The sequence below is a fragment of the Protopterus annectens genome, chromosome 5.part0 (assembly GCF_019279795.1).
Source record: "Protopterus annectens isolate FY-2018-M chromosome 5.part0, PAN1.0, whole genome shotgun sequence".
NCBI classification, from domain to species: domain Eukaryota; kingdom Metazoa; phylum Chordata; order Ceratodontiformes; family Protopteridae; genus Protopterus; species Protopterus annectens.
In genome coordinates, this window is record NC_056735.1 from 546,653,252 (window position 1) to 546,725,340 (window position 72,089).

Consider the following 72,089-nt stretch of genomic DNA (forward strand, 5'->3'; position numbering starts at 1 on the left):
GGATCCAAGTTGATAGCAGTCTCTCATTTGAAAACCACGTGGCCAAAGTGATTAGAAAAACAATTTATATAGCCCACCTAATCATGAAGGGATTCACATCTAGATCAGGGGAGGTCATCGTGCCTCTTTACCCATCCCTCATCAGGCCCATAATTGAGTACAATACCCCTTTTGGGATGTACCGTACCAGACACCTGCAGCAACTGGAAAGACCCCAAAAGTACCTCACCAAAGGGCTCAAACAGATGCCATATGCTGCCTGGTTAAAGAAACTCCAGCTCTACTCAGTGGCATACCACCTGCTCAGAGGCGATCTGTGCCTGACGTATAAAGCCATGTCCAACCCGGAATTAATGGACATGCTGCACCTCAGAAAATCCAAATCCCATCGAGCTACGCGCTCGAGAGACTTTTACCTCAGCACTGAAATAAATAGGACATGCTGGAGGGACAGATTCATAACCCAGAGGCTCCCTTCACTCTGGAATAAAATCCCAGTCCAGGTAAGACAGAGTCCCTCATTGACTCTCTTCAAGAGGAATCTTGATGAGTGGATGGGAGATCGTAGGTTTACCCCGGGTATCACTTCTGTGTCACTGTTAGACAGAGGCACAGTATACTAACCTCGAAAAAGGGCATAGCAAAATTCATTTAAAATGGGTGGCGAAAGCCAAACACACTCTGGCTAGGCTTATAAATGCCCTAGGGCAGATAGCCTAGTATGAACCTATGAACCTATGAACCTATAAGATGATATCAAGATGGATGGATTGCATGAGCCAAGACTTAAGACAATCAGGCATGATATTTGAAGAAGGTAGGAGGTTTGGTACTGAACTGAGTCTGGTGCCAACAGTTGCTGTGTCACTTTGACTTCATGTAGAAAAATCTGGGAAAAAGGTTGTTGTTGATAATGATTTAATTCATTTGTTAGTCTCAATGTTGATATGTAGCTCTTCAGGATCAGTAATTCCACACATGTACAATTCTACTGCTTGTATTTTTATTGTAGGAACATAAGCATACTGTGTCCAGAGAAATCTATATAATAAAAACAAAATTACCCTTGTCTGTTCCTTCCACTTCACATTGTTGCATCATTTAGTGTTCTGCAAAATAGACCTGCTTACTACTAAAGAGAAATGACTCACAGAATATGTTAATAATACATGGATTATGTTCCACTCAGATGCCCCCAATGGAGAAAACCTTTAGCAGAAATGAAATTTGTAAGTTTTTCAACGTATGGCACATGTTGTGTTTGAGTCTGAATATGCGTGTCTATGTATATGTATATATGAGTGTTTGATTACTGCAGCACAGATTTCTTTGGAGATTACTTTTCGGAGATGCTTTTGACTCAGGTTGTGAAAAGCACCTGTTTGTTATGAGACTCAGGTACACTGCAGATAGCGTTGCCAGTAGCTAAGCAAGAATTGCACACTCCTGCAGAAGGTATGTCACATCAAAGCAGCTTTTTCTGCTTACTCATTTTTATGTCTGCTATCCATCTTTTCTAGGGATACATTTTATGGTGCATGTATTAAACTCTGGCATATAAAAGATCTCGAGCAGCCGGCTGAAAATGAAGTAGCAGTAAAGTAGTCTCTACAAACAGCAGCATCCTGAATGCTTTACACACTACTTATCTTTTAAGATATTTAAACATTTATCCCACTTATTATTTCCTTCCATTTGAATTTCAGAACACTGACCTGACTGCAAGATTTGCCAAGCTGTGCTCAGTGGCAGTAGTCAGTGCCCAAACTTAGGTCCAAAAAGGGCCTACAGCTAAGAAGAGACTCATGCAGACCATGGCAAGAGAAGGGAGGTTGTGGTTGTAAGAACAAGTGAAGGCTGGTGTTGTGGGGATACAAACTGCTGCCAAAGTTCACTAGTGCACTTCAGGAAATTGGTGTATGCATAGTGTTGTGGCACTTAAGGAAATCAAAACTTCATTTTCTTGACAGTATAGTGCTGGGCCTGGGAGAGAATTCAGACTAAGCACAGCTGCAGAAAATTTAAAAATTATCATGGGCCTCTGCCAAATGAAGTTGACCGACATTTTTCCACAATGCTTCCTGTGAAACTCTTCTAAATTATCACCAGTGAAAGTGATAGTTATACCAGAAACAAAAAAGACCTCGGGGGTGACCATACCTTGAAGTATTAAATTTAAGAGGAAGTATGGAAACTGCAATCTCATTTCATTAAATGTTTTGTTTGATACTTTCATGTGAAGACATGTATGACTTACTTGTCATTAAAGACATGCAGTTAAGGTACAGCTATCTGGAGCGTGACGTTTCATGTACATGAGAATTATAAGTACTGCGAGAAAATGGCATTGTGCTACAGCTGCAATAGTTTATGTGAAAGTTGAATCAAATCCATTTAACTCAGTGCCTGTTTATCTAGGGTGACTATAACATGAAATGAGAGAATGTGTGGAATTTCCAGGCTGCAATGGCTGCAGTTTTATAAAATAATGGGAGGAGGTTAGAGCAATACTGGAGTTAAGGTGAATATACCAGCCGGAAACCTCAATCACAATTGGGGATGCAGATTAAAGGACAGCATCAAACATGCCAGTATAATTAACTGTCAAAAGGGGTAAACATAAACACCCCAGGGAATAAAAAGCTAGAATGAATGCAAATAGCAAATCACCTACATTAAAAATTAAACATTTTATGGTGAGGGAGGATTTGATACTGAGTAAAGGAGGTGGTGATATAAGATAATTTTTAGGGACTTTTTTAATAGTTTGAAATATAATGGTTGAAGTGAATGATATGGCTAATAATGTGGGAAGCTGCAGGCATATAGAAATTTCATCAATGAGGCTCAAAATGTTGAAACTTTAATAGCAAAAAGGTGTGCAGTTTACTCATTATTTTTAGTACTTAATAGATATTCATCTGCTTAATTATTATTAAGCATAATTTGATTTCATTTTCTATCCTTCAGCAACACAGTTCTTTGACATACATTGTTGGACATTTTTCAAATATGTATAAAAATGGATTTTATATATTTTTTTGCAAGTTGACATTCAGGCTGCTTATCTCTTTTATTATTGCAATAACCCATGGCTGGGTGTGAATAATGCTGGATTTACACACGGTCGGTGTGGTTTGGTCAACCTGATATGGCCAGCTGTGGGTAAATACCCACACCCAGCCATGTGTTATTGCTATTATACAATGATATTATTTAAGAAAAAGGTTACTTACTTTTCTTAAACAATGTCCTTGTATAATGGTGCCTTGCTGTTCTTCTGCATTTTTCCCAGTATCCTGGGGCTTTCGTGATGTTCTGCACATGCGTATGGGACGTACGTTTCAATGCTTACGCAGGACATCAGTGCTGTGTAAAGGAAGCAGTGGTGAAAGGAAGATTTCCATTGCTTTTTTTTTTGTTTTTGGTTATAATTAAAAAAAAAATGAAATTGGCAGACTTTCAACATATGGGAGAGATGGGACAGAAACAATATAAGGATAATCAAGTATGTTTCTCTAGTTTTGTATAACATACCTGATTATCCGTATATTTTTCTCTGTCCTATCTGTCTCATTCTTTTGAAGCCTCTGGTATTTGAAAGTTTATTTTTTTAATAAAAAAGTAGAGTTTCCTTAGCATATATTAATAGAAGAAAGTCTGGGCGACTGGACCTTTTCCATTAGTATATGCTCAATTTACAACGAGCATGCTGGTTGGACTGACCAAACACCATACTCGTTTTTGAATGTTCACGGCTAGTCATTGCATAATACACATTATAGGCATTGCCACAGGTTAATTATTTCAGTGTCATTGTTGATGAAATCATTTGAAATCCACTGACCTCCACAATATAGATGGCTTGATTAATGTCAGTTTAATAAAAGCTTGTATTTATTAAAAACAGTACCTTACTGCTTTGCACTACACAGGATGAAGTAGGTTTGTTTTATGCGGTAAGACTAGAATCGATGCCTTTTACAAAGGAAACAGTTTCCACAAGAGTGTTTTATTATTTGCAGTATAATGTGCAAATCCTGTTCATTAATGCTATCGAAGATACCATGCAGAGCATTAGCAGCTCCTGTTCTATACACTTATTTCAGGTAAAAAAATAGAAAGAAAAATGCAGTAATTATCACTGGTTAAGGAATGGAATCAATAATAGAATATCAGGATAAAAAACAGTGCTGTAATGCTTCAAAATCATTCTTCCTTAATTCATTCCAAAATCAGTGAGCTAGCAGCATTTAAACTGGCAGCAGCAGCTAGCTTCATGATGCATAATATGACTGTGACTTTACAAGTGAGGGATACACAGGAGAAGAACTGACAGAGTAATTAATTTCCTGTCTTGAATGTATTTTGGGCATTGTAATTTGATCTTCACAAGTGTGTAGATGAGTTTGATGCTCTGCAGGGCAACATAACCCAGAGCATATCCTCTCACAAAGGACATCATTGCCTTTCACAGTGTCAGCTAAAAATAAAGTTGCAAATAAGGAAGTTGTTTCCTACTAGAAAAATATTGAGCTTTGTATTAGACAGGCTGTTTTCAGCTGTAAAAGCACCTCAGCCTTTGATTTTAAGCTCTCGCAGGACTGTCAGTCCATTTGCAGATTAGGACTGACATGCCTGTTAAAACTGCAGTTCTGGACTATTTCTTATGGAAATGCACTTACAGTATATTATTTATCTGAAACATGTCATATGATGATTCTGCAGTGTGTTTCAGAATCTGGCTGATTTTATGCATACACCATATTAAGCAACTCTTGTTAAGTTAATTAACACTGTAGGCATTAAAATAATTATAGGTATGTGTGTGTGTGTGTGTGTGTGTGGGGGGGGGGGGGGTATGTGTGTCAGAATATGTGTGACCAAACATATGTATACATGTATACACACACACATATACATAAAAACCTTCTTTTAATAGTCTGCAGTACACTGAATTCTTACTTTTTTATTTTTCAGGCCCAACCTAATCTGACTATATAAGCCTCATGACTCATAAATAAGTGGTTCATCTCTCCTCCATAACCAGCACTTCTGCCTACATCACTCGTTAAGGACTGTTTCCTGTTTACTCTTGATTAGTGTCCAATGTCTTCTTTTCTTCAAGAGGTTTTAGTGGGTAGATTGCAAGTTGGCCATCACATAATAGTGCTAAGGATTCTTTTACTTTTGCTTGAACCCAATTACTGCAAAACTTAATTTATTTTAACTGACTGTTTGTTATCAGACTGAGATTTCCCCTCTTCAGGATGCAGAGTGAATATTTGTATAAAAAAGCAAACAGCTGCATTTCAACTTCTGCCTATCAGTCTCTCTCTATTACTCTTTTTTTCCTGTTCATTTTTTAGCTGATTGAGCAATTCTAACCCCTATTCCCACTTCATAGTATGGAGGACAACCTCACATTCTCTTCCAGAACTCACTTGATAAATACATAAATTAGCAGACATGTCCTTGGCTGTAAAGCTTCTAGTTTCCAGATGATTATTCTATTGTGATTTTAATTTTATTTTACTTGCTTGGAGTAGGTATTCTTTAATTACCTTATAGAACTGCATGCAATAATTTGACAAATTTCTCCTCTTTGGGACATTAACCAGTTGTTTTCCCCTTATTTGACTGCATGGTAGTCACCTCCTTACAAACTATTTTCTCATTGGTCCTGCAATTTCCTTGTCTTGTTCTATCCTAATGTATACCTGCTCTTCTTCAGTCTCATCGGCCTTCATCCCTGCCCCCCTTCTCAGGTTTCTAGATCTGTTTACTTGCCTAATCAATAATCAGTCATGAAATCAGTCAGGTATCTGCTTACAGGAAGGAAATTAGTCTCTTCCTGCAGTAGTCTTAGGGACTGAACTACAAAGTCCTACAAACTCAGCAACATAACACTGATATCCATAATCAGTATAATCCAGTCAAACCATCTCTCTTATTGGGCCTCAAGAGGCTAGAAGTATAAAGAGGAAATTTGATCTTGTAGAGACATTTCTTCAATGCTATCAACTTGACATTCATAGAAAAGAAACCTAGCTAAAAACTGATGACATCCTTACACTTTAATTCCTGAATAACTTTCAGTTTTCAAAATGACCAGCTAGGCCCTACGGTTCTTGAAGGATAAATAATTGTATCTAAAAATAGGTAACTGTAAAGCAAGTGACATCTTCAGTAAATTCTTGCTCCTCACATAATGACTAATAATCAAACTGATTTTAGATCTACAATACTCAACTCTCCATTGCCTCTGCATATCAGCTAATCAGTGTTTATTATAATACAATTCTCTTTCTACTGTATAATCTAAAACAATAGTCAGAATGAGATAACTGCTTAATGTTATATGGCCTTATTAATTTTGTTCAAAAATCCACTTGATCTAACTCACATAATAGAAACAACTCCAACTACCTTATTGATATATTACTTATCGATACCCTCCAATGCTGCAAAGCTGTTATAAAGTCCACCAAAGTCTGTATGTATTCAATTTCCCATTACTAATTCCCTGTTCTTCAAAATGCAAAATCATGCCACCCAAAGTATCCTTTAGCAGTTTTTCCCTCATCACCAATGAACCAGACCTGTATAATTAGATTAATATAATTGACAGGTTTCCATAGCCACCTGTCTGCTCTAAAGCCTTTATTATCTTGTATAAATTCTTCTTTTAAAACAATATCAAATCTACCATAACACAAGGTAGTGGTATATGAAACATTACTGTCCTTGGATTACTCCAGAAAAAAAAAAAATAGAATGGTTTACGTATCCTATTAAAAACAGAAAAAAACGGTTTATTTTAAGGAATGGCAAAAACAGTGTTCCAAAAGCCTTAACTTGTACCAGAATTATCTTAAAGACATTCACAGCTCGTGCAACATCAAGTTTAAGGTAATTTTTACTGGTTTTCTTTCCTTCCCTCTTACAATACTCCAAACACTTTGTATGTGGGTACTGAACATACACATCAAAGTGCCAATGAATGAGAATCACAGTGTCACTGCATTTATTGTTCTAAACAGAGCCTTTGACTTTAACTATAATATAATTCTCAACAAAGTTGACCTTTATGTCTCCTCCCAATTTTCTCTCACCTGATTCAATAACAACTCACCCAACACAGCCTAAAATTTTTCTTTCATTATTTACCCTCCTCATTCTGACCCTTCAAATCAGGTGTTTCTCAAGGCTAGTGTTTGTTATCCATCCTGCTCTTTTTATTCACAAAATCCCTACCTGTGAATCTTCTAAAAATTAAAAACAGTATTTTATGAAGAAGACCTCATGAGATAAGATAATACTTCACAAGATTTCTAAGTCTAATTTGATTTCAAGTTCAAACAGCCCTGTATTCTGCTTTTGTTTCAAATACATGATTTGCAAGACTGAGAAGCATTGATACTGTGGTCTTTGGCATTCCTCAAAAATTGCACTCTTATCATATTCATTGAATCCTGGAACAGTTGTACTCTGTGTTGATACCTACAGTTTTATTTATTTATTTATTTATTTTACATTTGTTAACCGGGGGAGTCCGACTGGATACATGTCCATTTTCAGCGGAGGCCCGGGGAGAAAAGCTCCAGGTACATAACAGACATATGAACATTGTTAATGCAAAAAAGGAAGATAGTTGAGTTCTAAATACAATATAAAGGTACATCACATCTTGGGAAAAAAATAACAGCAGCATATAAAAAAAACATAGGTCAGTTACAAAGGCGAGGTGCCTTGTTAAAAAGCGGTTAAGGATAGTGAGGTAAGAGAAGGGTAAATGATAGTGGTTAATCAGGTTTGGAACAGGGACATTGCCAGAGAGTATTGAGATGGAGTTTAAGCTTTTTTTTTGAATTGTAGGAGTGAAGGTTCTGAGGTGAGCATGGTCGGTAGGGAGTTCCACATTTTACCTACAAAGTTTGAGAATAGAGAATCCCCAGCAGAATTATTGGCTTTGGTAGTTTGAGCTAAGATCTTATTGGAGGAGCGTAAAGATTGCAGGTTAATATAGGGGTGAATGATGTTTTTCAGAGCTGGTGTTTTCTCTGGGTGATACAGTATCTGGTGAGCCGTTTTGAGTTGGTTGAAATGGAGTTGGCTGGAAAACTCTAACCACCCTAGTTGCTTCAAGTTAGTGCAGTGGTGCGTTCTAAAGGTGGAATTTGTGGCAAATCTAGCTATGTGATTGTAACAAGAAGCAAGTTTGCTAAGGGTTGTCTTGTTTAGGTTTGTAAAAAGGGGGGAGGCATAGAAAAGAGTTGATAGTAGGTGTGTGCTGGCAATTGTAATTTTAGCGTGAGGAGTGAGAAAGTGTTTTACTTTATAGAGAGAGCCAAGCTTTTTATTGACGGTTTTGATGGTTAGATTGAAATGGGTGTTAAATTTATGGGAGTTATCAGTGGTAACACCTAATAGCTTTGTGTGAGCTTCTGGTGATATAGTGATTCCATTGGAGGATGTAATAGAGAAGGTGGGGGGAAGAGTCTTGTTAGTGGGTGAGAAAGTAAGTAGTTTTGTTTTGTTGGGGTTGAGAACTAGTTGATGACTTGAGAACTATTTTTCTATTAGGTTGAAGGTGTCTTGGGTTGAAGCAGTGAGGTCTGCCAGGTTGGAGGCAGTGCTGATGATAGTTGAATCATCTGCATATTGAATGCATGTGGCATGGGGGGGTGATTGTGGGCAGGTCATTAACAAGATGGTGAAGAGAAGAGGGCCAAGAATAGAACCTTGGGGAACTCCAAGTGTAACAGGTAGGCATGTGGATAATTTGTCCTGCCATAGAACAGCCTGTTGCCTATTGGACAGGTAGGATTGGAACCATTTCAGCGTGGAATTGCTGAGTGATAGTTTTTTTAATGTATGGAGGAGTTGAATGTGGTTCACCATATCAAAGGCCTTGGAGAGGTCTAAGAAAAGAGCAGATGATAGTTTATTATTGTTTCTGAAGTTATTGATGGTACTGTGATTTGGCCTGAAGCCATGTTGGGAGTTGGCTAGAATTTTATTTTTGGTGAGGTGTTCCATCAGTTGTTTGTGGACACACTTTTCCATAATTTTGGCCAGGGGTGAGAGTATAGCTATAGGTCTGTAGTTGGTTAGCTCTAGTGAGCTACCACCTTTATGGAGAGGAATAATGTGGGACATTTTCCATATGGAGGGGATGAAGGCTTCTGACATGGTATGGTTTATGATTATGGAGATGGGATAGGAAATGGCCTCAGCTGCTTTTTGCAGAAACTCAGCTGGGAGAAGGTCAGCTGCTAGCTTAGTGGGTTTTAGTTTTTTAAGAAGAGATGTTATAGAGGATATGGGTACTGGATCGAAGGTAAATAGATGATCTGATGTAGTTGTAGTATTCTGCTGGCATGGGTAGTGGAGTGGGCTGGTTGTTTGTTTGAATTGTGTGGCCAGGGATGGTATAGTTTCTGTGAAGAAACTATTGACTGTGTTAGCAATGTTTACAGGGCACTGTTGTTTTCAAGTTGTTGGAGTGGGGGTGGTTGCCTGGCCTGGGTGCAGGAGCTTGTTTAAGCCTGCCCAGAATTTTTGTGGATTATTAAGGTGTTTGTGTTGGAGGTGGAGGAAGAAGTTTTTTTTATCATCTAAGATCATTCTTTTAGTTTAATTTCTAGGTTGCCGGAAGGTTTGGTGGGAGTGTGGGTCTTTAGAGGTATGCCATGTGACCCACATCTTGTTTCTAGATAGGATTTTGGATTTTGATTCCTTAGAGAGCCATGGTGCGGTTTTGATTTTAGTTCTAATTGACCGTATTGGAGCATGGGAATCTAGAATCTTGAGGAAGGTGGTGTTGAAGTAGATAACTGCCTCTTAGTAAGAGACTTGAGTATTGTCCAGTTGTGGGCTTTAAGTTCAGTTTGAAAAATGGAGGCGTTGAATTTATTATTGTTCCTGATTTTTTTTATGGTTGTAAGAAGGGGGGTGATTTTTTTCAATTTGATAACATAGGTGAGTAAGTGATCACTCATGTCCTCTGGGTGAGTACCTGCTGAGTACTGGTCAGGATCTTTATTAGTAAGGATCCAGTCCAGGATGCTGTCTTTGTTTTGGGGTTTACCTAGTCTGGTAGGAGTAGATATGAGCTGAGAAAAGCCATGTAGATTTATGCTGCTAGATGGGGAGCTAGATGAGAAGGAATTCCAATCGATGTTGAAGTCACCTAACACTATGGATTCCTGGAGGTGAGTTTGAGTTAACCAGTGGAGAAAGTCCTCTAAGGTTTTGTTATTATTGTTGCCTGGGGAGATGTAAATACCTGCTATATTTATGCTTTTATGTTTGTTTGGTTGAAGTTTTACAAGTAGAATTTCGGCATTGTTTGTTAGGAGGGGTTGTGGAGAGGCAAGGGAGATTTGTAATGTATTTTTATAGAGTATGGCTACACCGCCACCTTTACGAATTATTTGATCTGCTCTTAGTATATCATACCCTGGTGGGATTATCTGTGTGTCTTTCGTACTTGGTTTAAGCCAGGGTTCTGTGAGACATAGCAGGTCTGGGGAACAAGTAGCTAATAGGGCATGTAGGTTGTGAATCTTATTGTTTACACTTCTGATGTTTAGATGACAGGTCAGAAGAAAGTTAAAGGGTCTAGAGTTTAGATTGAGAAGTGGAGGGGAGGATAGGGTGGAATTAGAATTGAGTGGAGGGGAAGGGCCAGGGTTGGGGTGGATATCACCATCTGTGGCTAGTCTGTGATTCAGAGTGGTAATGAATTTGAGGGCTTTGAGTAGAAGTTTGTAGTAATGTTTATCATTTGGCCTAATATTGGTAGGTTTGATAATTACATAGTGTTCGAGTTCTAACAAGGAGGGTGAGTAGGGAGTTGAGTCATGGCCTCTGTTGTTAATTATGGGGGAGGGGTTGGTTTGGTAACCTGGGTGGTAGAAGCCTATGTAAGACCAGGTTTCTTATAGGGTAGCTAGGTAAGGGACAAGTAGGAGGGGAAAAAAAGTTAGTATGATAAGCTTCCTGGGTGGTGTCATATTCTGTTTGATCTTAGAGGGCGGTAGTGAGGTACAGGAAGTTAGTGGACAGTAGGGGGACTGGTTTGAGGTTATAAAAGTACGAGTACTGGGGGCGGGTGGGAATAGGGGGCAGGGTGGGGAGCGGAGCGAGCACGAGCGAAGCGAGTGCTTGCAGAGCGGGGTTTACACTAAGCCACTAGAGCCCATGTTTCAAGATGTAACTCCTGAATAATTAACTTGCAGGTGAGTAATCATGTCTAAACAAACATCAGGTTCAGTTCCTATGCTTTGGGAGCTTGTTTTTAAAATTTTATAGCTGTTTGCCTTAGTTTTAGAGTGTGTTCTGTAGTTTAAGTGGAGTATATGCAAACAAGCTTGGATTTTTTTGTTTGGGTAAGCCTAGGGAGATTCGTGTTCCAGGTAAATATGACCAGTTCCAGGTAAATATGCCTATGCCTGTACCTCTACTTCACTCATCACATCAAATCTATGACTGCTAATGTTCTTGCATACCTACTATCTATAATATACATAAACATAAGAAAAGCATCTTACTGTACAGTAGCCATGGTTATTTTTTTAATCATTCTCAAACTCTTGTATGTCCTGCCACTAAATATCCTCACTATTTGAATGACAGATGGACAGCAATGATTCTAAAATATAATATAAGCTCTTTCATTTCATAAAAGTTTCAAATATTTGTACAAATTGTTGTCACTGATTTCCTACTATGAAAGCTGTTCTGATAACTAAAAGAAACACCCACATCATTGTTTGTACTCTGTACAATCCTCTCTATTATGACTTTTCACTACATTTCACTTCTAAACTAACATAAAGCATTATACCCAAAAGTATCATCTCCTTCAAATTATCAACCTTATTTTTCCTCACCAAAGAGATATTGTTTCTAAACTTTAGCCTGCTATATGGAACTCCATACCCATAAATATATGCCACAAACCTTCCATAAACTTATTTCAGAAGTCCTTGTTTGATTGTTAACATTTTCTGCTTAATTTAACACATTTCTTCATAATTCCTGTGAATTCTTCTTTACAGTTTCACTTCTACGTCATTCTCGGTCTGCTTACTCCATTACATGAACTATTGTTATCATCCCTGCCTTAACCTTAGAGAGCAACCATATGGCATCTACTATTGACATCTATGTATCCATCACTTTGTATGCCATTTGCAGTGCACATTTTTTCTGTTGTTCATCATTGTGTTTGAGAAACTTGAGAAATCATGTAGTGAATAGATATGATTTGTACTTTTTATCATTTTTTTATTTAATTTTGAAAAACTAATTTCTTAAGTAAATAAAAGAGAAAAAAAGGTCTGTGTATTAGTAACCCAGATTCATATCTAAAATCAAAGACTTCTTGGCACACACAATGTTTGATCTAAATTTCAAATTCATGAGTCACTTGCTGTGATTCTTCACTGAGGTAGTCCATTAAATGTTTGGTGATAACAATATTAAGGAATCTTTATTTCTTTTATTATGAAAAGCAATCCAATTAGTAAATTAGAGCAATTTGGTAAACTGAAATACAATAACTAAATCCATACATGCATACATACATACATACACATACGAATTCATAAACAAATAAAATAGGATAACCAAAATATTAAATGTAAATAAGAAAAAACTTGTGTCCACAATATGCATGTGACCAGCTTTGTTTGACAATACCTTTGACTACAGAAAGGTGCATGGTTTATTTATGTGTATATAGCTCTGATTTATTTTTGCAGTTTTTTTAATGATATCTTAAAACACTTACAGTTGTTTGCTTTCCAATGTTTCAGAGTGCTGCTGTGTGTGATATTTAGTTGTATCCTAAAGCATTTACTTTGTCTGTTTTATAGTTCTGTTGTATTTTTAGAAACTACAGCATTCCTGCCATATTGTAGTAGTCTACATCATCCATTCATGCTGATCTGTTGTTGCTGGTCACCTAACAATAAAACTTGTAGCGATTTCTGAGTACCTTCAGTACCTGATAATCTAGGGAAATAACTGAGCTATAGCAGTCATGCTTGTAATGAGAGGAGTAGCTGTTGGCCAATACATTTGTACAGAAAAAAAAGAAAAGAAGCATAAAAATAGGTGAAGAAAGCTATAAATCTGCAGTGGTTATAGAGACCCTACTTTCTTTGTCAGGGAGTGAACCAGGACTAAAAATTGTAGTGAAGTAATTTCTAAAAGTAATTTGACTTTGCAAAAGGTCCCTGTAAAGTTGTTTATAGGTACAACCCCATACCTCTTGTCACATTCCCACTGGGTGTAAGCATCACTTGAATTTGTGTACAAACTATTCTTCAATTCATTTATGCTGAAGTTCTCAGTATTTTAGCATGACACACAGCATCTATATTGTATCATTATGTAAACTTTAAGGCAATGCCATCCTATACTGTGTTTCCTGATGTATTTAACTTGGTCATAGTTACTTGAATATATCCATAGATTATAAGTGAATTTATTTTATCTGTCCTAACCACAGGTCATACATTATTCATTTCAGCATATTTGAATTCTAAGTGTCAGCATCATAGATGAAATATAAACTATACTTGAAATGTTCCCATAATGAGCATCAACCTATTTTTTTTTTCAAACAAAAAAATAATAGTATTATACCATGACCCCCCCAAAACGTGCACGCTGATTGGCCAGCGTGCCCGTTGTAAATCGAGTTATACTAATGGAAAAAGGTCCGGTCGCCCGGACTTTTTTCCATTAGTATAACTCGGTTTTTTAAAACACTGTCCCTATATGTTAAATGGGTTTAACATAGCGAGACAGCTTTAAAATAAGCAACGGAGAACTCCGTTGCTTATTTTAAAGCTGTCTCGCCATGCTAAACCCATTTAACATAGCGAGAAAGTGTTTTAAACAACGGAGAAAGCAAGATCTCCGTTGCTTTTTTTTAGTATTTCGCTATGTTAAATGATTTTAACATAGCGAGACAGTTTTAAAATAAGCAACGGACATCTCCGTTGTTTATTTTAAAACTGTCTCGCTATGTTAAACTCATTTAATATAGCGAAACACTAAAAAAAAGCAACGGAGATCTTGCTTTCTCGCTTTTGCTCACAGCTCTGATGTACTGCGCAGGCGCAGTACATCAGAACTGCCGCGGATGCCAGACATCTGCGGAAGGGCAGTAAACAGGCATTATACTATGTTATTATTTAAGAAAAGTAACAGTTTTTCTTAAATAATGTCATAGATATATAATAACCCATTTTCTGTAAGTGGGGTGTATCTAATGTACCCGCTTTTGGCTGTTTGGCCTCGGGACCAAACCACGCCAACTGTGGGTAAATTTAGCATTACCCACACCCAGGCGTGGGTTATTGCTATAATAATCTGCTGCGTGCACAATATATATGATTCTGCATTAACAAATCTTGTGTTTCACTTGGTAAGGCACAACACTGAGGACTGAAAATGCCAAAGACTGCAAGTTCAGAGTAGTACTCTTCTGATGTTTTCAAACGAGCCTTCACTATTTCATTATTTCATTATTTATTTATTTATTGCCTCGTGACACTAGTATTATATCTTATGGTATAGTAGGTTAACTTTCAGGACCAGGGTCAGCACCATATCTAAGTGAGTCTGTTGTAAGGGATACGATAACCAAGGTGATATCTGCCTTCAGATCTACAATACACTTAGCTGCAATTACTCATTAATTGTGATATATAATTATCAATATGTTTTATAGATTATGGCCTTACTACATATTAGACATAATGAATTATCAAAAAAAAAACTTTTTTTTGTAATTTATTCTAACAAGTATCTGTGGGTCCATTTTCAAGGCCAATTTAGATCTATGAAAGGGAAACAAAAATTACCCCATGACTGCCCCTTGTCCTTCTACTGGACAAATGCATGTCCTAAATGCTTTATCCCATATGTGGGTTCCCTCAAATTCCCTCAAATTATCTATGGTACAATCTCATTTATTCTCATTGGGGTGATATATAATTATCAGCAATGGGATGGGTAAAGCCAGTCTGTAACCAAGTGGGATAGGTTATCTCAAGTACAAAAATGGAAATTGGCCATCTTAAAATGGGCTGCAAGGGCAGAGAGCCTTGAACATAAGTATGAACTCATGAAACTATGATGGAAATAATACACCCTAGCATCACTCTGAGAAATTCTGGAATAAGTTAGCTATATTTAGTGTTTCTAGTGCTTTAACATTCACAGCAAAAATCTACATTATTGTTTATTGGAAATATATTTGTTTTCATTTACATTTCATGTGCAGGACTTGCTTGTTTAAGTCTTCTTTATCCTTCTTTTTTAAATAATGGGATCCCCACTGTTGAGGCTTTTTTTACTCTTCTGTCTTTAATTTGCATTGCATTTGGATTTTCATCTTTCACCCTGTAACTCCTATTTCTGTAAAATCTTCTGAGAAATACTAAAACATAGTAATCCTATATAGTACACCTTCCTTTTTATTCTTTTTGTTGTGATTTCTTTTTATCATCTCATTCTTATTTTGTTTATTTTGGCATTTGTTAATTGAGTAAGTTCACTTGCCCAAGGAACCCTTTTCAGAAATGCCCCAACCAACAAGAGTAATTTCACAATGATTACATAGAAGTGGGTCAAATATTATGTACACAGGTTGTTTCACAGGAAAACCCACACATTTAGTATATTAGATGTGGTTCATTTAGAGATAACTAGTAAGGAGGGCATGTTTCTATTTAGCAGAAAGAAAAAATCTATTACCCTTGACCAGAATAATTATCAAATTGTGTACATTACCCCTGAAGTAACACATTATTGTTTCTTATACAGTTTCTGTGACACTTAGCCATGGCTATCAAAACTTTACAATTGTTCAGTTCATATTATATGTGTTTTAGATGATTTTTAGAAGGAAAGGGGATTGGTGAAAGCGCTGGTTTATTGCGCTATTGTATTCCAGACAATGGGGGCAAGTTTTCTGAAAGCTTTTTCTGCCACAGCCAAAGTGAAGGGAGAGTTTACTAACAAGGTGGTCTGTCAAAATTATAGATAGAATTTTTAAAGAGAAGGGAAATATCTTGCATTTATTAGCTTTTCCTGTCAGTCTGGCATGTTCTTTGTTTTCTTCCATTAATACATATTCCCTTCTGTGGTATGACTGAATTACATACATCCAGTCATAGTGCAGAGTAAAGTGATCTAAATTTGTTACTTTCACAAACCTGAAGCTTGCTTTTCTTGGGAGAAGGGTAGCGTGCAAAAGTTTTACTACTTAACTGAACTCTTCAGTATAGGTACCATTCTTTTTTTACTGTTTGTTAATATAAGCTGCATTACCTTCAATTCAAAGAGATCCTTCTTGTATTGCGCTGTTGCAGAACATCTTTTAAACAAAGATTTCAGTTATTAGAATTGCTTCTCACTTAAAATCGAAAAAAAAACACGAGAGTTCATAACATGACAGCAAAATAACATGATCACAGTTGTTAGATTTCAGGAAAATATATTATCAAGTTAGATTTTTTACTGGAGACTGGCACATTTACATTTTACAAATGCAATAACCTAGCATTGGATCACTTGGATTCTTAATTATTATACTGGACAAATTAACTAAAATAATTATTTTATTCATTCATTCTCCAGTAATCTGCAGTTTAGGTTGATATGGAAGCAAAAGTCTAAGATCCTATCCCATCTCTCAATGGGTGCAAAGCAGGGAAACAAATCTTGAATGGGGCACCAAGCCACAGCAGAATGCACACACACACACACACACACACACACACACACACACACACACACACACACACACACACACACACACACACACACCCACACATATCACTCAGTGGGTGCAAAGCAGTGACACAAATCTAGAATGGGGCACCAAGCCACAGCAGAATGCACACACACATGCACACACACACACACACACACACACACATACATATATATATATATATATATATATATATATATATATATATATATACACACACACACACACACACACACACACACACACACACACACACACACACACACACACATGACATCAGTGTTACTGTTGGAGTGCTTGATTCCTTTTGTTGGAATACTACTGCTATAATAAAATTAGTTGTCTATTAGGTTTGAGTTAGCCTCATATTTTTCCACTTGAGTCCACTTTATAATTCAGTTCTTGGGCTACCCACTTGGTTCTAAACCATACCAAATATCCTTCTTTAGAATATGCTTAGTAATCTTTTTTGTTTTTGGGTGGCCACTGTGGTGCAGCGGTTAGCATTGCCACCTCACAGCAAGAGGTTCTCTGGTTCAATCCTTGGCTGGAGTGCCTTCTGTGCGGATTCTGCATGTCCTCCCTGTGGTCGTGTGGGTTTCCTCCAGGTGCTCCGGTTTCCTCCCACATCCCAAAGACATGCAGTAGGTGGATTGGACACTCTAAATTGTCCCTAGGTGTGAGTGTGTGCGTGTGTGTGCCTTCTGTGGAAGGTTGGGCACTGGGCTGGCAACTCGACACTGTAAAACTCCACTGCCAATCATGTGCGGACAGATGATCCGCTGTGGTGACCCCTAACCGGGAATAGCCGAAAGAAGAAGAATCTTTTCTGTTTTTGTGTGCATCATTCTATTTCACCTAATGATAGGTATACCTTGTTTATTTTTTGGCCACATTGTCTGTGTAGTTTCTGAATAATATCTTTTCTACTTCATATTTGTCAAGTGCCAGACAGCCATTTGTATATTCATTGGGAGATCTTTCAGCTAATCCCTCCTACAGTTCTATTTCATTACAACTCTAGCTCCATCTCCTTGCTCTTTCAGTGTATGAACTCTTCAGATAGCCATATAAGTGAAGTGGTGAAGTTTTAAGTGCTTGTCATTCTGCTCAGCTGTACACTTTGGTGACACTTTGCATTGCATAGGCACATTATTATATGTATATATTTTCCCATGTTTCTATCAATTTTTCATTACAATGATTACTTCAAAATCTAAATTACAGTTCATATTTCCCCTACATTGTGAGCTGCTCTTATTTACACTTCCCTGCAGACCTGTCATTCTGGTGCTTTGCTTCAACAGACAAAGTTAACATTCAGCATTGACAAACGCTTCTTGTCTTTGTTTCCATAGCTTTTGTATAGTACCTCAAATGCGTGTGTGTGTTTTATTTAATTGCAAGTACCTTTAGGATCGGAGTCTTAGATATGGAATAGACCTACTTTCAAACCTTTTTGTACAAGTTCGTAAAAACAGTACTTATTTTATGACATGTTTAGTTTGAAGGTTATTTGAAATATTTGTAAACCAGGATGCTTCTTTGATGAGAAAAAATGTCATATATCTAATTACACACTTGCAGAATTTTTGAAATGCAGCATGGTCTGCTGATGTTCTTAAAAAAGCAGCGACTGCTGGGGCAAGGTCATGAACTACTGTGCATAGCAAATAGCTTGAAGTGGAACTGATAGCTATGTCATTTTTGATTTAATATAATTTGATGTCTCATTGGATCCTGAACCTCATGCAGGTTTTTCTTCACTAACTACTACATATGCAGATGCATTTGTGACAGATTTTTGGAATTTAAATTAGTAAAAGCAGGTAATATTGCACAGTAAATGGATTTTTTTTTAGAAAAAAAATCTATTTGTTCCTTTAACAAAATGCATTTCGTGACAATGTTAGACTTTTTGTTTTATGCAGATTTGTTTCATTTCCTGTAGAGCTATACACACTGAGCAGTTTGTGCCTTGAAGTCATTTTCTGTCATGCTTAGCATTTAGGAATTCTCAACACTAATTCCACTAAATCAAATCTATTTACAGTCATTTCTTAGAGAAGGCTGAAAGATTTTTAAATAACCGCACAGAAAAGTAGAACTATATCACACTGCAATGAGGTTAGTAAAGAATGCATGTCAGAATCAATGATTGTAGAGCACTCCATATGCAAATTAGTAATTTGTTTTAACTAGATGCATGTCTATTTTTATTTTACTGCCATAAATCTGTAATAAATATATTTTGTTAATCATTATTGGCTTTGATATGACTTCTTTTGACAAAGCATCTAGTTGCTGAGCCCAGAGAGATATTATATAGATTCTGGTATGAACCACAAAACTCATATGTGGTTTCAGATGTGACATTGTTAATTGTTTGCTCTCTCAGTAGCCAGTACTTGCTTCATTATAGTTCCTTGAAAACTTAACAAATTGGAATTTTGAATTCCGTGCATACAAAATGAACCATTTGACAGATTTGGGAAGGCTAAGTTGGATATTGATACTTATGCATTCCATCTGTTTAATTTCAGTCCTACCATCCCTTCACCTGCTTTCACCTGTACTAATATTCTTCTTATAGCAGTAGCCTTTCATCTTATGAGTTAGACAGTGTACCACCGGATGGTGTCTGAACATTAACATGGCATCATAATGGGCTCAGTTTGATATGCTCTTTGTTAACTCTAACAAACTAGATCTTTAAGGTAATGGATGGCCTCAGTGTCATCTCTATTAAACGGCATCCATAAGGCCACAGACATCTACCAACTTACTGCTTCTGTCTTTGTAAATCTTTCCATGAGCTTTAGACAGTGTGTCCCATAACAACTTGTTCAAAAATTAATAACAGTGTCAGTGGCACAACAGGTAGCGCACTCACCTTTGGTGCAAAATGCTGTGGGTTCTATTCCTACACCAGGTAGATTGATTGCTGACACTGCATTGTATCATAAGGGGGGTGCTGGGCTTTTGAGTATGCTAATCTTTCAGGTCAGATGTTAAACAAAGGCCTCATTTGCTTGAATTGGAAGTAGTTCAGGTGAATGTAAAAAAATCCCACACCACCTAATGAAATGAGTAAGTGGACGTTTCCAGATGCCCTGGTCAAATTTCCCATACTGGTATTAATATCACCTCAGGTCTCCCCTGAAAGGAGGCTAGGGGGATTAACCTGGTCAACAGAGGATAAAAACATTTATTTTCTGATATTCCATTAAAATTGTTTCCAGCTTAACTTGCCAGTACAATAGTTATACATTGGATAGGTTAACTGATTTTTCTGTTGTGTGCAGTTAAAGTCAGCTCTCTGCTGGGACCCTTAGGTTTTTCATCTAAGCATGATTTGCTAAGTGGCTGGCATCACTATCTGGCAGTCTGACAGTCCTACACTGTACTGACAAGCAGAGTGCAGTTGTTAAATAATCCCTGCAACTAAGCTAAAGCTATGTTTAACCTACACACACACACACACACACACACACACACACACACACACACACACACACACACACACACACACACACACACACACTTTACAAGGATTTGCTTAGACTAAACCATTACAAACAGCATCTTACAGAATCACTAAGGAGACTGCAAGTATTTTAGCTCCTGTCTGGATCCATTGTTGTCTTTTGCTGGTGGCATAAAAAAATGTATCGCCATCAGCAGAGGTGCTATGAATAACCAGTGTAGAATACAGAGTTTACTCATCAGGAGTTCAGAAAACACATATTAGTTTGAAATGGGAGTACAGATAATGTAATCTGCTGATTTAACTGAGAGTCTTTAAAAAGAAGAATTAATATTTTATTTTTGAAAGTAAAGGGATCTTCCTTTGTCATCGTAGCAAAGCTTATCAACATGTCAACATAACACATTACTGTACATTGCAAACTGCTAGAGCTAATGTAAGAAAGAGTACCAGTATGCTAAATCACTAAATTTTCAAAAATAGACATTTCAGAGCATAGGAACCATTTTAGGGACGTGATTTGGAGACCATAAGCTGTATAAGCATATATACCTTTAAGCAGACACACTTAAAATGTTTTGCCAGCCATTATAAGCACTTAAATGTGCTTACCCTTCCAAATTAAGCAGAGATGTATATAATAACATTGGTGTAAATCTGTGTTGATCCATACAGCCATCAAGGCTAGCCTTAAAGAGAACAATGGTAGTAGTTTTTTTTTTTATCTTTTGTGGCAATTTATTCCGTATACTGGGGATACATTAAGTTAGGAACCCAGCCCACCACTGAGCATTTGTGGTGTATATTTACTGTAGGTATATTGCCACTATTTGTGCTAAGAAAATAGGAAGTCAAATAGAACTGGGTCTTCCATATCTTAAAAAGTAAGACAGAGGTCACCTTGGAACACCCTGAGTATAAAGATAGTTGGGCTAACCCACATGGATAGTTGAAGGATTTAAGTCCTTTAATTTTCTTGGTTAGAAGTATTTTGGGCATTTCTAGTTTAGTAATATTTTTTGATGTGTATAAAGAGGCATTGCCTTTGAGAAAGGTTCAGTAGTAGGATGAATTATTTGGCTCTTCAACGTTTTCCCTTGGAATTTAACTAGGCCTGATAGAATGATTACCTGACTATGGTGGAGAATGCTGAATGAATGAGAATGAGTTATGCACATACGTATCCAGGCCTCCTATGACTGTATCTGTCTGAAATGGAGTCATACTTATATGAGTTGGGGTCGTTTTTTTTTTTTTCCAAAATGTTTTTGTACTGCACTGCTTTAGTATATTATGTAGCTGTATATTCCAACCTTTGCTAGTGCTATTTATATAATTGGAAGAGAGGATAATAGACCTATGCAACAAGTCATCAGCAAACCTGGTTAACCAAATTTTGGATATGTGTATGTATGTCTGGTACATCATGTTGCCTCTGTTAACTACAACATATATGCCACCTTCTTGTGAGAGGCCATTTAAATGATATGTCTGGATTAGCTATAACATTAAGATAATACTGCGGTCTGTACATAAATCAGTATTGATCTATTTAGCTATATAACTTTTACATATATATATATATATATATATATATATATATATATATATATATATATACTTTAGTAGATCGAACTTTTACAAATTTCAACCACAAATGGCCGAGACCATATGTTCGAACTTGTAAAAGTTCGAACACTGAAGAAGAAAGTAAAAAAAAAAAAAAAAAAAAAAAATAAACTAAACGTCTGTAGCAGGGTGCACCCCACACCCCCTTTACTTAAATATACCAACTCTGAGATTGCTACATTGCAGAAAAGGGAAAGCTTCCCGTTCCGCACTGTACAGAGATCTCCATTCAGTCCAATCGAACTTTTACAAGTTCGAACATATGGTCTCGGTCATATGAGGTTCGAACTTGTAAAAGTTTGAGCTGCTGAAGGGGACCCATATATATATATAATATATATATATATATATATATATATATATATATATATATATATATATATATATATATATATATATATATATATATATATATATATATATATATATTATATATAATATATATCTATAGATAGATAGATACACACACACACACATATATATATATATATATATATATATATATATATATATATATATATATATACACACAGAGAGAAAGAGAGGGATAGATAGATAGATAGAGAGATAAGCTAATACAAGTGTAACTTGAACTTAGGACAATAAAGTACTGCTGTGGAGTTGGGTCAAAGTTCAATTTGGACTAATCACTCATACATTTAAAAATACCTAACTAAATAAATAAATTATGTATTATCTGAGTATTGAAAGAACCCTAATTATATTCTTTATTGAAGATCACGTTTCTGTAAAATATAAATAGCATCACACAAGGTTCATTTAAGTATTAATGGTTGCATGACATCAACCTTTTCTAGAATGTGGCATTCGGTATTTTTCATGTTATATATTAACATTGTATTTTATACTGAGTATCATTTTGATTTTTTTTTGTTATGAATATCATTTAAACAAATGCATCGGGAATAGCACAGGGGTGTAAAAGTTAACAATGATACCTTACAATACTTGCTTTTCCAATTTGTTATCTGGATAAAATCCAAAAGAAAAGTGCTAAGGCACGGAGCAGAGACTCAAACAAGAGGTGTTCAAAAGTTTTAATAAATCCACATAGTACAAACATGGACACAGATACAGTTAAAACATGAACGCTTTCTCTCCATATACATGCGTTTTCGTCCTATTAATCTAGACTTCATCAGGAAGAAATTTTATACTAAAAGATTCTTGGGACCTCCTGAGAGAAATTTCTGAACCATGAGGATTTATTATTTATAACCATAGATATTGTAGACCTATTTTCCTCTATACCTTATAATAATGGTATGGAAATGTTTGAGGAAATAGTCTATGAAGACCAAGGATTAACACAAAATGAAAAATTAGTAAATGTCTGGTTAATGGACATGGTTTTGAAAAATGATTTTCTATATTTTAATGGGGAATTTTTTCAGCAGATTCAAGGGGTAGCAATGGGAGCAGCTTGTGCCCCAACCTATGCTAATTTAGTCTTGGCTAAATGGGAAGAAAAGAGTATTCTAAATACTGAATTTAACACTTGCTGGACACTTTATCGTATATTTTTGGATGATATAGTTATTTTTTGGACAGCAGGTAAAGAAAAAATTGAAGAATTTATGATTTATATGAACAAAACTACCAATTCTTTAGAGTTTACATATACAATTTCAGACACAAGTTTGCAGTATTTGGATATAGAGATATACAAGGTGGGGAAAAATTTGAAACAAAAATATTTAGAAAAACTACCTTTTGTAACTCCTACACTACAAGAGTGCACACCCTCTGCATTGTAAGAAAAATATTGTTAAGGGGCAATTTGTGAGAGGGTGTCGTATGACTAGCTCCAACACTGACTTTATAGTGGAATGTGATTTACTGGAGAAAATGTTCCTAGAAAGAGGCTACCCCTTAAATTTCATTAGAAATATCAGAGAGGAGGTAGAAAAAGGAAGAAGTAATACATTTAAACCCATTCAAAAATATAGTGAACAAATTAATGGGGGTAATGTAAATAAAAAAAACACCAGAGAAGATTATCAACAGGCTTTGATTTTGGAATACAATGTTTTAAATAATAATATTAAAAGAATTTTTTTTTTAAAGAATGGGAGAGATTTGCTTCCCTTACAAATTTGGAAAATATAAACAAAATCTCACATAAAGTGGAATATAAAAATTCACAATGTATTAGAAGTATTTTAGAAAATAAACATAAGGTTAACACCAACAAGATTAAGTTAGGTGCATATAAATGTGGCCACTGTACACAATGTACATATATTATGAATACGGATAGATACTACCTAGAAAGTAGGAATAGGTGGATTATTAGTTCTGATTACTATAACTGTGAATCAAAGGGAATAATATATTTAGCCATCTGTTCAGATTGTAAATCCTTCTATGTGGGGAAGACTGAAAGAATGTTAAAAAGGATAAAGAAGGATATACGAACACATCTATGACATAACATTTGGCAAGGATACTAATGCCTTGTCTAAACATTCAATGGTATGCTTGAAATTGAAGTTTTCTTTTTTGATATTGGAACAAGTCAAAAATTACATCAGGGGAGGCCCATGGGAAGAAAAGGTTGAATTTAGAGAGTTATGGTGGCAAGTGACCCTTAAGGCAGGAAATCCCTCTGGTTTGAATGACTATGTTTCTATATTACCATTATTAAAACTAAGGTCAGCCAAGCTTTGAAATGTATAGGAATGTAATTAACTAAAATAGCCACCAGATGGCAATGTGTTCCCATACCTTATATGTATTTTCCATTTTAAAAACCCATGGTGGTGGTGCTGCGGTAGAGTTGTCACCTCACAGTAAGACGCTGTCTGGTTCGATTCTCAGTTAGAGCGTCGTCTGCGTGGTGACATGCGTGAATGGGCGTACCTTCATTGAAGGTTGTGCGTCAGGGCTGGTAACTCGGCATGTAAAAATCAACTACCAATCATTAGTGGACCGGAGTTCCGCTGTGGCGACCCCTAACCGGGAAAAGCCGAAAGACACAACAACAACATATGTATTTTCCATTTTAACAATAAGTAAGTGACAATTTTTAAAGTATTTCTTAACATTTTAACATCATGGATTAATACTTCATAAATAGAATTTTTTTACTGTGTATGTATAGGTTTTTATATGTTATATATATTTTTTAACATTTAAGAATTTTAGATGTAAGCTTTAGGGAAAAGTGAAGATTGAATTTTTTAATAGTTCTAAATTGATTCAAATTGCAAATCTATTGGTGGTTTTAAACACAGATAGTGTTATCTTATTGGTTTTAGTTAATTTAATTTGATACAAATATTAGTAACACAGGTATACACTGGTCATCTGATGAAGTCTAGATTAATAGGACGAAAATGCATTATATGGAGAGAAAGCGTTCATGTTTTAACTGTTTCTGTGTCCATGTTCGTACTATGTGGATTTATTAAAACGTTTGGACTCCTCTTGTTTGAGTCTCCGCTCCCTGCCTTAGCACTTCTCTTTTGGATTTACAGGTTTATTTGGTGCAGTTCCATTTTTTTTGGTTTCTGGCTAGACTCCTTCTGTTTAGAGCTGACATCTCCTCCGTTTTGTCCTCATATGCCATGGTTTCTTCCTATATCTCAAAGTCATGCACGGATAAGTTGGTGATACTACAAACTGAATGTGAGTGTATATGCAGTTTACATTTGAGCTTGTATCTTTGCATTTTGGGTGGACTGCCATTCCTTCTTTTAATACTTACTTTACCATGCACCCAGTGAGATTGGATAGAATGAAAAAAATGAATGAATGAAAAATTCTGAATAGAGAACATGTAATGTTTTGTATTTATTACAGCTGTATGACTTTGAAATCAGACTTTGAAAGCAGAATGTTATTTTACTTCCATGTTTCTTTATCATCTGCTTTGGTAGCCTGCTATAAAATATGTATATAATAATTTATTTTTGTAAATTTAAAAAAATCAGTGGCAGTTTTTGGTTTGTAATGTTTGCTACAGCTGTGGGTGATATTCATAATCACTTTGTGAATGTGGTAGGTGTATTTGCGATATTTGCAAGTGAGCATAGCTAGGAATGGATTGATAGAGACAATTTATGACAATGTGCGATGCCTGTATATGAGTGCAAGACCATTAAGTATAATGAGATGTAAATGAAAAATTGTATAAAGTGACATACACTAATGAAGTGTTTTTATGATTCATAGTTCAATAGTTGTGCCATATGAACATTCATTCTTAAAAGGATGTTTGCGTGTTTTCTATCTGTTTTGCAATTTATGAAACATGTATGGACAAGCACTTACCTAACCCAAACTGAATTATTTGCCAGAGTGATCCCTTCAGTAGTTTGACCAAGTGTGCACAAACACCAAAATTAAACATTTCCCCCAGCAATCCCTTCGGTGGTCTGTCTAAGTATTCTCAAGCACCAAAATGAAACATTTCCCCCAGCAATCCCTTCAGTGGTCTGTCTAAGTATTCTCAAGCACCAAAATGAAACATTTCCCCCAGCAATCCCTTCAGTGGTCTGTCTAAGTATTCTCAAGCACCAAAATTAAACATTTCCATCAATGATCTCTTCAGTAGTTTGACTAGATATGCACATGCACCAAAATCAAATATTTCCCCAGAGATCAATTCAGTAATTTGTCCAAGTATCCACAAGCACCAGAATGAAATAATTCCCCCAGTGACCCTTTCAGTAGTTTCACCATGTACATATAAGCACTTCAGTGACACCAAATGAAAGATTTTACCCAGCGACCTCTCCAGTAGTTTGGCTATACATGTGCAAGCACAGTGACACCAAGGGAAACATTTCTCCATCCATCCTATCAGTAGTTTGAGCCTGTATGCACAAGCATTTCAGTGATACCAAAATAAACACTTTGCCCAGTTATCCCTTCAGTAGTTTATCCAAGAATGCACAAACACCAAAATAAAACATTTGCCCCAGTGATCCCTTCGGTAGTTTGATCAAGTATGCACAAGAAAAAACATCAGTAATAACAGAAATATTTCTTGAAATGAAGTCAATAATCTTAGATTTTTCTTCTTCCAGTCAGCTAATTTATTTTACCCTAACTCTGGTGCTCCTCCAGTAAACCGCTGCTTACTCTTATAAGGTCAGGTTCATGTACACGTTTTGTATGCAAATGAGGCAATTGCATGTTCGTCTGCATAAATCACAGTCATACACCAATATGTAAGGCACGTTACATTTGTCGAAGCTCTCCCCTTATGCTTATGTCTTAAATACTTTACAAATTTGCTGTAGGGGGTGTCTTTAACTAAATGCCTCCATGATTCCATTCCCAGTGCAAAAGACCACAGCTGACCTTATATACATAATGATGTAGTGTCTTTCTTTATGAATCAATGCAAAATTGGAAGTTAGGACTATGAATATCACCCTTTGTACTTTAGTATTAGAAATCTGATGTTATTATGATGGATTGCTGAGTTTCTACTTGAAAATGTACAATATATATCAGTACAATGTAGCTCCATTGGTTGAACTGAGAGAATTGCACACAGTACAGGAGGTATGAAATATATTTCTGGTTAAGTAGGATTAGTTAGTTGTAATACAACAGATTATGAGTGGCTTCTGATCATAAACCACTTCTTGTGAGTTTGAGAGGGTCTATATCAGAATAACAAAAGTTCATATGTGCGACTACATAAAGTCGACACATAATACGCAAAACCTTTAAATAGCGAATGGCCACATAATCAAATTTTTTCCTAGTGAAAAAATTCCCGTGGCCATTCAGAAAAAAATTAAAATTAAAAACCATTATCAGGTGGGGGGCTTCACCCCCCACACCCCCCTTAACTAAATGTACCAACTCCAAGATCACATTATAGCAAAGGAAAGGGTAACTCCATGTAGTTGACCACCTACCTTCTTGACCTGTGACATATTCATCGAATCACTTAAATGCTGTTCAATGAATATGTGTCGCTCTTTACGTGTTCGCTCAAAAGCAGTTTCGTGCTTCTAATATAGACCCAGTTTGAGACACAGATGCCAAGAAATTAACGTTGAGATTGAAGCTGAAGAGGTGAATCTTGGCTTCCATGTTAACAATACATAATACAGGGTTATGATCAGAGGGATGATCATAATGCGTAATAGTGCACAGAAGCTTTATCTGCTTCATGTACTGTTAGTTACAGGCAAAAAGAGTGCTAAATGTTTTGTTGGCTTTCAAGACTGTAAAACCCTTAATGAATATTGTCAGAAAGGCAGTGTAATGTTGTCTGTTGTGTTTTCATTTACCTTTAATGCCTCTCTGAGGTCTAGATTTTCACAAATTATCCAGATTATTGATCTTCATATTTTTGGTTTGTTCCTCAAAAAATCTTGTGGTATTTGAGACAAACCACACAGGATTGAAGTCAGTAAATAATGACATACCTTTGAGATTCAGAGTTCACATCCATCACATTATGCTGACAAATACATTTTGTTATTCTGTCAGCTTTCTAAGTTCTTTTATATATTTGTTTATGTATGTATTCATTACAGTTATGTTTATGATAAGGGTATGGACATCAGGCTGAAACAAATTTTGTCATTCAGTACAGAGAGATATTACTGTCTGGTACTTGACTCACCCTTAACTACATAAGCAGAGGGTGCTTAATATTTGCTAAGGCTGGGTCATGCACCACTCTGGAGCTTACCTGGCTTGTCTTTTTCTGAATATCAGAACCAGATCACTGTGTTCCCTGGACTACATCCATATTTCTGAGCAGAAGGTATTGCTGTTACAGCTAGTGTAAATATTCCCACACTATTTGTTTACAATTTTGTTAGAAATTTCTTAAAATTGTCATTTTAACTAATTGAAGACTTGTATATGATGTTTACCACCCAAGAACTGCAGTATTTGGACCTCTGTGATGCATTCCTTATCAAATATGTTTGTAAATATTTCTTACTACAGCTGAATGCATGAAAGAGCAATGTTTTTGCTGTCACAGGATCATGCATAAGCTGCAAGCTAAATTACACTCACATTTTCTCAACACATAACCTTGCACTTTTGGATATGATATGTATTCCAGCACAGGTTTTGCTTCTTGCAGGTGGTGCATAGAACACTTCATCACTTGAGTGTTGAAAAGAGTACAGTTAGCATATCCAATAATTATCATGTGAAATGAACTGTAACTGTTCATGTTTCACCAATGAGATGAAAATAATATCTGAACTCTTTGAAAATGTCTCTACAGCTGCAAGATCATGACTGTCTATAATTTAAATAACCTTCTTTTTCAGTTCATATTGTGAAACCAAAAGGTGCTATTTACTATCCAGCTCCCTATACTTATTATTAAAATTGACAATCATTTCCCATGTATCATAAGATACCTCCACCCACTTATTGCCTACCTAGTATAACAGCTAATGACTCATCAGGGGGTACCTGTACGACTTAAGCCATAATTATTAGCACAAACTCATATTCATACTATATAGGTAGTAGTTGAGAAGAGATAACAGGATTAAAGTAAATAGAAAGGAAGGTGCATTGGATTCCTGGAAATTTGATCCATGTCATTGTAAAGCCAAAATAATAACCACATGTTGTTGACAGTGACATGTGCAATGCATATATGGCAGACCACGCAGAAACACTATTTGAGCATGTATTTCTTTTAATTTTCCCTTTGGCAGATCTCGGAAACTAAAGTGAATGAATATGTTTTACTAGTACCTATGCAGCACATTTTCCATTTTAAATCCGTACATGACATGCACATTTTTTTAAATGTGTTTCCAAAGGCATTGTTTTATTTGTTTTTTATCAAACACAACTCGTAAACTTGCCCATTGATTTCATTCCAGAGCACAGTATAATCATACACAATATCAGTATAGTAAATAAACTAAACTGAAAGTATTTTTACATTGTACAGTGATGAAAGTTTGGAAGAAAGACCCCTACAATATAAACCTTTACAAGCTCTTCTATACATTGAGAAAGTCTGCCAGAATATGTACCAAGAGTGCAAAAAGCCTTATATCTCAGACAGTGTAGCTCAATACAGTGGATATAAAAATTGTACACACCCCTGTTAAAATATCAGGTTTTTGTGATATAAAAAAATGAGACCACTATAAATCATTTCAAAACTTTTCCCAACTTTAATGTGACCTATAACCTGCACAATTCTATTGAAAAATAAACAAATCTTTTAGGGGAAAAATAGGATGACCTGAGATATGTTCAGCTAAAAAGGTTTGCAAATTTAGGGCATAACAGAAATAAAAGTGGTTGTGATTTTCCCATAGTCTGTGGAAAACAAGGAACAAGACTCTTGTTTATTATGGTTACAGTCAAAATGGGAGCATAGATGTCAAGATGATAAATCTAGCTATGGCAGCTACAGATATGTCATTGCTGCTCGACATACTTATTACACTATTTGGCAACCAGAAGAGGACCTGTTGCTAACATGACAGGAGCCCAGCTGCCGTAGAAGTTGACAAGCCACAGAAGGAACTCATACCCATAGGTATGAAACTGGGTGGGGGCTGTTATTTGATATAGTTCTTCTTAGCAGCAGCAGCTATGTGTTGTGATCTCCTTTAACGTTGTGGATGGATTTCCACACATATGGCCTGAATAGAAAAAAAGACATACTTCTATGTTTAAATGGAAAGATTTAAGAACAAAGAACAGTAGCAAATGTATTGGAAGCAGGAACTCTCAATACAAAGAAAGAGTGCCCTGAACCCTTGTTCTTAGGGAAAGGAGGGAATCATCTTGAATGAATAAGAACTCAGGAGATTTCATAAGAAGAGATTACAGATTCCTGCTGAAGAGGACTAGAGGAGACTCAGCTGAGAGAGAAGTTGATTTGAGGGGTTGGGAGGGTGACCTAATGGTTAAAGTGTTTGCCTTACAAACACAAGGTGCAGGGTTTGAGTCTCCCAAGGGATAATTGGCTAGGCTTAAAATGGCTCACAAGGGCAGTTAGCTTAGTACTAATCTATGAACCTATGAACCTATGATGCTAGAAAGAATACTCTGACCAGACAAAGAACATATGCTTTATTAACCTGGGAAAAAATTAGAAGAAGCTTTCTACAGTGAACAAAGTTAAAATCAGTCGTTACATACCTGAGTCTAGGAATGTGAATTTAAATTGAATTGACAGCAAATGCAAAACTGTTTTTTTTTTTTTGTTTGTTTAAACTTTCCTCATGTTAAAGGTAGAAAACTCTTTCATTTATCTTTGTTAACAAGTTGAATATTAATGAGATGAATTGTTGCTGGTTAATATTAAACTTGTTTACAGGTTAGATATTAATAAGAGAAATTGACTCCATAGCATTTTTATTAACAAAAATAGCTTTCATATGACATTATATATAATCTGGGTTTCTCCTTTCACTGTTTTAAGATAAGAATAATACTAACCAGAATCCACAGAACATTATAATGAAAGACTAAAATCGTGAAACACAAAGATCAAAAAACACTGAATATTGAAAGCCCTTATAACTGCAGATCCAGTAACAAGTGCTAAGGCAGGTCATGCAGAGTGAATTCCCGAGAGTTTGATATTCTGGGTTTCTAGATTTTGGTCATACAGTATAATAGTCTCAGGATTATAATCAATGATATTCAGGTTTTCAGTAATATGATATTAAACCTAATAAAGTGTTTAAGTCCAGAACTCTGAATGCAAGAGAACTGTAACTCCATACATTCTACATGACAAATAATTTACAGGTACATACGGAGGAAACAAATGAGTAGAATACAGATTTATGAACTCAGTTTCTTGTATTGATTTGCTCCCATATGTAAGAGTGCATCCCTTGCTGTAGTATCATTTTATTTACATTGTAGTAAAAAAGGAAATGAGTGAGAAGGAGGATTATCTTCTTTGTTAAATTGTTGTCACAGATATAGCAGAGGTGATTAGTTAGGACTGAGATCATGTTGCTTGCAGGTTAGTTAGTATTAATCTCAGAGATTCTTTTTGCCTCTAAGTTTTTCAATCTGTGTTTTTTTTTTATTAATTAACCAGTACCACAGTGTAATGCACAATATACAAAGGATCTTGATTTTAACTAAATGTGATCGGTAGAAATAACTTTTCCAGTTAATAAATCCCAATTTTAATTAAGGATAGAAGAACTAATGGTCACCATGCTCTTGCCTCACTAAGTAACAAATCTAGTTGTGTTTAATTAGTATCAAGATCCTGCATAAGTTATTAGAAGCAAATGGCAAAAATCTAATTGATGGAAGACTCAATTTATTCACATTATTTCTCTAAGTAAGAGGGGGGAATCATGTTTAATTGCTGGTAATGAGAATAAAAATTTGAGCAGAAATGCACACTTATTTTTAAAGTCAGCTAAGACAAACATGAGGTATTCTTAACAATTTCTATGTCTTTGGGGATGTAGTATGGCAGGTTCTTCATTTCATGCAGCAATGCAGGGAATAACAAAGCACTAGTGTAAAATACACCTTTGCAAAGACCATTAATCAACTTCATGTGCCTTTTCACTGATCATGACCAGATTGACAATATATTAGACAACACTCAAAAGGCAATCACTGAATTAAAACAGCTACCTTAACCAGCACAGTGCTGTTGAGAGATGAACACCACAGAAGACTTGGATTCACTTAGTGTCCCAGGAACTATTAGAGTCAGTCATGATGTCAAGAGCTGACTCTCTTATCTCATGTACAGAGGCTCCCTGCTCTGGTCTGCTACAACTGTGACCTTCGCAGTGAAACAGCAGTATATGATATTATGTTAATGTCATGATTCTATACAATTTTACACATTAGATCATTACACTATATTGTTGTATTCATAATGTAGTATTTCACTAGAACCTTATTTGTTAGATTTATGTTGTCTTTATTTGTGTTGTAGTGTTTTCCTTTGAACTCTGTTTATTACAGCATTACTGTGTGTATTTTGATTCTCATTGTTGGATGATGTGTGGATAGTGAATCAGGAAGTACGATGGATTAGCAATGAGGACATAAGGACAGCTATGAAGAGGATGAAGAATGGAAAGGCTGTTGGCCTAGATGACATACCTGTGGAAGCATGGAGGTATTTAGGTGAAATGGCAGTGGAGTTTTTAACCAGATTGTTTAATGAAATCTTAGAAAGTGAGAGGATGCCTGAGGAATGGAGAAAAAATGTTTTGGTACCGATTTTTAAGAATAAGGGTGATGTGCAGAGTTGTAGTAACTATAGAGGGATTAAATTGATCAGTCACAGCATGAAGTTATGGGAAAGAGTAGTGGAAGCTAGGTTAAGAATGGACGTGATGATTAGTGAACAGCAGTATGGTTTCATGCTGGGAAAGAGCACTACAGATGTGATCTTTGCTCTGAGAGTGTTGATGGAGAAGTACAGAGAATGTCAGAAGGAGTTGCATTGTGTTTTTGTAGACTTAGAGAAAGCATATGACAGGGTGCCTAGAGAGGAGTTGTGGTATTGTATGAGGAAGACAGGAGTGTCAGAGAAGTATGTAAGAGTGGTACGGAATATGTACGAGGGTAGTGTGACAGCGGTGAGGTCTAAGATGGGAGTGACAGATGTGTTTAAGGTGGAGGTGGGGTTACATCAAGGATCAGTTCTGAGCCCTTTCATATTTGCAATGGTGATGGACAAGTTGACAGATGAGATCAGACAGGAGTCCCCGTGGACTATGATGTTTGCAGATGACATTGTGATCTGTAGTGAGAGTAGGGAACAGGTGGAGGAGACCCTGGAGAGATGGAGATATGCTCTAAAGAGAAGAGGAATGAAGGTCAGCAGGACTAAGACAGAGTATATGTGTGTGAATGAGAGGGAGGATAGAGGAATGGCGAGGATGCAAAGAGTAGAGGTGACGAAGGTGGATGAGTTTAAATACTTGGGGTCAATAGTTCAGAGTAACGGTGAGTGTGGAGGAGAGTTGAAGAAGAGAGTACAGGCATAATGGAGTGGGTGGAGAAGAGTGTCAGGAGTAATTTGTGACAGACGAGTACCTGTAAGAGTGAAAGGGAAGGTCTAAAAGAGGGTAGTGAGACCAGCTATGTTAAATGGGTTGGAGATAGTGGTATTGCCAAAAAGGCAGGAGTTTGAGCTGGATGTGGCAGAATTAAAGATGTTAAGATTTGCACTGGGTGTGACGAGGTTGGACAGGATTAGGATAAAGTATATTAGAGGGTCAGCCCAGGTTGGAAGGTTTGGAGACAAAGCCAGAGAGGCACGACTACGTTGGTTTGGACATGTGCTGAGAAGGGATACTGAGTATATTGGGAAAAAGATGCTAAGGATGAAGCTACCAGGTAACAGGAAAAGAGGAAGGCCTAAGATAAGGTTTATGGATGTGGTGAGAGAGGACATGCAGGTGGTTGGTGTGACAGAGCAAGATGCAGAGGACAAGAAGAAATGGAAACAGGTGATCTGCTGTGGCGACCCCTAACGGGAACAGCCTAAAGAAGATGATGATTGTTTGACATTTATCTCCTCAGGCTGCATCTAAAAGGGGATTTTCTTGTCTAGTCAGGTTATCACGGTGAACAAAAAACAGGGAAACAAACAAAAAAACAAGAGAAATAAATTAATAAATAAATACAACATAGAGTCAACTGGCTGTAGAGCTGCATATGGCTCTGGCAAAGTGTTATTAACTGCGGTGTTCTATGGGTATGTGAAAGAGCACACGTCTGCATGCACATATCTGCCCAGGAGGCGGACCTGGGCATCAGAAAACATTGATGTCTGCCTAGATGATGGTCTGATCTTACTGTAAAGGGAAGTGAATGTGGTGATTAATCACACTTTGGCAAGCAGCAGAGATAATGATAATATACGCTGTTTGCTCTCTTAAAGGTGTTAATGTTCAACATTCATATTAAAACTATTATCCAGCTAAAAGGTGGGCCCCATATAAAGACAGCAGCAATTCATGACTTGTTCTGCGTGTATGTCAAATGCCAAAACATATTCACTTTCCAGTCTCTGATATATCTCAGCTATTCTCACCAACCTTTTACTATGGTTAGCCACTTATACGTTGGATTGCAGGAGTATAAAGCAATATCTGCATTTCCTTTTGGACAGTCTACCTAGATGCACCTGTGTCCCTCCTTCAGTGTCATTTAATGGTTGGAAATCAAATCCTTCCCTGATTGAATTTAGAACTACTCAGTCCTTTGTGTACTATTCAGATAAACTATACACTTTAAAAACATGAATAAATGTATATGATTCTGTATGCATCTACTCAGCATGATCACACCTCAAATAGACTTTCTCCTTGCATAATCAGTCAGAGACTCCACATTCAGAGCTGTTTTATTCAATGTATGGAACATTTTTCCACTTTCTTTAAGGTAATGGGCATGAATTAAAACAAAATGAGTATCAAGCAATGGACGAGCTACAAAGGGTAGGGTGAATGTAATCGACTCATGCTGCCTTGTCCATATGGGGGAAGAGAAATAGTAGGCACAGTAAACTGCTCCTGTCCTTTCATTTTAATGCTCTGTGTCAGTGATTAGTCGCAAGTAATTGTGTGGGAGTGAATGCATGGTGCAGGATAGTATGGAATGTTCCTGTGGTGATAAGAGGGCTTATATCAGTCAGTCACAGCAACACTGATGTCTACCTGAATGACTCCTTCCAAAGAAGATAGGTCTGATAACAGGCAGTGGAGGAGAAATGGCATTAAGAACTTATCTCTTTTACTTCTTGTTCTGTTATTAAAGATTATGATCCTACAATCTTGCAAGATCAGATAACTACTAAGGTCAGCATGGTTCAAAGGTTCATAGGTGTGTACTAGGCTAGTGGCCCTGGAGCCTTTATAAGCCTAGCTCATAGGATTACCCTGGCATCGTGCCACTTGACCTTAGTTCCTAGAGCCTGTGTCAAGTAGATCCACTGGAGTGACCCCAGGGTGAATTTTCTGTTTCTCATCCAAGTCAAGTAGTTAAACATTTTCTCATTTTTGTATATTTTTATATACTGCAAATTTCTGAAAATGTATTCATGTAGATTGCTGACATTTTTATTAGCATGACCACTACAGATGACCTAGTTCCAAGCTCTTGAAGACTACTGTCTTGAAGCCAGGGACTTGAGCATCTTGTAGCACAGGTAGGCTGTTACTCATGCTTGAATTTGAATATGGGTTCAGGAAAAAAGTTGCTGCAGGGCACCCAAGCATATTATTTGAGTTTGAGTGAGGTACGTTAATCAGCTGATGTGTGGGAGTGGAAGGGGATGAGAGTCTGAATAAAGGCATTGCCTGAGAAGAGAGTTTTAGGTTTAGGAAGATGGAGAGAAGATTATTTCAGGATTAGGGTACAGGCAGGGAGTTTTAGGGTGATGGAATAGAAAGGGAGTCGTAGGATTAGGGGGTAAGAAGGAATTTGTAAATTAGGTAGTGTAGTTATGTAGGTAGTTAATTGGTGGACGACATTCCCTAAAAGTGCTGAAACAGTCCCTGTCTGCTAGCAAGCAACCCATACTCTGTGGCTAAATCAGACAAGGCTAACTCCTAGTACACCACATGCAGTCCAATCCCGCACCTCAACAGCCCGGTCGCAAGGAACAGAGTTAACAGCAAGAATTCAGTGTAACTGTATGTGTATATCTCCCTTTACATGTTTACTGCAATTGAGACTGTACAGAAACAACCAAAACCAAACCCATATTGCAGTAGCCCCTATATTCTCCTGGCTGTACTTTCCTGCTAAATTTGCCATCAGCTGTACTTTTCCTGCTAGTTCTATTACTTTGCTGGGAACCTACTTAAATATACATAGACCGTTTTTCCTCCCATTACAAGGTCAGGTGTTTATACACCATTTCTCTTTGTTTATAAGCAGCTAGCCAGCTTTCTACTAAACTATTCTACAGGGTCTCCTCTCTCACCTGCAGCTCACAGATTGTTTTTCTTGTGGTCTCCCGCACTGTTCTGTTGTCACCTATTAGAAATGGCAGCCCAGTGACCTTTGGGATTTCACATTTTCTTTTCCTCCCAGCATGCCTTGCAATATTTAAATAGAATTCCCGGGGATTTGCACCCTCTTTCCTTTTCTGTTCCCAGCTACTGTCATCATACTATTCCCGGTGGTGTGCTCAATCCTGTGTTTGTCTTTACATGGTGTTTTTGACTGTAACAACCACAAATAGTTAATTGGCAGATGCCACAGTCCCAGAAAGTGCTGAAGCAGTTCCTATCTGCCAGCAAGGTAAATCACTTCTTTAAATATAACAAAAAAGATCCAAAGTAGTGCGACTGAAGTTCGCAAAGACCAAAATGCAAGCCACAGGACACCTCAGAACTTTAATGAAAGTAAAGCGCTTTTCGTCTGCGTAATACGCAGACTTCTTCAGACAATACACAGAATGCAACACAATACCTTTATACTGTTCAAAAGCTTAATTTAACAATCAATTAAAGCAATCAATCCATTAAGTACAATTAAAATTTAAAAAGAACATGAAATAAATGTGAATACAATAGTTATAGCTTAACCCCACTAAGCAAACCTATTCCTAACATGTATTAATTTAAAATAAAAATTTAGTATAAATACATATAAAGTATATTAAAAATACTATGAAATAAAAATATATGAATAAGTATAAAATGTAATCAAATATAATAATATATGGTATGATAAAACAAGTTGGAGCCTACGTGTTCAAACTTTCTCTAAGTTCACAAAAGCATAAATCAAAATGTAAAAAACTATATATATATGTAAAGGGTAATGGTTAACTTCATGAAGTTTAATAAAACATACCCTATCTTAAAAGACTTCTCAATTTTAGCAAACTGCTAATGGAGCACCTATCGTTTAAACCAGGAAATGCATAAGCGTTAAGTCTAATCTGCCATCTTAATTCTAACGCTTCTAATAGTAGATGTAAAGGAGCCTCCCTCATGTTTTCAGATGCCTGATTTATTACCATGAATTTGAAAGAATGATCTTTAAATGTTGTAACATGCTTAGCTAAAGCATTCTCTTGTTTCTCTTTGCTAATAGCATATTGATGCTCGTAGATTCGCTCACGTAACCTACGCTCTGTTTTACCCATGTAGAACCCTGCACATTTTTGACAATGAGCCAAATAAACAACCATGCGAGTGTTACAAGTAGATCTGCAACGCAGCTCAAAGCGTTGGTTATTAACTGTGAATCGATTAGATTTGTGAATATGCTTGCACTGGTTGCAGTTTTGGCACTTATACAAACCAGGTGTTCGCGTGGGGTTACCGTCAGATTGTTCTAATAAGGATTTCAAATTTTTACCCCTCCGGAAAGTTATCTCTGGTCTACTACCTACCTTACTGAATACTGTATGGTTGTTTCTAAAAATATCCCAATTCTTTTTAAATAATGTCAAAAATGTAATAACTATTAATACTATAGGTTAAAATTAATCTAGTATTGGTATTAAACGTGGGTACTTGTCCAGTTGTCACAAATTCAGAGGTAGGTGAGTTACTAACCTCTCCATATGTATTTATCCTAAGTATAGGTTGATAAATACCGTTAAGCCTTTTGTTACTCACCTCTGTCACTAAATTATCAAGTAAAGTTTGAGGGTAACCTCTGTGTAGGAACATGTCCACGAATAATTTACACTCGTTATAAAAATCATAATCCAAACTCACGATGCGGGCTGCCCATACTAACTGTCCCTTAACTACTGACCTTTTCTGGTAGCTCGGGTGACAGCTACTAAAATGTAAAAACGAGTTAGAGTGCGTTGGTTTTCTGTAAATGCTAGCTACATATTTGTTCAACTCAGCATTTTTAACCAACCAAATATCCAAATAAGCTATAGCACTCCTGCTGAAATGAAAGGTGAAAGACAGGAAATCTGTAGAGGTGTTAAAGGAGTTCAAAATCAAATTGCATTCGGGTTCATCCCCTTCAAGCAAAATGAAAATGTCGTCCAAATAATGTGTATAGTACCTAATCTTCTGCATAAGTCCACTATTATTAAACACATACTCTCTTTCCCAATATGACATAACCATATTGGCCAAACTGGCCCCACAAGGCGAACCCATGGCCACCCCAATTTTTTGTAAGTAAAAATTCTCACCCAGCATAAAGTAATTATTGTATAAAATTTACTCCAACAATTCAATAACTAAAGATATTTCAACAGCAGATGCATGTTTCCTCTTTAAAGGAATCCCCACCCAGTCAATGGCTAATTCCAGGGGGATACAGGTGTATAAATCTTTGACGTCACTTGTTAGAAAATTACAATTTTTGTCAAAGGTCAACTCCCCTATTTTAGCCAAAAAGGACCACGAGTCCTTACATATTTGTTCTTCTTGTACCAAATATTTCTGTAATATAGAGTCTACTAGTTTAGCACATGAATACGTGAATTGTTGGAGCCATGGACAAGGGTAAGGTGGTCCACACAGCCTATCTAGACCTTGCCAAGGCCTTTGACACCATCCCCCACTCTGGAATCATAGATAAACTTACTAAGCTGGGCATTAATCCCTACGTCACCCAATGGGTTGCTAACTGGCTTACTGATAGAACCCACACTGTAAAAGTAGCCAACTCCAAATCCAGCTCCAGACAAGTGACAAGTGGAGTACCTCAGGGTTCAGTCCTGGGACTGCTCTTGTTTGGCATCTACTTCTCTGAAGTACAGGCCAACACTAAGGGAATCTGGCTAACAAAGTTTGCGGATGACTGCAAACTGGTAGCCATTATTGAATCCCCAAATGATGTGGATATTCTACAAAAGGGTCTTACAGAAACAAATGCTTGGTGCCAGAGCCATGGGCTCAAGCTCAATGCCAAGAAATGTATAGTTATCCCCTTTGGGAAAAAACATGTATCCGTGAATTACCATATAGGTGACAGTACACTAAACACCGAAAGTGTGATAAGAGACTTAGGGACACAGGTGGACAGTGCTCTCACCTTTGATAACCACATCGCCACAACAGTCAGGAAATCCTTCTATGTGGCACACCTCATCAATAAGGGATTTTCATCCAGAAAAAAGGAGGTCATTGCCCCACTGTACTCATCTCTCATTAGACCCATTATAGAATACAATGCCCCATTTGGTATGTACCACTCAAGACATCTGCAACAACTGGAAAGGTCGCAGAAATACCTCACTAATAGATTCACAGGCCTAAAGCAGATGCCCTACGCTGACCGCCTTAAAAAACTCCAGCTGTACTGTGTTGCATATCGTCTACTCAGAGGCGATCTCTGCTTAACATACAAGGCCATGTCAAACCCAGAGCTGTTGGACATGCTATACTTAAAGAAATCCCAATCCCTCAGAGCCACATGCTCCAGGGATCTAAACCTCGTCATCACAATAAACAAAACATGCTGGAGGGATAGGTTCCTGACCCAGAGACTCCCCAGACTCTGGAAAAGATTGCCCATACATGTCAAGCAGAGTGCCTCTTTGGCCCTCTTCAAAAGGAACCTTAATGATTGGATGGGAGAAAGGAAATTCACCCCAGGGATCACGTCATTCACCCTGCTAGACTGGGGTCCAGGGGAAGTAAATAGTGTGCGAAGAAATAGCCAGGGAATTGTTATGGCTAAGCTTGTACAGGCCCTAGGGCTGATAGCCTAGTACCAACCTATGAACCTATGAAGATAGGGTAGCCCTACGTCATCTGAAGAGAGTTGAGGCTAAACATGCCAACTGGCTGACCAAACAAACTAAGTAAATTATGTCCATTAGAGACAAAGCCTGGCAAAAAAAACAAAAACCCAACTGACCTCACTTATTACAAACAGCTATGCAACCAGGCAAACCATCTAATGATTAAAAATAAAAAAGAACATTTTTGAACTCTTCAAAATCAATGCAAACAAAACCCTAAAAAGTTCTTGGGAGCATTCATCTCCCTACTTTGTCCAAACATGAAAAATAATCGTTGCCCAAACCCTGACAAGACTCCCACTGAAATAGCCACTTTCTTTAATTCAAACTTTATTAACACCATAGCAAATATAACCTCTACCTTCCCACCAACAAACTGCATGCCACCAAGTACTCCACCATCTCCCTGCCCAAACTCCTCTATATCTACTTTCACATTCACAGCAATACCCACCTCCACTAAATAAAAACTCCTTCATAAACTCAAAGCATGCACAAATGCTCCAGACAACTTACCGGCTGAAATTCTACAATTAGCCGCAAACTCCATTGACTTTCCAGTCAGTATACTCCTCAATAGATCCATTAAGGAGGCTACCATACCTAACACTTGGAAGAAAGCATTTGTTCTTCCTCTACATAAAGGCGGCAACAATTCTGATATCTCTAATTTCTGGTCCATAGCAATCCTCTCCCCCATCTCTAAAATATTAGAAAAATGTGTTCACACTCAGCTTTTCAATTATCTTGTCAATAACCACATCCTCTCCCCTACTCAGCATGGCTTCAGGCCAGGGCATAGTACCACAGTAAATAGGGCTCAAGACACTGGATACTTAGATTCCTCACTCTTTCTTTGCCTCTCAAAGGCCTTCATTATGGTTTCCCATCCCCTCTTACTTACCAAATCCTGCAGCTTGGGTATCTCACCTCTCACCCTGAACTGGTTTTCTAATTATCTCTCAGATAGGCAACAGGCCACCAAGTGGCAGAAATCCTGCTCATCATTTCTGAAGACAACAACAGGTGTTTCCCAAGGTTCAGTACTAGGCCCCCTCCTGTTTACCATATTCATCAATAACTTCCATATCACTCTTACTCATGGCAGAGTCATCCAATATGCAGATGACTCCACAGTCATCTGCTCTGCCAAGACTGTGTCCAACCTGCAGCAACTTATCCAACAGGCCTTCACAGATACTGATGCTTGGATGTCAAGCACCCATCTCATTCTTAACCCTAGTAAAACTAAGCCTCTAATATTTACCCTCCAAAAAATTCCCCTCTCAATAGAAATTAATTTTCTGTACAGTCCCTAACTAATACTAGCATTGCTGTCATTGCAAGTACCAAACTATTAGGTGTCATTGTTGATGAAAGTCTAACGACTTCCATATCCATAATAATATCAAAAAAACACATCAGAAACTAGGTACCCTCTATAGATTCAAGCACTTCCTTAACTTCACTGCCTAGAAAGGTCTAATCTCTTTTTTCCTGCTTCCATCTCTACTTTATGGTGTCCACATCCTCTCCAATATACAGTCCCCTCTCAAAACCAAACGTGACTCATGCTACAATATTGTAACTAACTCAAAATATTCATCCCATCACTGTCTATTCTTACACCAATTAAATTGGCTTGAACTGCCTCAACACCTTGCATACCTTCAATTAACTACTGCACATAAATTTATATACAAACCTGCTGTGTGCCCCCCTCTCTCATCTTTACTGTCCACCTATCATCCCAACTGACTTCTTAGGTCTGAAAACACAATTGCAAAAAGTTAACAAACCTAATCTCTCAGCTGGTCAAATGCTGTACTCCTTCACAGTCTCTAAACACTGGATTGCTCTCCCATCTTCTATCAGAACCCTATATAATCCTGTTCTTTTTAACTCATCACTAAGAAAAGATCTTTTTTCACTCTGGCACTGCTCATGTGCCAAAACAAAAACTCCTTAAAATATCTGCCTCTTCGCTTTAAACCTCTCCCTATTCATTCTCAGTACTCTTACATCTCTTACATTATCTTACCACAACAACTGCATGAGCTCAAACTCTAGCTGTTAAGTCTTTGCTACTAACACCCACAACCCAATAACAATTAATCTTCAAAGCTGTTTCACATTCATCTTATTCTACCATTAATGTTAGTAATATGACACAAGGTAGAAGTGTGTAAATATGTATATAGCATTGAAGCATTGGGTTACATTACTCCTAATGTAGTATGGCTGTATAAACTCTGTATTTGTATTAGTGTCAACTTCAGTGTTTTACTCCATGGTAACTGTATTGTACTCTATAATGCATGCTATTTCTTGTATGTACTGTCATATTATGTGGAGCTTTTCTCCCCAGGCCTACACTGAAAATGGGCTCACCTAGGCTCAGTGGACCATCCCAGTAAACAAATGCAATAAATAAATAAAAATAAATAGTGGGAGGATTTAAGTTTAGGCAGTGGTAAGGGAGTTTTGTGGTTAGGCAGTTTATATGGAGCTTTTCCCCTTAGGAATCCATTGAAAATTGGTCACACCTCATCAGAAATTTGCTAGTCAACAAACAGAAATATTTAATGAAGAAAGCAATTGCCTTAAAAAAATACATGGATGATTGAATAGCGAACTGTTAACCTTCAAGTGCAGTGTTGCCAAGAACTTTCTATAACTTTTAGTTTTACTTCTTTAGGAAGAAAACTGGCTTGATAAAGGCATATGCTGTTGCTGCATAAAAGCACATTTCTCTCCTACTTTGCATGACAATGTGTATTTTGCTTGTTTATTCTCAATGCTTTTAGTAGCATTTTGTACACTATGTTTTGCCAGTCAAAAAAACAATTAAACAAAATCAGCCTGACATTTAACATTCATTTAATCTTTTACCAAAATCTGGGGTCCAATTTCAAAAAACTTGTCCTCAATGTAAGTGACCATTTACACTGAAAGCAGGTCTTCTGGATGCTGGCCCCCAGTGTAAACCTGTTTATAGTTAGGCCTTACACCAAAGTAGGTAACTTACGCTGAGAGCAAATCTTTTGGAATCAGGATAGACTTGCATTAAAGAGCAACTATTTGGGAATCTAGGCCCTGGTATGTCTTATTTATGGTTACTGGAGAGCTTAGCCCAGATATCAGTGAGTAAAAGCAGGAAAAAAAATGTAAAAACAAACAAAAAAACTGTTTAAGATATCACTCAACTGGAACATGACATAGATGCAGAAAAACACACACACACACACACACACACACACACACACACACACACACACACACACACACACACACACACACACACATATTCATATTTCTGATCATTGAATATGCATACCAACAGGTAGTTTGTAGCAATGATAATTTACCTAACAGCATGCCTTTGGGATGTGGAAGGAAAATGAAACACCCATCAAAGACCCTCTAGGAAGAAATACATACAGACATCACAAGGAAAGGATCATAGCCAGGAAATGAATAATTTAGCTTGCAAGCTGCAGTTCTAACAATTCCACAAGTCTGCTGGCCGTAGCTGATTTTCCTTAATGAAGCTCCATATGTATTCATTAAAAATTATAACTTTACACCTTTATACTTTAGCACAGCTCCCAGTTAAAATAAATTGATACTAAACATAAGATAAATGTTAAATCATTGTAACAACAGTAATTAATTATGTAATACCAAACTTCACATGTGGCTGTGGATTAGTTTGGATTTGTTCTTACCTGACATATAGATTTTTGTCCTTGGGCTTTGCCATCCCGATCATGCTATGAGTAAGTTAATCCTGCAATAATCCACAACCAAATATGACTTTTTGCTACAGTAATTATCTCCAGACACTTTCATGCATCTGTAGTTTACCTAACATACCTTTTTTAAGAACATGCCATTACACAAACTTTAAGCAGAGCAGTATTTTATATTTTGTCTGTGTTCAATCTAAGGGGAGTTATCTGGAAATCAGTATTCTGTAAATAATTTGCCATTTCTTCACTGCTCATGTCCTAGTTTTACTTTAGTTTTTGGTCAGTATGATAGCTGAAGGTAAATTTACAGAAGGACTGGTAGAGATAGACAGAGACTAGACAGGTATAATAACTGGAATGTTTCATTGATTTAAGGTAAACAGTATTAAGAAAACAAGAGTAAAAGGTATTGGCTTACCTTTTGATATCAAACAACTAAATGCTGATTGCAAAGAATTACCTCATTTCAAGCAATTCATACCTATGTACTTTTAATATGATGATTTTATGTAGGTCAGCCTGTCTGATAAATCATAAACATTCTTCTAAGTTTCTTCGTAACAAAGGTATTCTTTTAACATTGGTGAACAAGCAGAGATAATCTCAGGAGAATATATGCATTTTTGCATTCTAGCCCCTGAGTTTACTCTGTGCCCACAGACAGTATAAATACCTTCACAGTACAAGTGTGCATGTCTCTCATGAATTCCTGTTAAGGCCTGAAGCATGCAGACATTTCTGCCAAGATAACTTCTCATCGCAGCTAGGTCAGCATTTTGCATCCTCCACCTTGCTTTGAATCTGTTGCTAGGATTTGATGATGCTTCTGTTATGGTGTCTGTATATCATGTCCAAGGTATTAAAAGTAATGTCTAAATTTCAACATTAAGTTATGGGTTTTTGGTTAAATTACACAGATTGTTTACCCCATACCAAAAGTGGGAGATATTACAGTATATACATTGTTATTACTCGAATAAGGCTCCTGCAGAGAAACATTCTAGTCACTGGTACTTTCCACCTGAGCCCCAATTCCCCAGGCACTGTACTTTACAAATGTTTCTTTTAGCCATGACCCTTATAGCCACAGTATCTGATGTCCCCATAGGATGGATTTGTTTGATAACACAAACCTCTGATACAGATGCACAAGCTGTGAAAGATTTGAAGATGCTTCTCTCCCTCTCCACACTTTGATTAAGTATAAGGAATAAGTGAACATGGTGCTGTTATGTTTATAAAGTGGCCTACTTTCATCTTTGTTGTATAGGTAGGTCAGCATAACAAATATTTTTAATAGCACATGCTAAATTGCATTGAAGTCATCTTATCTGGCTTATAGAAGCGGTCATTTTAATAACATAGATTCAGTGCAGTGTTAACAATAAACAGAGTGGTCTGGTTCTAAAAGTAGCATGCCTTGCTATAAAAACAATTTACAGTGATACATTAAATTACTATACCGCAGTGTGGTGTTGCGGTAGCGTTGTCGCCTCACAGCAATACGTTGTCCTGTTCGATTCTCAGCTAGAGCGTCTTCTGTGTGGAGGCATGTGTGAATGGGTGTGCCTTCATTGAAGGTTGTGCGTCAGGGTTGGTAACTCGGCACGTAAAAATCCACTACCAAACATTAGCGGACTGGAGTTCCGCTGTGGCGACCCGAAAGACACAACAACAACAACTAATTTACATTTCTTTTTGCTTGAAAATTTCATGTTGATTCTTTAGAGCTTCAGATTTGCAATTGATCTGTACAATGTGTGATTATTTTGCTAATTTGATATATTTTATATTTATTGTTGATTGTGTCATGGATAGGTTTTAAAGCAGAATAATGAACATTCGTTTTCTTATTCAGTCCTTCTGAAAAAAAAATAGCTGGTATTTATGAGTGGATGTGAAGAGATATGCAATACTTATTTAAGGATCACACAAAACAAAGATCATTCATTTTTTAGTATCCATGTCTTTTCCATCATATGATCATTTATATTTCATAGTTAAAGGGTTATACATTGTAATGAATTTTATCTAAGCTTTAACATAGAGCAAAGATGTTACCTTTTTTGTGTTAGTTGTACAGCTGTTACCTCACTGCAGTCACTAGACAACCACTGCAAGAACCACATAACTTCCTGTGTATACCTGCTTACCAGTCCAGTCATTATCTTATTTGTGTATGATGTTATATTTCAGATATTTGCATATATGTTTTTTTTAATTCATTGGAAGCCAGGATTACAGAAATGACACATTTCTATCTGTGTTTTCTATGTGTGTGTGTGTGTGTGTGTGTGTGTGTGTGTGTGTGTGCGTGCATGCGTGCATGCGTGTGTGTGTGTGTGTGTGTGTGTGTGTGTGTGTGTGTGTGTGTGTGTGTGTGTGTGTGTGTGTGTGTGTGTGTGTGTGAGTGTGTGTGTGTGTGTGTCTGTGTGCATGTGCACAAGATTGTGAACATTCCTAACAATTTTCATTACGGTACGTCAGGTACATTTTTTATGCATGGCTGATGAGATGAGGCAGTTGTAGACAAGCAGTCACTGGACAGATTGACTAGGTTGTTTCTGGAGGGTAAGACACAAAAGGAGGCATGAATAATTAACAGAGCTTTTATAACAGTAGCTATCTTCACATATTATAGGAAAATACCATATCTTCTATACATGCAAATTTGCAAACAAGAAATTAAGATGAAATTGCATGATGTTAGCAGATGGGGGCACAGACGGAAAGAGTTAGTTCTCGTCCATTTCACTGTCCTGGAACTAATTAATAAGCCCTAAGACAAGAAAACAGCAGGTAATTAGAACTAACCATGGTTGAAGTGAGCTGGAGTTTATGATACACAGTCTTAAAGAATGCCTTGGGAGTAATAAGACCACTCATTGATAACCTGCTGACTTTTGGCACTATATACAGTCTAACTTCACTTCATATATGTTTACTTTATGTAAGTCAGTCTACCTTTTCCCTAGAATAATTTAAGAGCTATAATTAAAGTAGAAACACCTTAAGCTATAGTGAAAACTGTGAAGGAAGTAACTGTCCAAGGACTCGAATGAGTAATGTCACAGTATATGTAATTAAAATAAGTAAGTAAATAAGTTACAGCATTAGTACTTCCATCTTTCTAGTAGCAGAAGCAGAGGTAGTAGTGGAGTGGCTGTTGATACCACTGCCTCAGCGTACATAGCTCTCTAGTTTAAATGTCAGCTGTGCAAACTTTCCTATGGAGTTGGCATGTTCTCCCTTGGTCTGCATGGATTTTTACAGGGGTCTTTCCTCACACATACCAGAGATGTGCCATAGGTGATTGTCCAAATTGGTGTGTGAGTGTGTGTGTGTGTGTGTGTGTGTGTGTGTGTGTGTGTGTGTGTGTGTGTGCCTGTGTGCCTGTGTGCCTGTGTGCCTGTGTTTCTGTGTATGTGTGTGTTTGTATGACTAAGTGACTGAGTGCATGTGCACGTGCATATGTTTGTGTGTGTGTGTGTGTGTGTGTGTGTGTGTGTGTGTGTGTGTGTGTGTGTGTATTAATGACAGTGTGTGTGTGTGTGTGTATATCCTCTTCCACTGTTTTCCCTTTTATCTGAATTTTCTTCTTCTTCTGATTTCCCCCATTTGCTATCATGATGGTTGTCTTATCTGTACTTAGTTTCATCCCATGTGCTTTCAGTTTTATATTCCATTAGCTTTCCCTTTGCTGAAGTTTTTTACTCAGAATCTTACTTCTAATACTAGAATACTACTAATGCAATAACTTATTTACTTACTTATTTTAACAATGCCACATTGTTTGCATACAGCAACTTCTTGATCTGTTCCCACTGCTCTGTTTGCTAATGTAGTCCATCCCCAGTATGACAGCAGTGGGCCTGATACACACCCACTCCCACTGGGAACCCCTCTGTGATGCAGAACACTGTCAGTACCTGAGATATTGGGTGCTTGTATGTAGCTAGAAATAATAATACCAGTTTTTCTGGAAATATGAACCACCACAGGATTGCACAAATAGGCTTTCTTGGGACCATGTCATGTTCTTTCTCTAAGTCTGGGAATGTCTAGTTGGACTCTTTCCTCGTTTCCAGCTTCCTGTCAAGTATCCAACTCACTGCAACATTGAGTCATTTGTGCTGCATCCTGATCTCAACCTGAACTGCTCATTTCCCATCATACTTTCTACTATTCTGTGTATTCATTTATTAAGCACTCTCTCCATACCTTTTATGCAGTATGATAGCAGTTTGATACCTCTATACTGCTCACATTTGTGACTGCTTCCTTTGTTCTTGAGCACTGGCATTAGTACACTTATTCTCCAGTCACTTGGGGTATATCGTTCTCTCCATACTGCTATGAGAAATTTCAGGATTCATTTCTCCCCAAACACACCCATCTTGATCATATCTTCATATCTGCTGTGACCTCATCCAATCCTGCTGCTTTCCCTGACTTCATTTTCCTTCCTGATCTTACTTCTTCTAGGGTGGGCTTCTCTTCTTCTCTTATCATAAACTGTGTCTGGTGCAGTACAGCTTCTGTGTTGTTTTTTTTTTTCATTCAGAAGCTGCTAGAAGTACTCATTCCATCTGCCTTTGGTGAACAGATTGAGTATGACTGAATGTCAGAGTACTAATAGTAAGAGGAAGACAAATAGTAAAGAATATAACATCTATTCTGTCTCAGTCAGCATTGACTAGAAATAGTGCTTCATGGCAGTGCAATGTTGTTAAAGATTCTGAATAGAGTTTAAGGATAAAAACTCATATCTGGTTTGATGGATGGAATTTTGTGTTTGATCTCTCCACATATATTTGGCTTTTTTCCCTGTATTTCTTTTTCTTCCTACATTGCAAAGGCATAAAATTTACTGGCTACACTGATCTTTGAATCTATAGTGCACTTACCCAGCTACTGTGACATAGCAAGTAGCTCTAAAGATTGAAGAGATTATGTTTTTTCACAAAAGGAATAGCTCTAGATCTATATGCTTATACACAAAGAGATTGTGTCTAGATGTAGGGATATCATTGTCCCCCTTTACTCAGCCCTCCTTAGGACAGTTGTTGAATAGAATGCCGCCTTTGGCATGTATCTGTCCAGACAATGCAACATCTGAAAACCACAGAGAGTTACCTTACTAAAAGGATGCAAGGCCTAAAGAACATGTCCTGCATGAATTGATCCAACCCCTCTCACTATAATTTGTGTCCTATAGACTGAGCTAGTACTAATGGATTTACTGCACATCAACAAGTCAAATGGCAGCTGACGTATTTGGCCTAGGGATCTAAACCTCTTCAGAAACATCATTATAATTTTTTGGAGGAACAGGTATATGTAAGAGAGGACACCACTGCTGTGGAACAGACTCCCCAACCACATAAATAAAAATTCATCCCTGTCCATATTCAGCTTAGATCAATGTATAGGAAATAGATAATTTACTACAGGACTTCTCTCATTTCTACTTATGCATAGAGGGAGCTCCTAAATGCTTCATCCTGTGAAAGGTTTCCCTCAAATTATCGGTGGTATGATCCAAGTTATTCTCATTAGGGGTAATACATAATTATCAACTATAGGCTGAGTTAATTTGAGCACAGAACGGAAATGTGGCTATTCTTAAAATGGCCCACAAGATCAGCAAGCCTAGTACTTACCTATGATGCTGTAAATCTATGTGTTTGCTCAAATGTAATTTCCATGTAACAAAACAAGAGAGCATATGTACTGCTTAGTGAATAGTCTGTCTGTAAATAATTCAGTCTGCATGCTTCCTTGCTGATGGGTGATTGCATATGAGAACTTTGAGTCACAGATCACAAGAAACTCTTAGTCTTTCCTGGAATCTGTTTAGGTCCATGAAAGCAGTTTCGTCACACAGATATATACATGGACAACTTTTCTATGATCAAAAGTTGCCATTTTAGCAATTTTATACAATACCTTCTCCGGACCTCTTTTTCTCTTCCTGGACTATTATTTTCAAACTTGATACATACATCTCAAATATGGACTTCCTCTATAAACATAGGCTTATCTTCCAGAGACTAATGCTTTGCAATCTAAGGAGTAATTCTACAGAATGACTTGAAATGTTTGCCCTATACTGGCACCTTTCATTTTCTGCATCCTTCCCTTCCATGTTTACAACCTTCACTATCATGCCATTAGGTGAAGCATAAAGTGTGGTATTTACATAATGAATTCCATTTCCTATCATAAAGCATACAAATTCCACTCTTTTGAAACAACATTCATATTCTGAACTTAACTTTTCTGAAGCACCACTTATTCAAAACTTTGTTTTATGCCTTCAGTGTTTGCTTGAAAAATAGAGAATGTCAAACTATCTCCATCTGTCTAATTTTAAGATATATCAATCAAAATGCAAAACCTTTTTTAAGATATTGTTCGGCATAATCCATATGGAGCCAAAACAATAGCATTTCAGGATATTTCAGTAGGTATAAATCTAAAGTTTTCTTGACTGGCTTGATGTAGCTTTGCATTCTGTCTCTAGCATCATACCACATCAAAATACTTATGATTTATTTAAGTCTTTTATTGTACTTATCACCAGCATTTTCCTTGTTAGAGAATCACCTTTTGCATGTACAATGACTGTAGAACATACAGTTCATACACATTATGATATGACATGACATTGTGATGATTAAATTGAGTCTACTTGGACAGGATAGCAAGAACCTTGGGTCAGTTTTCATAGACCAGACTTTGGATACATATTAAATTTAATTGTAACAGCAATGCAACTTTAGTAGTTCAGTGTTTAGTTTGTTCAGTGTTTACTATACATTGTACTAGGTAACTGATTAGCACCCGATCACGTGTGTCAGTGCATACCGTATCATTGCAATAGTAATGCAGTTGCATATCGTGTCTTACTGTGTCCTTTGTAGGCCTTCAATAGCTTTTCTTGTGGTACTGTAGGTGAAACCTTTTAATTAACATGTTTACATACATATAATAATGAAATTAGCATTTTTCTACCTATGTCAGAAACACAGTCATAAAAATACTTATGAAATCTTTCAATTCCTAAAATTTTACATAATCCTTTCTTGCTCTAGTATAAGTAGTTTCTCAATTTACTTTCTCCAAATCTTTTGGGTCTGTAATACTATGATGGTAATGGACCCCATTACTAAGTCAAAATATGATTAACATTTTTGAAATTAGTATTATTTCAATCTTTAATGGTAGCCAAAAGTGCTCTTCACAGCACCCGCAATGTGCCCAATACTGACTCTTCCTGCAATTCATATGGAGCTACATGTACTGGTGGCATATCTAAATATGACTTTAGTGTTTTTTTATTAGACCCATTTCCCCTACTACTGCGGGAAATGTCTGTGTATCTTCCCTCCATATTGCTCTGATTTCTGCCTTCAGCTACTGATATTTTATGACTTTGTGTGACTCTGTGATCAATGCTACTTTTGTCTTTTTTCATGGACTACTAGTCTAGTCTTCTTACATCTGTTCTTTGAGTTGTTAGTATTGGTTGATCCCACGTGATGTTCACATCATTATTCTCTGTAATGCTTTGTGGTTTATGTTTCCAGTGCTTCTCAGCTAATTCTGTAGTCTAGTGTAGTCACAATCCCCAATGCAGCAATCTTGCCACATAATTCTGCCTTACAAGAAAGAACATTAAGCTGTCTGTCCCTAAATTTTGTGAGAATGTGCAGTGTCTACACAAGTAATGTTACAAGAGAAGATCAACTGTCTGTCTCACTTGAGTAATTACCAATAGCATCAGCAGCCCAGCAAGAATTGGCACATTCTTTGCTCATTACTATAGTCATCTTTAATAACAGCTGATGCAAAGGAAATTGACAAGGCTGAGTTAGGAGTTAAGGATATGTATAATAAAGAAGTGAACTCAAGTATGCTTTCAGCAGTGTAACTTTTATAGCAGATGGACCCTCTCTTTAAGCTTTTACTGTATTCTCTATGGATGTAAGCTATTTGTATTTACATATTCTTTGTACTGTGTTCTCTATGGATGTAAAGCATGTGTATTTACATGTCCTGAAAACCATATTCTTTAAGGATATAAACAAGTTATAATTTACATATCCTGAGCAGCATATTCTCGATGGATGGATGTCATGTACATTTATGTATCTTGAGTATCGTAGTCTCTATGAATGTAAAGAATGGCATTTTACAAATCCTGAATACTGTACTCTCTGTGGATATAAGCCACATGTATTTTCATATTGTGAGTACCGTATTCCTTACGAATGTAAACCATATATATTTCCAGAATCCCAAGTACTATAGTTTCAGTGGATATAAACAATGTGTATCCCATATCCTGAGTACTGTATTTTCTGTGGATGTAAACCTTGTATATTTGATATGTATCATCAGTACAGTATTGTTTATGGCTGTAAGCCTTCTGAGTTTGGTTTGTATCCTGAGTACTGTGTTTTCTATGTATGTAATCATATATTTGATGTGTATCCTGAATACTGTATTTTCTGTTGCTGTAAATCTTTTGAATTTGTATATCCTGAGTACTATATTCTCTAAGGATGTGAACCATACCTCTCAACCTGTTAGCATGGGACAGTATGGGCCAAGCACTAACATATGCAGGTACACAACTATAGGGAACTGTTTCACATACTGTGCTCATACAGAGCACCAAGGTGTTCTGTAAATGGATTTACAAAATAAATTGCATTTCAGGTAGTCATTCATCTGCTAATCAAGGACCAGACAGACTGGGCAGTTGTCATTGCATTACGAAAAATCATGACAGTTGATAGTATGATGTGAACCTTTTTTATTTGATATGTATTCCAAGTACAGTATTTTTTATAATTGTAAACATTGCATGTTTGACATGTATCCTAAGTACTGTATTTTCTGTGGATATAAACCATGTGTATTTGCATATCATGAGCACTGTATTTTCTATGGATGTATATAATGTGTATTTACATATCTTAAGTGCTGCATTCTTCATGGATGCAAGCCATGTGTCTTTACATAGCCTGAGAACTGTATTCTCTATGGATGTAAACATTATGCATTTGTTATGTATCCTGAGTACTATATTTTCTATAAATGCAAACCATGTGTATTTGACATGTATCCTGAACAGTGTACTACTTTTACAAATTTTGAAGAGAAAATACATTTTTATTGTTAAGATGCAATCTTACATGGTCTAGTCTTGTCAGCACTTTCTTTGACCTTTATACTTCCATCCCTGTGCCTTGCCTCCACTTCTTAGAATTTCATCCCGGTGAACTGTGATGTCTGTCAGAATAATTCACAAATGTTCCCCTGGAATTGTAGCAGGTATAGAAGATAATTCAGAAAGTATACTGTTGCACTAATATATTTTAGAGAGATACTCTAAAACCATTAGTTGATAAGCATGACATATCTTTAACTTTGAAAATGTCTAGTTCCCTGAGAACAGTACATTGCGCTGTTCCAGTGGAACCAATCATTACTGTTCCAAAGCTGTTATTTGGTTAGCAGTTAACTTACAAACTTCATACAACAGATTTCTATTAGGTTTTCATGTTGTTACCTCAAGAGAAAGACATTCTGAAATAAGTAACATCCCCATCAAAATGTCTCAGTATTTTTTCTAATTATTTCACAATAAGTTTTCAAAACAATAATAGATTATTGCAAAAAATAATTTTCACCCAAATTTAATTTATCTCATTATAGTGACACTGTTTCCCTTATCACTCTTAGTACTGAAAAGTTTTACTTCTACCATAAATAGCTTGGTGTTATTCACATTCAGATGTACCACACTCTTCTTAGAAAATATCTGCTTTCCTTTCTATGATGTCTTGGTCCATATATACACATCATGAGAGTGGTAAGTGCTATATTTTGTTTCATCTAGTTTAACACATGCATTATAAAAAGAGTTCAACACCTTATTTCTAAAAGCTGTTTTTATGTGTGCCCATTTATACTCCAGCCATGAACTTATTTTCTAAATTCAGTTTGCATTCCATTTCCTTTTGCACTTATGCACCAAGGTAATCCACAAAACTCAACAAAATCCTGACCAAAAAGGTACTGAAGTGCTGACAAAGGAGAAGAACCAAGGTTTTAGTGATTTTGTTCCAAATTTACTTTACGGAACTTCTTCAGAAATAAACCATCTAAACACATAATCAATTTAAATACAAAATTTGTTTCTGCCAAAACTACCAACAGCCAATCAAATGATTGCACATAATAGTATCTTCACATCATCATCATCATAATCCCAACCCACTATATAATTTCATTTGATGCCAAACTCATTTAAAAATACTTATAAAACGTCATAACAATAAAGAAAAACATCAAATAAAACTAAAGGCAACCAAAACAAAAATGCAACATTGAACTTTTAACATTAAATCTTCTAAAATAATTTCATTTCTAATAAGCACTTAATTTTAATAAATTCATATGAATATTTAGCAGTCATTAAACAATGTGATATGAATAATTCTTTATCTAAGCATAGTTCCGACTGTGTGGGGTTTTAGAGTTTTAGAACAAGTTGATATTGGAGTTTTTATTTCAGGATTCAACAATATCCTTGAGGTCTGGAAATTAGAGTGGCAAATTATGCTTGAAGCTGACAAATTCCCAGGCCACAATGAAAGCATTAATTTTCATATTAATATAATGCAAACAAAACCGGGAGAACACTAGCAAAGAAAATTATCAAAATAATAAACAAATCTTCCGAAGACATCTCTGGAATGTAAATAAAGTTAATAACTTTCCAAAACAGTTATCAGAAATAATGCAGCAAGTAGAACCAGTAATTGAGCATGCTTTCAAAGAAGTTCTTAAATAAATAAAGAACAAAAGTGCGCTCAATTACTGGTTCTATTTGCTGCATTATTTCTGATGATTGCTTTGTGACGTTATTAACTTTATTTACGTTCCCTAGATGCCTTTGGAAGTTTGTTTATTATATTCATATTAATATGACACATATGACTTTCATGTCATAGATGTCAGTGTTGTACACAGTTGTTTGCTGCTTTTACTGTTAAGACAATTTTAAACCATTTTTAAAACTCAAACTAGAAACTTTTTACTTTGTGCAAAATCATAATTTTTCAGCTGTTTGCTTCTTCTCCTGCTATTATAAAAGTTAAACTAGCTTTTTCCACTCATCATTTATTGCAAACATTTTTTGACTCATTTGTTTTAATCTCTACTTGTATATTAAACTGCTATTGCTTGATGACAAAAAGAGACAGCCTATTTTTTTACTATTTAGATGTATTAAACATGTCTCCAGTTCCACATCACATATTGGATACCTTGGTGATTCTCCTTCATCCACTGATTCTAATAGTTCACTCCATGGATTTACTGCAATCTGCATAAAAAATGATTTTTCAGATCCAGGAAGTGGTCAGCTCATAGTTTCTGCTGCCTCTATTTCCTCCTCCTTCTATGTTTACCTGTTCTCTTTGACCCCTTCATATTTGCTGAACATTTGTTGTGTAACCATATCATGCTACCTAGACTCTTTCGGTTTTTAATGAGATGAAGTCTAGCTCCTGTAGTCACTGGTCATATCTTTTTCCTTCAACACGCTCACCCGTCTGATTGCATTACTTTTTTTTCCATTCAATATCTCCTGCAGTCTTTTTGCATGGCCTGCATAATAAGCACCTCTAAATATCACTTTTCTATTCCGTTGTCATTAGTTCCACCCCCACTCACCCTTTTTTATATTTAACATAGGGGACAGTGTGGAATAAATGTGATATCTGCAAGCTTTGAACTCATATAGAGAAAAGTAGACATGTTTATGAGTTTAGTCAGGTTCTATAAATCTTATCTTTGACTCCACCTCATTGTGCTCTACTGCAAAAATTACCTTTGTGATGTCAGCAAGGAGGGAGATCCTGTTTTCTTTTCCCTCATATGTATGTGACATACTAACACTAAACAGTAGTGGGCAACGCTTCTTTACTTCTGACAATATTCTGACTTATTTCTAACTATATACCTGTCACCAGGGCTCTTTTTGTTTTACCTTTCAACCTTACTGTAGTCTAGTTCTTGAGTCCTGGCCCCTAACTTCAGCAGCCAGTTAGATCACATCTACAGGTAATTCTATATTTAGTTATCCTGTTTTCCAGTCGTAACACTTTTTTAACTGACTGTTTCTTCTAGAAATGTTTGTCTCTTCATAACTTTTCCTGCCACTGCTGTTACCCTAAGAAGCTTGCAATTTCTTGAATTTTTCCAGATATCTTCCCCAACCTTTGAACAAGAATATTGCATTTGTGCCTTTCATTCCTTTGGCTTTTCTGTTGACCATGTTGGACAGATCCATGAGTGAACTGGTTAGATTTCTGTGGAACTTGGAAAGTAGCTCAGCTTATTCCCGTGATTTATTTTTGTTTAGAGCAGCCTGTCTCCACCTTCTCCTTCATCTTTATTCTGGTGTCTGTCTACTACTCTTCTCCTTTGACCTAGCTGCAGATAAGTATTTCTTTGTGAGGATAGATACAAGGATTTGTTTAATTTTCTTGTTTGTATTTCTCATCTTCTGTGATCCTCTTGCCTGCGTAAATCATCCTGGTAAGGAGAGTGTCCTATTTGCAGTTTTCTGATATATACCATAACAAGTCTTTCTTCTTCATGACCCTATATGCTGACAACCTTTCAGCTTCCATCTTTACTCAAGCCCTTTGTTTCCCCTTATGCTTGCACCATTAAACGATGCTTCATCCCCTGTCATCTGTAACTTGTATACTTTATCATTTGCTACAGTCATGAACTTGTTGTTACAGAACTGAATATCTGCCATTTTTTCTTCCTTTGTCGCTTCCTCAATTCAATGCCCATAGTCCTGAGTATTCCTTGTCTGAGACCCTGCCATAACGGGCTTGATCTCTCATTTTATTTCTGAAATTGAAGTTGTCTTTGTTCACCTACCTTATTACAGTAAAATCAAGCAACATAACATTTCACATCATCCTCCTTTGCCACTGTATTTTTCCCTTGCCTTACCATGACAACATAGTGCCATCATTTGGACATTCCTTCCTTCTCTATTGTTTTTTTTTTGTACTATGTCCAGACTTCTGTAATTTCTGGTATAAACCTATACTAGTTGGCTAAAGCTCACATAAAATAAGATCTCCTACTCTATACTTTTATTATTTCTCCAATGTCTGCCCCCCCCTCCCCCCCCCCATTGATAATTTTGAGGGCTGATGAAATTTGCCAGTACTTCTCCCTTCCTTTATGTCAAATACCAGTTTAGACTTTCTGGGTTCTGACTTTGCTTACTATCTTACCCATTTCAATTTGGGCTGTTACTCACCTTCTCTGAATCCCGTGACACCCCCTTCTTCCATCACTTCTTAGGTAAATGCTAGCTAATCAGTCTGTAGGCTGTAACATGCTTAGAAAATTGCCAGACAATGATAAAGATGTGAACTAAACCCTGTTTCTCATGGCTGTAAGGTAAACACCTTAACTATTACACCAACTTCCATTCCACTTTATTTTTTTTTTTAACATGTCATCTCAGCCAATGTGTTTAAATGAATTAATCTTAGGTTCATTGATGAATACTAAGCTGTTAATCTGCAGGCTTTACAAACTTAGACAATAACCACAAGTCAGAATGAAACCCTATACCTTGTATATCAGAGGTAAGGACCTTAACTATTATGCCAGCCACTCTCCTCAGTCTTGGTTCATAGGTAAGAAGTAGGACAGCTGCCCTTGTGGGCCATTTTAAGCCTGTCTAATTTCCCTGAAGGTATGAATTGAACTGTGTACCTTGTGTCTTAATGGTAAACACTTTAACCATTATGTTGACCCCAAACAGATGTATTTCTATACTAGTTCAGTGGACATCAAGGCATTGTATATACTACCATCCCATTTGCCTTTACTTCTCTGACAAAATCTATTAATGTATTCCTGCCTTGTACACATTCCTTTGTCTTCCCTCCTTCTGCAGTTCCCCTTACATTTTATAAACCATCCTTTCTACTGGCTTTTCCCTGCATCTTCCTTTCACTTCCCACTCTGGCCTTCCTTGCCTGACTAACTTGCTCACTAACCAGTATCACATTTTCTCTGCTTAAGTTCTAACTTCCTCCTGCATACATACATTCTCTGTCTCCAGTACAAAATTCTGTAACACATGTTGTGTTTCTTCATCATTACTCACCTCCCCCCTTATCTGGGCAGATCTGCCCAGCTCAAACTATCCCATTTAATTCCACACCTATTCTATATATAGGTGTACACACACTGACACGCACACAGCTGAATGACGAATCACTACAAAGAGCTATGCCTCACGTATCCAGGGCCTGACAATCATTCCTGCTTAGCTTACTATATGCATGCATGTATGTATGTACTTGTGAATGTTGCATATACTTGTGTCTGACAGTCCCTTTTATTACAGACATGCTGACAATAAATTGTTTACATGATACATATAAACATATTCACATACACACACACACACACATGTACATACATATATATATATATATATATATATATATATATATATATATATAAACTGAGATCTGTACGGATGTATTATGTGTGTAGAAGGTCAAACAGCCGAACATCAAGCATGACAGCTTAAGAATTAGCCTATTGAAAAAAAATACACATTTCCTTTTGCATGCAGCAAACAATCATGCACCCCCACACCCTATGTAATATACAATAGTTACATATAATATATTTGCTTGAAATTTATACAGAGTAAACAAACAGATGCAGAAGGATTATAATTACTGGAGAATAGGTACAGTATTTACAGCAATGAGATATTAGTTTGAGTGGTATAGATAAGGCATAGTCAGATACAGGAGCAAATGGACTGCAAAATGAATGTGCTAAATGTTAGTGAACAGTACATAGGAGGTAGTAATAGTCTAGGAGAGATAGGAGTGGAGGGTAGAGGTAGCTTTTAGGAGGGAGTGTGGTAGCTGATAGGATTGAATTAGTGCAGAAGATGAGACAAAATAATCTAGGCTGGGGATAGGAAAGGAATGGCTAAGTTCAGTGGAACAGATTAAGTAATGGCAGAGGAGGAAGCAGAGCAGTTACAGATCCAGTTAGAGAGGAAGTGATTTTGAAGGGCAGTTTTATAGTTGCAAAGATTATGTAGTGAGCGGATGGCTTTAGGCAGGGAATTCCATTTTTTTGGCCATGGACCATGAGAAAAGTAGCTGTCCTATGCATAACCTGGGTTTATGGACTTGAAGAAGCTGATGGTGTCTGGATTGTACTGGTCTAGTAGGGTTATAGAGGATGAGTAGTGAGTTTAGCACAGGGCAGAATTGTGGTTTATAAATGAGTTTGTGAGAAATATTAAGCTGTAGGGATAGTAAGTAATGGGGAAACTCAGGCCATTGTAACTTTTTTAGGGCAATGCAGTGATGAGTAGTGTGGCGGGGGTTTGTAGCGAATTCTGCAATTTTGTTATAGCACATTTCTAATTTTGACTGTAGGTATGGCTGGAGATTGGTGAACAGTGGAGTGCCATAGGTTAGCGAAGGGAGCAGGTATGCTTGTGCTAGAGTTAGTTTAGATGGAGGGAGAGGAACTTACTGTTCCTATAGAGCAACCGTAGTTTCATGTGGTTCTTGGAGATGCTGTTTTGTATATGCAAATCGAATTCGAGGTTTTCATCTATTATTATTCCTAGCAATTTCATGTGAGCTACTAGTTAAATTTTTGTAGCACTGAGTGAGTAAATGTTGAGGTTGGGTTTATTTATATAGTATTGTTTCATGAGTGTGAAAATCAGAAGTTTAGTTTTTTTAGGGTTGAGAGAGAAATGGTTGGTTTGGAGCCATGTCTCCACAGAGGAAAAGGCTGCTTGAGTGTTTTGATAAAGGAGAGTTTCACTGGGTGCAGTCCAGACTATGATTGAGTCATCTGCATATTGGATGAGGGAGCTGTGTGGGATGGCCAAATGGAAATTATTGATGAAAATATAAAAAAACATAGGACCTAATATGGAATCTTGGGGGACTCCTGTAGGGTTGAGAAGGAAGGGGGAAATGGAGTTTTGCCACCTGACAGCATGTTTTCTTTTAGACAGGTAGCTGTGGAACCAGTTGATGGCATGGGGAGATAATCCTATATGTGATAACTGAGATAAGAGGAGAGAGTGAGAGATGGTGTCAAATGCTTTTGACAGATCTAAAAAAAGGGCTGATACGATGTGTCCTGAGTCTCTAGCTTTGTTAACTATATCTAGAAATGAAATCAGTACAGTGGATGTGCTGTGAGCAGGATGGAAGCCATGCTGTGTTGAAGAGAGGATGTTGGTTATAAGGAGATAGTCTAGGAGTTGTTTTTGTATACATTTTTCAAGGATTTTGGAAATAGGGGAGAGTATAACAATAGGATGGAAATTGGAGATGTCAGTTGAGGGACCTCCTTTATAAAGCAGGACGATGATTGCTTTTTTCCAAAAAAAAGAAACACAAGACTCAAAAATTTATCTTTTGATCAGAATACTAATGGGCTAGGCCACAGCATCAGCAGCATTTTTTAGGAACTTGACAGGAATATTATTGGTGGAGTTTGAACCAGGTTTTCATTTTGATAGAAGGTTTTTATTGAAGGAGGTGGAGATAGGAGAGAAGGTAATCTGAGTGTATGGAAACTATTTTTGGAAAGTTGAAGTTGAGATATTTTTAATTTGGAGAGGTATGATCTTAGGTCTGAGAGGTATTAGTGGGAATAGTGGAATTTTGTTTAGGGGAATGGGATGATTCAGTTGGAGTAGCAATGATAGAGAGGGGTGTGGAGAAGGAAGCAGTAATGTTGGCAATGGTGTCTATAATGTAGATGTTAAAAATTCTGGCAATTTGTTCTGTAGACATATCAGGGTGCAGGCAGGGATTATATTTGGTGCCAGGGTTCAGGAGGTTGTTAATGGATGACCAAAACATTTTAGGGTAATTTTTCCTATATGATTGTTCAGTATAGAAATACTGCTGTTTGTCTTTAGCAATGAGATTTTTGGCTTGATTATGGAGCTGTTTATAGTAGATGAGATTTGAAGAATTTTTAGATTTAAGCAATGTTTTCCAGACTTTATCTCTAAGGGTCATTAGTTCTTTACTAGTTCTTGTTAACCAAGGGACATGGTTTATATTGATTTCTTTACTTCTAGAGGGAGCAAGACTGTGCAAGATATTTAGAAAGGTGTTCTTGAAATGATGAAGAGCCTCATCTAAAGAGAGAGTTTTGAGACTATTACAGTTAATACTTTTTAGGATGTTGCATCCTATTGTAAAATTTATTTTCTAGTTTCAGTTTAATGTAAATCCTAAGAAATATAAATTGTAATATGTTTTTTTTTCTCTCTGTTATATCTGTAATACATTTAAATTGTATTTTAAATATTGCCTTTCTTTGTATTTGCTTGTGGAGCTTTTCTCCCAGGGCTTCCACTGAAAATGGGTCTCTGACCCAGTGGAATTTTCCGGTCAACAAATGTTAATAAATAAATAAATAAAAATGTATGAAAGTGGTAGGGTTAAAGTTTGAGAGATTTTGGCTGATTTTGATATTGTGGACTTTATTAATGGAAGAGTAGGCATAGACAGTGTAGACTGGGAGAAAATCACTAATGGAGTTCGGCATGGTCCCCGAAGTGGTGTATTTATAGGGGTCAGTGACTTGAATTCAGTCTAAGGGTCTACCTTCATTTGTTTTGTTATTATACCTGGTCTGGGTGGTAATGAGTTAAGTGAAATGAAATACATTTATACTAACGATGACTGTATGTTGGAAATGGAAGCCCAGTCAATGTTCATATCTCTGACTATAATAGTTTCATTTTTATGGTGGAGGAAATCTAGGAAAGGATATTTTCTAGGGTGGTAATGTTATTTCCAGTGGGTAAATAAATGACAACAGTGCAAATTCTTTTGAGCTATTAATAAACCAGAAAGGAAATCAGAATTTCAGCACTTTGGAACTGGGAGATAGAGTGTTTGAACGCTGCAATATTAAGAATGTTAGGATAGATGAGTGCAGCACCTCCTCCTTTTTTGGTAGGTCTTTCTGCTCTAATTATAGAAATTTGGTGGGAGAAACTCAGAGTCCTGAATAGCAGACTTTAGCCAGGTTTCTGTAGTGGCTTGGATGTCGGTCTTGTTATGAGAGAGCCAGGCTTGTAGTTCAGAGGATTTGTTGCATATACTTTGGAAGTTTAGGGTAGTAATATGAAGGGTTTGTGGACATTTAACAGGGATAGATTGATAGAGAGAGGAAATGTTGAGGGGGCCAGGATTGGGGTGGACGTCCCCTGAGCAGATAAGGGCATAGAAGAGGTGATAAAGAAGGTATGTAAAATAATATAGTTTCTCAGAGATGTGGTATGGAATAGAGAGGAGGCATTTGTTTGCAGGAAGTGTATAGTTTGTGTGGTATAGGCTGGGCTTAATATTAGAGTAGAAGTCTTGGGAGAGAAAGTGCTGCTGGATTTGTGGTGTATTTTTTGAGGTAGTGGGTGTAGGTGAACAGATGTAAAGATAGTGAGGAGAAAAGAGCATAATTGTAAAGAATAGTGTATAGAAGGAGCTATTATGAGGGATATAATAGGAGTGGGAAGAAGGTTGTGTGACAGGAAGTGAGTAGAAGAAAAGGGCAAGGGTAATGGCTAGAGGGTAAAGGGGCATGGCTTACTTGATATAAATGAAATGAAAAAGGGGAGGGTGGGAGTGGGGGTAGGGTAGGAGAGTGGAGTGAGCCCAAGCAAAGCAAGGGCGAACAGAGTGGGCAGAACTGGCAATGACTGAACCCGCCCAAGAAAGCAATCAATAAGGCAGGAAGTAGCAGGTAAGATGTAGACCTGGGAATGCTTACTGAGCCACAACCAGCTCAAGATAGTTCAGAGTTATATGTCTACTTTTACGTGAACGTTTTCTATAAAGTATTTTATGTAAAAGGGGTGCAAGTAGGAGAAATGAGTGGAAATAGGTGTGTAGGGAAGATTGATGGCTGGTTCCTTTTATGGGGTGTCACAAGGGCTTACAGCAGGACCTGATAGTTGGAGAGAGGTTGCATTTATAGGCACAGTGGTAGGAACAAAAACTGTGTCTACATTAATGGTAGAGTGTAACAGGGGAATGGATCAGATGTTAGTGACCTAGAAAATCATTTAAAAAAATAATACATGATACTACAAATTCCACATATGTGACTATTAATTAAAAAAAAAACATTAGAAGATAATAATTGCAAGACTAGAGGCATCAGTTTAAGCAAAGAGTGTAATGAGCAGGAAAAGACAGTGGCAACAACATATTACAAATAATATATTTCTAAAGGTATGGCAGTTAAAGAAGGAGCAATGGGGGAGAAGAATGGATACCAACAGCAAGGCAAACGAAGCGACAAAAGCACATTATATTTGTTGATTTACGTGTCTTATTATTCAAGCATTTATCCTCATATAACAAGGAAATGATGATAGCGACTGCACTAAATGTGCTAAATTAACGATGTTAAAGATGCTATGTGTTTATGTACTAAATCCAGTAAATAAAGCAACATCTGTATATGCTTTGTGACAAAAGAGAACATAGTCGAATATTTATTTTGGCTTTACCATACTCATAAAGTAGCACTAATCACTTGTGAGATTTTTTCATCCTTAAGATTTCATGACTATGCTTTGAACAAAGTCGCACCCACATCACTTAACATGTAGCTGCATAGCTAAGGATACATTAAGAGTTACAGGATAATTACATTTTGGGAAGAAGTGATTATTGGACTTTTTTATTTACAAGTGATGGCCTGCACTTAAGTGGTAAATGTATGTCCTTAGTAGATAGAATTATTCAGAAGAACTTTCAGTACTTTTAGGAAACACCAATATGGAGATATTAAGAACTAAATTCTATTACTACAATAAATTGCTACAATGCCAATGCTCAAAGTAATATGGAGCAAAGGAAGAACTTGGATTTATGAACTACAACATCATCTACAGTATAATTGCAATAAGGGAAACATGGACAGTGCACACCTTAATCTTCCAGAATATAATAAATAAGAAACTAAGAAGGTAAACAAAAACAGGGTGGTGTATCATTGCTTATAAAAGATACAGGGTTGAGTTCATGAAGGTACTGCAGCAGGTACACAGAGATGTACACATCAAGGTACCTTTCTCTGATTCAGCAAGCACTCTTTTGTGGTGCTGCATGGTTCTCCTACACAAAGAAGTGCAACAAAGTGAAGGGCTCAGCCCACAACCATGTGGAATGCTAATGAGGAATTCCAGGAAGTAGAGGCATATGTTAATTAGCAATGTGCTTCTCCCTGGAAATACCTCCAGGAAGACATCTGTTTGACTGAGCTATTCAAGAAAGTGTTCAGCTGTGTATATCATCATGGCCGTCCTAGTCAGTTTTAGCTGTATTAAACCACCAAACATGTACTTGGTGGGGAAACCATTAGACACATGGCTTCCTTTTAAAGTACTGTGACAGCACTGACAGCAAAATGAGGATTGGTGGGATTTTTTAGACTACCAGGGATTCATATGTAAAGTGCTATATTGGTACCAGAATTACAACCAGGACAGGGGAGGGGTGGGAGAATCACTGGACACCAGGGTATATATTAGAGGCTGTGATGGTACCAATATTATTACAGGGATCAGGATGAGGCATACCACAGGCACCAGGGGATACTTTAAGTGCTGTAATGTCCATCAACATTACTATGGATATTGGAGTTGGAGGGCACTGAACACCAGGATATATTATGGGGCACTGAACACCAGGATATATTATAAGTGTCATGATTACACTAATATTACTATGGGGATTGAAGGGAGTGGGCAAACTACTGGACACCGGGGGAATAGTTTAACTGCTGTGATGGCACCAATGTTACTATGGGGATCAATTAGGTTGGAAAAAGTAGTCACCAGGGAATACATTAAATGGTGGGATGACACCAAAGTTACTATGAGAATTGGGGGCAGGGGGACTTACTGTACATTAGAATATATTTTAAGTGCCATGATGATACCAAAGTGATTAAAAGAGGACCAGAGGGTTAAGGATCCACTGGACCTCAGGAAGAAAGTGAAGCACTGTAATGGCATAGACATCATAAGGGTGATTGCAGGGTGTGGGGCCACACATGACACCAGGGATGATTCTCTATAGTGCCAGCCTGTTTCCAACATTTTAACAGGGATGGGGGGCACACTAGTCCACCACTGACTATTATGTATATGCAGTAGTGGCACAAAAGTATTACAGAGCTGAAAGAACAATGGGAAGATAGGTAAGCTAGGGACAGGTATAGGGATTGTGGTGTGTGTGTGTGCAAGAGAGAGAGAGAGAGTGATTGGGGAGATTGCCATTGCATGTGTAAGTACAGTTTCAGATCATGACTTATATGTACCTGCTGCTTGCATACAGTTACTATGGGGATTAAAGTATACATCTATGTACAACTAAAAAGCTTTACCTCCAGCTCAACCATGATGTGCTCTTAGCTGTAGTAACTGCTTTTTAAGAAAAATGCTATTTGGCCGATAATGAAGAATTACTTTGTTGCAGTTAGCACACTTCTGAATCACAAATTGGTACATCTCAGTAGAAGGACCTTCCTAACACAGGTTATACTTTAATGAATTCATGGGACAATTATTTCCTGTTTGGAGTTTCAGCATGATGAAGCTGAAATATTAAGTGGCATTAACTACTGGAGAACATGCAGAGTGGTCGTGGCATATAGATATCCTTGTATGAATTATTTTGTGCATAATAATAATTGAGTGTTAGTATGCTGGATGGTAAAAAAATAAAAAAAGAAAAATAAAAAGAAGGCTTATTAATTTTCTTTAGTTAGTGCTAAGGATAATAAAAAATGTTCTTCAAATACATGAATCCAGTTATTGGAACAGATTCTTCATTTGGATTATTAAACATGAAGCATTTAATGATCAGTTCACTGAAATATATCTCAGACATTTTTAATGATTACTTCTTTAATTGCACATGAATGATACTTAAATCAAAATCTCTTATTATCAGTATAATTTAACTTTGGACTTATTTTGTGTACTGATGCTTGCTGAATAAAACATTGATCTGTCCAATGGGTGGTAGGAAACTACTGGTGCCTGAATGTACCTTAAGAAGTACTTCAGTATTTGCCTGCATTTGTTTTTTTTTTTTTTTTTTTTTTTTTTTTGCTACCTCTCCTTATAGGACTAAAACATTTTAAGAATTTTCCTGGATTTCAAATCAGCATAATATGCTTTCATATTGATCTGATATTGTTCATTGATTACACTACACATTCACTTTCACTAAATAGTAAACACAGAATATGTATTTTTCCGTCATAAATCTTAAATTTAATTACCTTTAGATGAGAACTACCTAGCAAGTACTAATTATCTCTATTAGAAATGAAAATTAAAATCGAATTACATTTCCAAGAAATGACACTGAGTGGGTAAATGGGTGGCAGTGGTTATGTAAATGACACATCTAAGACAGTGTGTTTCTACAACAGTCAGGGATTAAAGATAAAAAAACATATTCCAAAGCATAAAGTAAAGAAAATATGAACCAACAATTATACTCTATATCTATGCTGCTCTAAAATCATGATGTCTGTTTTTGTTTTGAATCTTCAAATGTGCATTTCTTTGTAGATTTTAAAATTGCAGATGAATGGCAAATCATTTGGTGCATTTTTTGTAACTGTAATATACAAATATAACGCATAGGCTGACTTAGTCAAAATTCTGAATTTTCCTCTAACTCTTTTAAATTATCTTAGTTTGTATTATTAGGAACAGGAAACAATGAAACGAATATTAAATACAGTGTGACAATCTTGATTAATCCTATGCTGAATGCACTGCAGTAAGTGAAATTATCAATGTGTATAAATGACAGAGCAGAGATATTGTATATTGACTTAACCAGTTCATTAGACATGTATAGTCCATCTTATATCATTGTCATGTATAATGGCATGTTAAAGTAACCAGAAATCAATAAGTACATTATGGGCTGAAGCCAAAACACACATTCATCTAATAGTTAATACCAGTCGTTCATTTCATGAATGTGAAAGTGTCATCTGTAACAAATGACAACTACTATAAAACTATATCTAAAGATAATGTCAGTGATGAATACAGAAACATGAACTTCCCCCCACCAATACAATAAACAAGCTGATGTTCTTCGTGTTTCACTGTTGCAGTCATCACACTTGGATTATCCTGCCAAGGGTAGCCCTCAGTCGGCCCGAGTACCAGAGGTTTCGTATTTCTGTGTCGGTTGCTGTCTCTCCAGGACGGAACTCAGGTCATCAGTGGTATAAAATCTGGCAGCCGATGCCATTGCATCAGTCATTCTTGCCGAGGAGCCCAAAGCAGAAGCAGTTTGCACGAGTGCCGGTAGGCCGCTACCTGAGTTTTCATTTCTGAAATTGAAGTTGAAGTCTTCTAAAGCTAAATACCCCATTGGGATCTTTTTTCTTGCTCTAACTGATGTCAGAAAAAGTTTACAATTGCCTCGCCTGTGAAAAGCAAACACCACACCGATATTTCCATTCTTACTGCATCACCTGTTTAGGCCCAGACTACGACGTCCCTCGCTGTCGGTTTTCTGCTTTGTTCAATGCCCTAACTATAAATTGTCAAGCCCTTACTGTAGTTAGATACTTTCGCTCTCGATCTCCATATTCCTCAATGGTTTTGCTAAGCCATCCAACTACCGATCTTCCAAAAAAACATAAGGATAAAGACAGACAGACTGCACAAGTCCAAAACTGCCGAAGACACTTCCGTTAAGCTAGTCGCCAGTTCGACAGTACTCAGTGAGGTGCTTTCACAGCCCCTGATGTCTGCTTCTATGGATTCGTAGGCTGCTACCAAGACCTGTTCGGAGTCCATTTGGAGTCCGGTATGCCATGAGACTCTTCTTTGACTTTGGAACCTGCGGATGTCTCTGTCTTGGATGGGTCTAGAGCCATTGTGCAGGCACCAGCTTCTGAGGAAGTTCTTCGCTATACCGATATTTGACACAAACTGATGGCTTCTTTCACATCTTCAGTTATTTCTAAAACTACCAAGTTTCTAAAGCCCAGAGTATGAGCTACACCTAAAAAACCAATGACCCAAATTCAAGTGCCTTCTTCCTTGCCACAATCACAGATGCTTAAAATGGTGGAAGACCTTATCATGCTGATTAGGGAAAGCCAGCCTTCCCTGCTAAAAGGAAAAGAGACTTGTTCCCAGCAGCATTATCTGACCAAGAGTCTGACGACTCTGAGGTTTCTGATTATGAAGACATGCCCTTATCTGTTTATGAGGATTCAGATGCAGAGGAATCCATTCCCTCTGCCTCTCCTCCGTAGGATTTTTCTTTTGGTGAAACTCTGCATACCTTGAGAGAGCATTTCCGCTGAGAATGCCAGGATTATCGTCAGTCCAAAAAGAGACTTGGGGAGTTTTTAGATTTACCACAGCACAGACCCTTAGCTATCCCAACTGTTCTGGATGTTGTGGATGATGTCTTTATGGAATCCAGTCTAACTCCTGATACTCTACCTCTTGCTGCCAGGAAACTTGACAGGTACTACAGAGTCACTGACTCACTTTCTTTTCAAGAATCCTACTGCTGACCCAGAGGTCATCTCCCAAGGACCTAAAGGAATAAAAGCAACTACAACTAAGAATCCCACCCCTTCAGACAGGGATTCCCGAGCGTTAGACAGATGGGGTAAAAAAGTATAGACCTCTACAACTCTTGCCATTAGAGCATTAAATTGTCAGTTGCACATGCTAAAATACCAGCAACATACTATGGAACTTATTAAACAAAAATTGTCTACCTTCCCTGACTGTGCCGAAAATAAAGAATTACAGGAGCTTATGCATTCTGCAAGCTAAGTCAGCAAGCATACCCTGCAATGTGGATTTGACACCCTAGAAGCATCTTGCAGGGCAGCAGTCACAGGTTCTGTACTTAAAAGACATGCCTGGCTTAAGGAACAGACCTTGCCAGACCATGTCAAATCAGAATTATTGGACGCTCCTCTGAACAAATACAATCTGTTTGGCACCAAAGCAGAAGAGGTTTTAAAAAAGATGGAAGAAAAAGGTAAGTCTATACAGACAGTCAACAATGTTTTGCAAGTACAGCCTCCAAGATTCAGTAGGCATTGCCCCTCAAAACATTGGTCCTTTCCAGCCCCCTCAAGGCAACCTCAGACTAGGCCTAGGGGAAGCAGACCCCCCCCCAGACAGCAGTCTTAGGGTATGCAGAGATCTAAGCAATGGAGTACCTCCACTTCTAAAACAGGGAGTGCTTAGCCACCCCCTTATGGAAAGAATTCACAGTGACATCTCAACTCCTCTTCTCACCTCTGCACAGCTGCTTGTGCCCCTAGGAGGAAAACTTGCCTACCATGCAAAAAACTGGGCCTCCATCACCAACGATTGATGGATCCTCAACATAGTGTTCCTGGGGTACAAATTTTATTTCCACCCACTGCCAACCCCAAATGGATTCCCAGATCTTCCTCCAAACCAGTGGGCACAGGCACAAAACCAAGTTCAGTCCCTGCTGTCCATAAGGGCAATTCAGCCTGTTCCTGCAGAACAGATAGGGCAAGGTTTTTATTCCAGACTTTTCTTGGTACCCAGAAAAAGAGGGCACCTGGCACCTAATCTTAGATCTATCCATTCTAAACAACTTCCTGGTGGTACCAAAATTCAAAATGCTCACCCTACAGCAGGTTCTCCCTAGGCTGTCCAAATATGCCTGGTTAGCAACCCTAGACCTAAAGGAGGCCTATCTGCATATCCCAATCAGGGACTCCTGCAGGAAATATCTGCATTTCAGGGCAGGATCTATGCATTATCATTTCTCTGCACTTTCCTTTGGCTTAGCCACTGCTCCCAGAGTTTTCACCAAATGCCTGGCTCCAGCCATTGTCTTCTGCAGACAAAGAAATATTCAAATTTACCCCTATTTGGAGGACTGCCTGATTCAGGCAGACCATCAGGAAAAGCTGTAGCAGCACCTGACATTTGTAAAGAACCTTATAACCTCACTGGGGTACACTATCAACGAAAAGAAATCCAAACTAGTCCCCAATCAAAAAATTGTATTCCTGGGAAAAAGCTTGGACACAGCATCCCAGATGACATTCCATACTCCAGCAAAACAAGCCTAACTGACAGGCTACTTCTCTCAAATGGCCACCAGAACCCAGACATCCACAAGGAAAATCCTGCAAGGTTTAGGGTTCATGGCCTCCTGCATTCTACTAATTCCATATGCCAGACTGCATATGTAGAAACTTCAGTGGTACTTAAGAAGTCTTTGGTGCCAACATTCTCAGGACCTGGAAACTATCATACCTATGATACCTTGTCTAATGAAAGAGTTCATTTGGGGCCAGCAGCATGCAACCAGAACAAGGAACTTCCCTTTACAAAACCCCACACTGCCCAGACCCTAACCACAGATGCATCAGACTATGCCCGGGGTGTAGATCTGGACGGCAGGTGCATTCAGGGCCACTGGAGCCCAAATCAAATTCATCTGCACATTAACCAAAAAGAGATGCTAGCTGTTCAGCATGCTCTGACAGCTTTCAAATCCCTACTGTCTCCGGGGTCTCTACTAATCAAAACCGATAACACCACAGTGAAGTGGTACCTCAACAAGCAGGGGGGAACCCACTCTTACCCACTCTGCAGGCTAGCCATGACCCTTTGGAACATGGCATCAGCCTTGCATATTCACCTGCAAGCCCAATTCCAGCCAGGCAACAAAAACTCTTTGTCAGACAACTTAAGCAGAAATCTCTTAGACCCACATGATTGGCAATTAAACCACACCACCTTCAGCACTGTGACCCAGAAATGGGGTACCCCAAAGGTGGACCGATTTGCCTCCCCCTACAACCACCAGTTCAGCAAATTCTGCACCAGGAAACCTCACAGCAAGGCCTGGAAAGTGGATGGCCTGTCTTTCCAGTGGGAAAACCTCTCAATCTATGCATTTCCCCCTTCCTCCTCTTACAAGAGTACTACTCAAAATAAGGGAGAAGAGACCAAGAGCAATCCTGATTGCCCCAGACTGGCCACGCCAGTACTGGTATCCACTACTGCACAGTCTGTCTCCATTGCCTCCATGGCACCTCCCTCAGATTCCAACTCTCCTGGCTCAGCAGGAGGGAGAGTTCTTGCATCCACAATTGCACACCCTGAACCTGGAAGCCTGGCTTATTCCTTGACTTCTCCACCAGTGGCCAGCCTAAGCAAGCAGGACCTGGATGTTATATGTGAAGCCAGACAACTCAGTACTAGCAAATCCTATGCTGAGAATTGGAAAAGGTATTGTTCCTGGATCCAGACTAAAGGAGCTGACCCAGCACAGCCATTGTTACCTCTCTTCCTGGATTACCAAGCAGACTTACTCCACAAGGGCCTGTCCTTCTCTTCCATTAAAACCCATGCCTCTGCCATCTCTGCACAGTACAGCACTGAGCCACCTCTCTTCTCACACCGTGTCATCAAGCAGTTCCTGAGAGGGTTTAACAACTTAAGGCCACCAAGAAGAGCCCTTACCTCGGCTTAGGACCTTAACATTGTGTTGAAAAAGCTCATGCTACCTCCATTTGGGA